Genomic DNA, 72,089 nt, shown 5'->3' with positions numbered 1-72,089 from the left:
TAGGCACAAGACCGAAGGTTTTGTCAAACATAAAATATAATTAATGAATTCTTTTCTCATCCCCCCATTCTATTTGTTTGTAAACATCATTTTGTACAAAATACATATGCACACAAAAAGGGCTCCCTAGGAGTACCTAGGACACTTTGGGTGCTAACACCTTCCCTCTATGTAACCAACCCCCTTACCTGTGATCTCTGACTTTTATTAGTTTTTATTTGAAAACTTATTACTTATTGGGTTTTGTTCGTACTTTTCCCTTTTCCCTTGGAAACAATAAAAGCGCGGTGGCGACTCTTGTTAATTGATCTCTAGCTTGTCAATAGCTTGATGATCATGAATTTCCTGCTATAGAAATTAAGTGGCGACTCTATTGGGGAGTAGTCTCCAGTGGGTTTAGCCTACTTTTTGTGTGAATATATTTGTATATATGTGATGTTTGTATATATGTATGGGTGATATAATCTGCTTGTTGTGCTTGGTGATCTCTGAGTGGTGAGATAAGTTCTAACCCGAACTTGAGTGCAATTAAGATAGGAGGATGGTATAGTCATGTTCGACTTGTGTGGAGTAGTCCTTAACAAGTTGGCTTGAGATCCATCTGCTCAGTGGAGACTCCTTTGGATTTGGAAATGTCACACAAGTATTTGTGGTTAGGCATTACTATCTCTAATTGGGTCCGAGAAGCTGAGGACCTTAGAACATTTAACCCATCTTGGCCTATTTAGGACGTAGTGCGGAAACTGTTCAAGTGTAGACTTGATAATAGTTGTTACGCGATACTACACTCAGACGAGTTTCTCTTGTGAATATTATGGGTCGATGAGTCAGTCATCTTAACCTGTAATATCCGATATATGGAATTAAGACTTTGGGAACTTTTTAGAACATGATCTACAGGTTTTATCCTTAGTTCACTCCTTTGGGATGGTTCTTACCTAGACTCCATGCTCGTGACTTGCAACAAACCCTTGATTCTTGGTTGATCCAATCAAGTCTTGTCAATATCAATAGAATTTGGGTGTTGATAAGGTGTAAACCATAATCCACCAAAATGGATGATTGATCTTGACAATGACTTGATTCATCCCTTGACCTTTGTTTTCCTTGTGTGTGATCCCTTATTTGTGATTGTTGCATTCATGCATTCATGCGCATCATAACATTCATTACACAAAAATTTCAAGGAACTGAGGTATCATTTGCAAATATTTTCAGACCATGGATTATGGACGAAGGAACACTAAGAAGTACAGTTTCAGATGTCTCGACTTGAAAGAGTTAAGGAAGCTAGCATCTTTTGTATTAGATCCCTTGGACTTCAAACAACGTCATGGGAAGCTTCTATCCATCTTGTTTGCTGATGTGGTTGAAGGACTCTTGAGTGTGTTGGTGCAGTTCTATGATCCTCTCTACCATTGTTTCACTTTCCCAGATTTTCAGCTTGTGCCTACCTTGGAGGAGTATTCTCATCTTTTGGGGATACCTATTTCTAGTAGAGTGCCTTTTAGTGGATTGGAGGAGATTCCCTGGTCTAGTATTATTGCTGAAGCTCTCCACTTGAAGAAGACTAAGATAAAGGCTCATTGGGTGAAGAAAGGAGGGTTATTTGGATTGCCATCTATTTTCCTCATCAAGGAAGCTACTACTTTTGCTCAAGCTGGTAGTGCAGACACCTTTGAAGCTATCTTTGTGTTGCTCGTCTATGGATTAGCTTTGTTCCCTAACATTGACGGTTTTGTTGATGTTAACGCCATTAGACTTTTCTTGATTCGGAATCTTGTGCCTACTTTATTGGGTGATATGTATTTCTCTTTGCATCTAAGAAATTCTAAAGGTGGTGGAACGATTGTCTGTTGCATTCCTCTTCTGTACAAGTGGTTTATTTCGCACTTGCCTCAGACGCCTGCTTTTGTGGAGAACAAACAATGTATAAGGTGGTCTCATAGACTTATGTCTCTCACTAATGATGATATAGTTTGGTATGACCCATCTTTAAGTAGCTTGGAGATTATTGATAGTTGTGGTGAATTCTCTAATGTGCCTCTCATTGGCACACATGGAGGAATTAACTACAACCCTGCTTTGGCTCGTCGTCAACTTGGGTTCCTCTTGAGAGACAAACCTAATAACACTTTGTTAGAAGGTCTTTTCTATCAAGAGGGTAAAGATCCCCAACATTTGAAGCAGAAGATTATGCATGCTTGGCATAATATGCATAGGAAATGAAGATTTGAGCTTGGTCCGTGTAATTGTGTAGCTTTGGAAGCTTACACTCTTTGGATGAAGAAGAGAACTATGGAGTTGAAGATTCTTTATCCTTGCGAAAGACCTATGTCTATGGTTGCGGTTGAGCCATGAACTCTCCCTAACCAGGATGTAGAGGAGTTGGAAGACGCGCTCGTCAAGAGGAAGCAAGAGAGGGATATGTGGGAAGAGCATTTTCATGCTTTGAGCAAGAAGCATGAAGAGTTGCAATTGGAGTCTAAGGACAAAGATGCACTGATTGAGCTACTTGAAGACCGAGTGACGAAGAGACAGAGAGAGCCAGAGGTTTCATCTTCTAGCATGCCTCAGCCTTCCGTTGCTTGGAAGAAGATTGTTGACCAGCTTGTCCTCGAGAAGACTTAGATGAAGGCTTCTTTTGAGACCGAGATCCGTCGCATTCGCAAGAAGTACGCGCTTTCAGTCAGATCTTCTAACACTATTGTTAGGGATCCTTAGGATGACTAGTCTCCTTTTCTCTTGTATCTTTTTATTTTGGTTTCTGAAATTGTACTCAGTGTAATCCTTCCAATTTATATAAATAAAAAGATATTTTTTTGGTCATATCAAATTATTGCAATTTGCCATTTATATATATATTTGCAAATGATATAGTAAGTTCCTTGAAAATAAAAATAATCAAGCATTGCATTTCATGCATCATTTGCATAAGCAGGTTTTTGCCAGGTGTCTGATTGGTGTTCTTCTGTGCTTTAGCCAAGCTGACTCATCGCTACAATACTCGATCCAATCATCAGAAAATCATGGAACATCTTGAGCAAGAGAACAGAGAACTGAAGGACGAAATCTCCCGATTGACTTCCATGATGGAGTCAGTCCTTGCTGCTCAAAGTCAATCTTCTCCAACACCTACAACTCCTCCCGCGAGGACTGTTACTTCAGAAGTGATTACCTCTACCGTGCCTGCTGCTACCGCCCAGTTCGTGCCGAACTTGCCTGCCAAATTCCCGTGGGGGATGTCGCCCAACTTTGTGCCAGAAGGCTTTGCGCCTACCTTTGCTTCCATGCCGACATCTAGCTCGGTCATGTCTGTGCCACCTCTAGTTGTGCACACTTTGCCTCGCGTAGAGGACACCATCTATCATTCCGAGCCATCTGAGGGTCCGGATGTATATGAGAATATGGATGAAATGAAAGACCAATTCCTAGAGCTGCACAAGGAATTGAAAACGCTGAGAGGTAAAGACCTGTTTGGGAAGAGTGCTGCCGAATTATGTTTGGCACCCAATGTCAAAATCCCGGTGAAATTCAAAGTGCCTGACTTTTATAAAAATAAGGGGAACTCTTGTCCGCTCAGTCATCTTGTGATGTATGCCCGCAAGATGTCAACTCAGACTGATAATGACCAATTGCTGATTCACTACTTCTAGGATAGCCTGACTGGTGTTGCACTCCGTTGGTATATGGGGTTGGATAATGCAAGCATCCGCACTTTCAATGACCTAGGTGAGGCTTTTGTGAAGAAATACAAATACAATGTGGACGTGGCGCCGGATAGAGACCAGTTGAGGTCTATGTCTTAAAAAGACAAGGAGACATTCAAAGAGTATGCACAGAGATGGAGGGAGTTGGCTGCCCAGATCACTCCTCCTTTGAAGGAGAAAGAGATGACAAAAATCTTTCTGAAAACCCAGAGTTCATTTTATTATGAACGCATGATCGCCAGTGCCCCCAGTGATTTTACCGAAATGGTAAATATGGGGATGAGACTTGAAGAAGGGGTCCGTGAAGGACGTTTGTCAAGAGAAGAGGCGTCAACCAGTAAGAGGTATGGCAGTGGTTTTAGCAAGAAGAAAGACAATGAGACGGATGCAATTTCCAGTGGGAGGCAGAGGAGGCCTCAAGCAAGAAGAAATCCACCACCCCGTCAACATGATCATCAAGTGTCTTTCGTTATTTCGGTATTTTCTAATCAGCAAACAACACCAATTCAACAACATCAATATCAACCACAACATCAACGTTAACAACAACCATCGCAACAAATAACAAACACCTACAATAACAACAATACCAACAACAATCATCATCAACAACAAAACTTTGAGAGGAAGAAGGTCTCTTTTGACCCGATTCCTATGTCGTACGCAGAATTATATCCCTCGTTAGTTCTTAAGAACTTGATTCAACCGAGGAACCCACCGCAGATCCCAGAACCACTTCCCTGGTGGTATAAACCTGAGCTTCGTTGTGCTTTTCATCAAGGTGCACCTGGGCATGACATTGAAAACTGTTATCCATTGAAATATGAGGTTCAAAAACTTATGAAGAGTGGTATGGTGTCCTTCGAGGACCGCGCGCCTAATATGAAAGCTAACCATTTGCCCGCTCATGGGAACTCTTCAGTGAATATAGTGGATGATTGTCCCGGTGAATTCAAGGTTTTTGATGTCCGGTTTATCCGAAGATATTTGGTGTAGATGCACAAGGATATCTGTTTGGTGAGTGACTGTGAACATGACCATGATGGTTGTGTTGTCTGTAGCGTGAACCCGAGGGGTTGTGATATAGTGAAAAGGGACATCCAGCGTCTGATGAATGAAGGCATGATTCAGATTGTTCAATCCCATCATGTAGGTGACGATGTCAATGTCATAGTGCCCGTTTTCAAGCAGCAAGAGCGGTTAGTAATTAAGTATGATAGCAGCAGCGACAAGAATGTCAGTCAAAGATCAGTATCGCCGTTGGTAATACGGTTAGCGGGCCCAATCCCGTATGCATCTGATAAGGCTATATCGTACCAGTATAATGCTAGAATGATGAAGAAGGGTCAAGAGGTCCCGTTACCTACGACCAGTTCAGTGGTGAGCATTGTTGATGTGACGAAGGTGACCTGCAGTGGTCGAGTATTTGGACCGGTGTTCCCGGAGAATAAAGAAGAATCAGTGGTTGGTAAGAAGGAGGAGGTGCCTACTATAGATCCGATTGGTTGTTCAAAGGATAAGTCTGGTGAATCCAGCAACTTGAAAGCCAATGATGATGATGAGGTACTCCGATTAATCAAAAGGAGTGAATTTAATATGGTTGAGCAGCTGCTCCAGACTCCCTCAAAAATCTCGGTGTTGTCTCTGCTTTTGAATTCTGAAGCGCACAGAGAAGCACTGCAGAGAGTTCTTGAACAGGCATATGTGGAGCAGGATGTTACTGTGGATCAATTTGATCACATTGTTGCTAACATCACTTCATGCAATAATTTGAGCTTTTGCGACGAAGAACTCCCTGAGGAGGGAAGAAATCATAACCTGGCTTTGCATATTTTGATGAACTGTAAGGAAGATGCTTTGTCAAATGTGCTTGTTGACATCGGTTCGTCACTCAATGTGCTTCCGAAGTCAACTTTGTCAAAGTTATCTTACCAAGGAGCTCCCATGAGATATAGTGGGGTGATTGTCAAAGCCTTTGATGGCTCGCGCAAAAAGGTAATTGGTGAAGTGGACCTTCCAGTCAAAATAGGTCCGAGTGGTTTTCAAATTACTTTTCAAGTAATGGATATCTACCCGGCCTACAACTGTTTATTGGGAAGGCCATGGATTCATGAGGCAGAGGCTGTTACCTCCACTCTGCACCAGAAGCTCAAATTTGTCAAGAATGGCAAGCTAGTGATTATGGGAGGAGAGAAGGCGTTGTTGGTTAGCCATCTGTCATATTTCTCGTATGTTGAAGCTGAGGATGAGGTTGGAACTCCGTTCTAAGCCTTATCTATTGCTGCTGAGAAGAGAGTTGGGGCACCTATCTCCTCTTTGAAAGATGCTCAAAAGATTGTTGAAGAAGGTCCTGTTAATCAGTGGGGGCGCATGGTAGAGGTCTCCGACAACAAAGGCAGAACTGGTTTGGGGTCCCAGAAAGGCTCGTCGGCTGTTAGATCTGAAGATATGCAACTTAGCTTCCATAGCGGAGGGTTCATTCATGGCAATGAACAACACTTAGCTACTGTGCTAGAGGATAGCGAAGAGGAAAACCGCACCAACTTTGTAATGCATGGAGGGACATGCAACAATTGGACTGCCGTTGATATTCCTATTATTTTTCATCGATCTAAGTAATTGCTTTTATATTTTTAAAATCCTTCTCTTATGCCTAAGGGAGAAGTGAACATTGTTTGGGCATTTTAAATTGATCATCAATAAAATTAATTCTATTCGTCCACATCTTTGGTGTTTATTTTTACTTTTTGCTTTATTCTGAAAATGGAAATCACAAAAAAACATAAATAAACAATATAATTGTCCATCTGCATAATATTTGTTCACAAATTCACTTCTCTAAAATCAAAATATCAAATCATTATGCAGGTTGATTCCTAACCCGATTGAATACAATGATCCTTCTCCTTCTCCAAATTTTGAATTCCCTGTGTTTGAAGCCGAGGAGGAAAGTGGTGTAGAAGTAAGTGAAAAATTGTCTCGTCTTCTTGAGCAAGATGAAAAGATTATTCAGTCGTTTGAAGAACAGATTGAGCTAGTCAACTTGGGTTCCGAGGATGATGTGAAGGAAGTCAAGATTGGGTCTAGACTGTGTCCACATGCTAAGAAGGGGTTGATTGATCTTCTTCGAGAATATTCAGATGTGTTTGCTTGGTCCTATCAAGACATGCCTGGTTTAGATTCTGAGATTGTGGAGCATAGATTTTCGTTGAAGCCAGAATGCCCGCCAGTCAAGCAGAAGTTGAGAAGAACGCATCCTGATATGGCTGTGAAGATCAAAGAGGAAGTTCAGAAGCAGATTGATGCCGGTTTTCTTGTAACAGTTGAGTATCCGCAATGGGTGGCCAATATTGTGCCTGTGCCGAAGAAATATGGAAAAGTACGCATGTGTGTTGATTATAGAGATTTGAATAAAGCCAGTCCGAAAGATGATTTCCCGCTGCCACACATTGATATGTTGGTAAACAATACTGCTAAATTCGAAGTCTTTTCGTTTATGGATGGATTTTCGGATATAATCAAATCAAGATGGCACCCGAAGATATGGAGAAGACCACATTCATTACACCCTGGGGAACATTCTGTTATAGAGTGATGCCTTTCGGTCTAAAGAATGCTAGTGCAACTTACCAAAGAGCAATGACTACTCTTTTTCATGATATGATGCATAAAGAGATTGAAGTTTATGTCGATGACATGATTGCTAAATCAATTGATGAAGAGGAACATGTTGAGCATTTATTGAAGCTATTCCAGCGTTTGAGGAAGTATAAACTCCGCTTGAATCCCAATAAATGTACTTTTGGTGTTCGTTCTGGTAAGTTGTTGGGCTTTATTGTCAGCGAGAAGGGTATTGAAGTTGATCCTGCCAAGGTCAAAGCAATACAAGAGATGCTGCGCCAAAAACTGAGAAGTAAGTCAGAGGTTTTCTCGGCCGCTTGAATTATATTTCCAGATTCATTTCCCACATGACTGCCACATGTGCGCCTATATTCAAGCTTCTTTGGAAAGATCAGTCTTGTGAGTGGATCGAAGATTGCTAGAAAGCATTTGATAGTATCAAGGAATATCTGCTTGAGCCACCGATTTTGTCTCCACCTGTTGAAGGAAGACCGTTGATCATGTATTTGACTGTGCTCAAAGATAGTATGGGTTGTGTTCTTGGTCAGCAAGATGAGAGTGGGAAGAAAGAATTTGCAATTTACTACCTCAGTAAGAAGTTCACTGACTATGAGACTCGGTATTCAATGCTTGAGAAAACTTGTTGCGCATTGGTTGGGTTGCTAAGCGTCTGCGTCAGTATATGTTGAATCATACCACTTGGTTGATATCCAAAATGGATCCAATCAAGTATATATTTGAGAAGCTTGCTTTAACTGGGAGAATTGCCCGTTGGTAGATGTTGTTATCAGAATATGATATCGAATACCGATCTCAGAAAACGGTCAAAGGTAGTATCTTGACTGACCATTTGGCTCACCAACCAATTGAAGATTATCAGTCAGTGCAATATGATTTTCCAGATGAAGAGATTTTGTACTTAAAAATGAAGGATTGTGATGAACCATTGCTTGAAGAAGGGCCAGAACCTGGTTCCCGTTGGGGTATGGTATTTGATTGAGCTGTTAATCAATATGGTAATGGTATTGGGGCAGTAATTGTTACTCCTCAAGGCACGCATCTACCATTTACAGCTAGATTGACTTTCAAGTGTACAAACAACATGGCAGAATATGAAGCTTGCATTATGGGGCTTGAAGAGGCCATGAATCTCAGAATCAAGTATTTGGATGTCTTCGGTGATTCGACTTTAGTTATGAATCAGATCAAAGGAGAATGGGAGACGAATCAACCCGGTTTGATACCATATAGGGATTATGCGAGGAGAATTTCAACTTTCTTTACAAAGGTTGAGTTTCATCATATGCCCCGAGATGAGAACCGGATGGCAGATGCTCTTGCAACGTTGGCATCAATGATCATAGTGAAATATTGGAATGAAGTTCCCAATTTATCTGTGATGCGTCTTGATAGACCAGCTCATGTGTTTGCTGTTGAAGAGATCAAAGACGAGAAGCTGTGGTATTACGACATCAAATGTTTCCTCCAAAGTCAGATTTACCCACCTGGGGCATCTTTGAAAGATAAGAAGACTTTGAGAAGATTATCTGGTAATTTCTACTTGAATGGTGATATACTGTACAAGAGAAACTTTGACATGGTTTTGCTCATATGCGTGGATAGACACGAAGCAGACTTGTTGATGACCGAAGTGCATGAAGGTTCCTTTGGTACTCATTCCAATGGACATGCAATGGCAAAGAAGATGTTGCGAGCAGGTTACTATTGGCTGACAATGGAATCTGACTGTTGCAAATTTGTGAAGAAGTGCCACAAGTGTCAAATATATGCTGATAAGATTCATGTTCCTCCGATACTATTGAATGTTATCTCTTCCCCGTGGCCCTTCTCCATGTGGGGAATTGGTATGATTGAGCCCAAAGCTTCAAATGGACATCGTTTCATTTTAGTGGCAATTGACTACTTCACAAAATGGGTTGAATCGGCATCGTATGCAAATGTAACCAAGCAAGTTGTTGTAAGATTTATCAAGAATCAAATTATTTGTCGTTATGGTGTGCCAAGTAAGATCATTACTGATAATGGATCGAACTTGATAACAATATGGTGGAAGCTCTTTGTAAAGACTTCAAGATTGCACATCATAATTCTTCTCCCTATAGACCCAAGATGAATGGGGCTGTTGAAGCTGCGAATAAGAACATCAAGAGGATTATCTAGAAGATGGTTGTCACGTATAAGGATTGGCATGAGATTCTCCCATTTGCTTTACATGGGTATCGTACATTCGTCCGCACTTCAATAGGGGCAACCCCTTTATCCCTTGTATATGGTATGGAAGCAGTACTCCCCGTAGAGGTTGAGATTCCTTCATTGCGTGTGCTCATGGAAGCCAAGTTGACTGAGGCTGAATGGTGTCAGACCAGGTTTGATCAGTTGAATTTGATAGAAGAGAAGAGATTGACTGCCATGTGTCATGGTCAGTTATATCAGCAGAGAATGAAGAAAGTGTTTGATAAGAAGGTCAAACCTCGAGTGTTCAGAGAAGGTGACCTTGTGCTCAAGAAGATTTTAACATTCAAACTAGATTCCATACGAAAATGGACTCCTAATTATGAAGGCCCATATGTTAATAAGAGAGATTTTTCAGACAGTGCCCTGATTCTTACAACTATGGATGGTGAAGAGTTCACTCGTCCTGTGAATGCAGATGCAATCAAGAAATACTTCGCCTAAAAAATAAAAGAATAGCTCGCTAAGTTGAAAACCCTAAAGGGCGGCTTAGGCAAAAATGAGCGTCTCGGTGGATTGAAAACCCGAAAGGGTGATCCAGGAAAAAATTAGAGACATAAAATAGAAAGAATTTCCCAATAAGTTGAGTAACCCACCTTGGGGCAACTTATGCAAAAATTAGGGATTATGGCAAGTAACTGCATTCTGCTGATCTTTAGTGATTTTGAAGACTTGTTTGAGCACAAGGGTTGACATCGATTCATCATCCCAGCAGCGGTCAAGAGCACAGTGGATATCAAGAGTTGGTAGAGGGATTAAGGATCATTTGTATTCAATATAACCCTTTTCCATGTAAATTACCATTTTCAACTTTGTAAAATCTATGGAGTCTTGTCATTTACAGACTACCATTCTATTAAATAAAGTTGAGCTTTTATCCAAATTGTTTCTACTCTTATTTAATTCAGCCAATAGTTTTAAATTTTATTATGATCATTTTGAAATTAAATTTTTAAATCAAAATCAAGTTTTCTTTAAAATATAAAAGCAAGAACTTTTCCACACCAAGTAAAAGGAATATCAACCGCATTTCAATAAATAGCAAGTCCTTAAGTGTGAAACATTTGTGGTCCCCCAAGCAGTTAACTCTTCGAGTGTCCTTAGACGTCAGTGTTGATTCAGTTCCTTGGCAGAATGATTGATCCCCAATGGAACTTCTTTCTTTTTCCCCAGCCGAGTTGGTTGATTCAGATACCCTGAGGCGTGTCCTTGTCCCCAACAAAGTTTCGACCTTCCCCAACGGAGTTCGTATTTCCTCAGCAGATGGATCTTCATCAGAGATGTTTGATATTTCCCCAGTAGATCGCTTTGGTGTCCCCACCAATCGCTGTATCTTTGCTCCAAGTCAGAGTTTCCTCCTGGTTTTTGAGCAGCTTTTGATGATTATTTTCTCTGTAGGGTTGTCTCCCATTTTTATGGTGTTGACCTAAAATTCCCCACAGATTGGATGTTCTATCCTCATCAGATCTCCTCTTTCCCCAGCCAGGTTTGAGCCCTTTGGGATGTTGATCTCTCTGTTCTCCAGCAGTTTGTCTCCATATTTTGTGGATTGACCGAGGATTGTATCGGTGGTTCAATTTCTTTGCGACACCTCTTGTGTCCTTTGCGATCGTTTTGTCAGCATAATCATCATATATACATATACATATATTCATACGATTTCATAATTTGCATATCTTGCATCTTCATATTTGATTTGTTTGAGATTCTCATTCTCTGTTATGGCGGAACTTTATCCCCATATCAAATCTGGTGCCTGTCCTCTTTCAATTGTAGAGTGTCAGCCCCTTAAGCAGAAAGACTTTGACCTTTCTCAGTTTCCCCACTGAGTTTATCTCCTCGTGGATGATTGTTATTTCAGTTTCCTCTCCACCAAATTTTCTGGATGGAATTACTCCCCTTGAGTTATGTCCCCATTGGGTTGAGTCTTGATTGACCGTTTTCTTTCTAGCTCTTACCTAGATAGATCTTTTGGTCCCCTAAGAGTCTATTACCCAGTAACTGGTAATATTCTTCTTAGTTTGCAGTTTGTTACTTCTTGCCCAATACCCGACAAAAGTATCCCTTTTTCTCCTCAGTGAAGTTCCCTGAAAGTATATCCTTGATATGTTCATCCTAACCGATGACAGGTATCTTTCTTTCCCCCGCAGGAGTCTATCCTTGATATGTTCACTTTAACCAGTGACAGATATTCTCATCTTTGGTTTTCTACCCAGTAACCGGTAGTTGTAAATCCTACTTTTTCTCTGTGTGGAGTCTATCCTTGATATGTTCACTGTAACCAGTGACGAATATTCTCACTTTTGGTATTCTATCCAGTAACTGATAGATGTAATTCCTACTTTTGTTCCCCTTTTCAGAGTCTATCCTTGATATGCTCATCCTAACCGGTGACGGATTTTCTCTTTGTTTGGTTTTCTACCTAGTAACCGGTAGTTATAAATCCTACTTTGTCCCCTCGCAGTGTTTATCCTTGATATGTTCATCCTAACCGATGATGGATTTTCTCTCCGACGGTTTTCTATCCATCTTTTTGATAGATGTAATTCCTACCCTTTTTGTTCAGTTGGTATATCCTTGATATGTTCATCCTAACCGGTGACGGATATCCTCCTTGACATTTTCCAGGCAAGTCTATCCTTGATATGTTCATCCTAACCGATGACGGATTTTCTTCCCTGTCGAGTTTATGCTTGATATGTTCATCCTAACCGATGACGGACACTCTCCCCCTTGGTCTTCTTCCCAGTAACTGGTAGTTGTAAATCCTATTTTCTGCAGTTTTCCCCAGCAAAGTTATTCTTACCCAGTAACCGGTAATGAATACTCCCTCCTAGCGATCCTCAGAGAGTCATCCTTGATATGTCATCCTAACCGATGACGGATGGTCTCTCTGTCAGATCTTTATTATCTCCTTACCTAGTAACCGGTAGTAGATAATAGATTTCTGCTCCTCCTGTGTTGAAGTGTATTTCTCCCTAGTTGAGTTGAGTGCGCATTTCCTTAGCGAAATCGTTTTGTCTCCCACATGAGTCGAGTGCTTCAGTTTTATCCTGACTTACTCGTATCCTCTGCAGATGTTGTTGTTTCCCCGACTGAGTCTTTTCATTTTTTGTGGAATCCCTCTAATCCCCCAGCAGTTTTGAGTCATAGCCTGGCCTATGCATAACTCCTTTCTTCCCAGAGTCTCTGTCTCCCTAGTGAGTTTTCCTTATGGAATGCTTTATGCTCCTGCGGACTTTCGGTCTCCATGACTTCTTTTTCCTTTGTGGCAATATTTCCCCACAGAGCATTAACTTTCGCATTCATGTCATATGCATCATAAGGTCTCTTAGGGACAAAAATTTGTTTATATATGTTGTTATTTAAGCCCATTCTACTGATCCGAGTCAAAGATTTTAACCTTCACCTCCTCAGTTAGAATGTCCTTAAATAGGGGCAGCTGTAAGACCCCAATTTTGACCCTAAGATCCCTCATGCAATTTCATCATACGCATTAGCATTGGGATCATATCTTGACATCCTCCTCACCCCTCCTTCATTGGGTTTGTTTTGGGAGAGATGACCAAGCACTTTGTGATTATATCATACTTGTATTTTATCATTTCACTAACCAAAATACCAAAAAAAACATGTCTTTGCATCTATCTAACTCTTTTATAGGTAGGGCATGATCTCATTGATTCATCAAGTTCACACCTAGGGTTTGAGACCCTCATGAACAAAGAGCACAACCAAGGATTGATTCAAGAATGGTTATGATCATCATATATGAGTCCCAATGATTACTATATGTTATATTTATCAAGTTCTCTTCAAGATTTTGGAGGTGATTTGCCTTGGAAACCCTAGTTTGACTGGGTATCTTGAGTAACTTCTCCAACAAGGTATCTCACCAATTGATCAAATTTCTCAAGGGACACTTCAAATTTAATCATATTATGCATATATGATCTACCATGAGCCTAGAAAGTCAAGAGAATTGAAAATTAGCAAGTTGGTTGATGGTGGTTGGCCAGATGAATTCATCTAATCAAAACTGGGTCTCCCTAGACCCTATCTCCTACAATTTTCACCATATGAAAATGATTCCAAGATAAACCTTACTCTAAGTGACATTCCAAACAACTTTCATTTTTAGACCTAGAGCTAGTTTTGCTTGGAAAATCATTTTCTATGTTGAAACCTTATAGGTCATTTTGTCTAAACCCTAATTTGAAAGTCAACTTCCCAAGGCCATAACTTGCTCATTTTTTATGAGATGAAAGATTTCCAAGTTGCACAATCAAATTAAATGTGTATAATTCAACTTTGATGTTTGGAGTGGGATCTAATTCAACTTTTTTGAGCATGTGATATGAGGTTACATTTTAGGTCACTTTTGACCTATACCATTGATCAAGTGATTTTTCCAAACTTCAAAAATGCATAACTCTATCCTTTCAAATCCAAATGAAATGAAATTTGTGACCATTTTGAATTTCTTTGAGATAGATACAACTTTGATGAAGACACTTTTCTCATTTGAAGCTCCCATAAAAAGTTAAGCAAGGTGGAATATTGAGACATATGGCTTAACACTTAGAAAAATTTTGATATGTCAAAATTTTCCAAACTTCCACCTCCAATTTCTCCAAGTTCCAAGCTCCAAATTAAAAAAGTATTCAACATTAAAATTGTTCCTCTTGATCTCACCTTTCCAAAGAGCTCAAATTCATGCATTTTGGATGAGAAATGCATAGGTTGCGCATGGCTCAAACATGCTGATATCATTTGGCATGGATCAATCTTCAAGCATCAATGTACATTTGCCTTGAAATCTAAGCTAACTTCAAACCATCTGATATGCAATTTTGGACCTTCAGCTATCATTTAATGGGCTTATGCGCGTCCATGCACCATTACATCATCATTTGCCAATTTTGGAAAGTGAGAGTGAGTGTGCAAATATCACATGATTCAGCTATAAATAGAGCTTCAATTGCTCAGAAATGGACACACCATTGCGCCAGCTTTGATCCCCCATTGAAAACCCTCATCTCTCATAGGATAAGCCTGATAAATTCATTTGAATTTCAGCTTGAATCTCCATTATTTTAGAATTCAATTCTCCAGGAATCCATTGTTTCTAAACCTTTCCATTCTCTTCCTGCGAGCAATTGAAGTGAGTCCAAGCACAAGCCATATCAAGATCCATCATGTCCAGACCTCCATTGAAGGTAATTTGCTGAAATTTTAAACTCTTCGATTCTCTCAAATTCTTGCTCAATTCCATTGATTCTTTTGTTGTCTGAAGTCCTACCAATGTAGGCAAGAAGATTGAGTTGCTTTGAGGCCAAATCGAAGCAACTCAGTTCAGGTACCTCAAATTTCAATTCCACATATCTCTTAATATATTTGGAATTGGAATGAATGGAGGTCAGATTCAAGCTCAGTGCCATTTTTTCTTCAAGATCATGTCCTTGTTTTTATTTTTGGTGATGGTTCATGTTGACCAGTCCGGTGAGTGCCACCGGAGCTCTGGCTCCGACGATGAGTTGTCTTGCATCTGAACCATAGGATCCATTTGTCTCGTTTTAATCTTGAGAGTTTGTTTTAAATACCAATTGTGTAGCGCTGTTGACTAAGGTACATGTGGAACGCGCGTTTTGGATCATCAGATCTGCCACCTCAATTAATGAGGGAGATCTGATGGTCCACGTAATTTAGAATTTCTGAATTTTTATTTTAATTGCATTTTCTTCAATAATTCATATTAAATTTAATATTGATCCAAAAAATATGGGACTTTCACCAAAAAATTTCAAATATTTTTCACCTTCATATTCTGAATTAAAATTATTTTTTGGATCATTATTAATATTTTTCATGAATTAATTGATTTTGCATTTGTTTTTAATTGTTTAAATATTTTTAAATGTCCAAAAATTTTGAAAAATTTTCTCCAAGGTCATTTGACTTTGTTTGACCTATGATAAATCTCATTGCCATTTCTTTGGTGTTTTGATGAGATTTTAGGAATTGGACAAAATATATTTGATTTTAACGCATTATTTTATTATTTTTAATTGAATAAATGCCATTTAAATTTTTTTGACCATTTGTATTGACTTATATGAGTTTGCTTATTGTTGTTGGGCCTTGGTCAAGGTTGATTTGACTTTGTCAAGTTAATATCATTGGATTTAGGGGATTGATGGAATGTACATTCCATCTCCCAAAATGAATGAATGATATTAATTTGGTAAAAGTCCTCCTTTGACCAATTTGTGATCTCATTCATCCCCTTCCCTCTTCATCTAATTCTCCTTCTTCATCCATTCATTTCCATTTGGCCTATGACATCTCAAAGTCCTAATGCTAGTTGATTGAAAAATTGGCATGAGTATGGATGAGATTAGGCCACACCTTTTGCATATTTTTTGTGTGTGGTATGTTTCATGAGCATAGTTCATAATACTATGTCTCCAACATGCATTAATACCAAAATTCCATTGCCCGACCTCAAATAGTTGTGACTTCTACATAAGTCCAATTACGATTGCTTAACATAGCGCTAAATTTGTGACATAAAAGGAATAAGCATTCTAGTTAATGAGATTGTAAGTCTCCCTTCTTTCATGGTATTATGTGGAAACTTGGCCTTCTTTCCTTCCTTTGGAAGATGTTTTGGTTCAAGGATCCATACTTGTGATAAGTGGGTTGAGTATTCTCCAAAGAATGCCTTGAAAATCAAAAGCAAAACAAAACTAACCTCTAACTTACCAACTATTGACTTTTAGTTTCAAGCTTTTACTTTAATGCAATTTACTTTTAGCACTTTATATCATTTGCCATTATACATATCATTCTAATTGTTTATGTTGATGTAATTTTCACTTTGTCCATTTGGACCATATTGTGTGATATATTTTGTTTGTGCTACTTTGTTTGTTTGTGTGGTCTTTGACCATTAATGTACATAATAATAACAAAAACCCTAAAAAACGTTTTGAGTGGACTGTTGGCTTGATCTTAGACAAATGGACTTAGAATCTAGGCAACCTTCCTAATCTAAAGGACTTGGCCAATGCCAATTTGTTGAAGAACCAAGTGCTTGCAATTTGAACTTCATCTGATACATCTTTGAAGATCTCTCTAAGATTCATCTGCAACATGATCATTGTGAAGCTGTTATTTTGAACCTGTGACTTATGGAAATCATCTGTTACATGGGCTATTTTGAAGAAGATCATGGAATGGATAAGCTTGGATGAGGCCATCTTTATTTGATGCCTTTGCTCTTCAAGATAGTATAATTGTGCATTTGTGTGTTGCTTGATTCTAAATGTCCAAGGGAATTCTGGGTTTCTATTGACATTCTTGTCTATTGGATTACTACCCATTTGGTCAGATCTTTTCAACTCTAAACTTTTAAATTTTGTGCATAGGGTAGTCTCTTCATCTTCTCCCCACTTTCTTTAATTTCAAAATCTCTCCCTCCATTTTCAAAATCTTCTTTGCGTGAACTACTTTTGTTCTAAACTTTGACCACTTTTACAAAAAGATAGAAACTTTGGCCTTACGCCATTGCATTTTCAAAATTCTTTTCTTAAATCAAACTTGTAAATAAACTTAACTATACTTAACTTAAACTTTCAAGAAACCAAAAACGAACTAACTCATTCAAATAAATTTAGGCCTTTGTGAAGGAAAATTGCCATCCGAGGCGTAGCGGAATTTAAAAATTTCTCCATTTAGTGATCCTTACGAATGGGCATGATCAGTGATAGAATCATTACCTCTTATGGCGATTCAAACCTTTGGTGCAAATCTCTTGTAACGATCAAAACCTTGGATACAAATCCACGGAGAAATCATGAACGTTGAACGATGACAACGTCTCTACTCAGTCCACACGAACGGGTTCCTTCAATCTCAGTGCTAGCTGGTACGAATGAAGGCTTTGAGTGAGAGAGAGAGGGAAACGAAATTCCAAGTCTTCACTTAAGTGTTAGTCTAAGTGACAATGCTTCTACCCAAGGGTTCTATTTATAGAACCACTTGTGTGGGCTTCAAGCTAAAAAGCCCACTTAAGTGTATTTTGGCCCATATCTCATAATATGCCAAAATCACTTAAGTATTTGGTACCTTACCATATTTCGTATTCCACTTAAGTGCACCGTACCTTACGGTGTTCCTTAGTTACTCTATCTCTCATCAATCCACCTTTTGTGTGTGACCCTGTAGGTTTTCGCGACGTTGGCAATTATATTAAATCACGCATTTAACATAATAAACAGTGAGCGGTATCTAGCAACACATCATTGCTACCCAAGTCACGAAAATGTCATGTGATCTGACAAAACCTCCTGTGATAATAATTATGTGTATAATTACCCCTTTGCCCTTATGTCTATATGGAACACAAGGTACAGACCGTGTCATCCTTGTCTAGTTCAATATTGGGCCCATAGACATTTATCATGTTACGCAGGATGGGCAAATTCCATCTAGGTCACTCATGTCCCTCAGCATGCTTCGTGGAGTACCCATCAACTATCTTTATGGTTATCCAGTTACGGACAACGTTGGATCAATAATAAAGCACTTGACTCTACATCTAGGATCCATAGTGGTTTCAGGTCGAAGAGTGGTATACACTATTATCACCATGAGAATAACTTATGACACTTTGCATAACTTTCTATATAGTATTCTCATAGCCGGTCAATCCGGTATAAATATTACTCTTAATATTCATACCTATGTTTAAGACTTGATAACTCTTTATCCATGATCCATGAGATGTGATCATCAGTCTACAAACATAATAGTCTTAATGCTTTAATGTTATCCCACTTCACACTAAAGCTCGACTACGGATACTTTAAGAATAGTGTCCTTATGTTTAATGTGCTCTCATGATTAAGTCACACTTAATACATTAAACGGACTATCTATTCCAGGGACTTTATTAATCAACCATAATAAAGAAAAAGCCTTTTTATTAATTAATAAAAAATTCGATACAAGTACCAAAAGTATTGGCCTCTAGGGCTTACATTAACAATCTCCCACTAGCACTAGAGCCAATCAGGCTTACCCCTAATGCCCATTGATCTAGTATGGCCATCATGCTTCTGCTGCGTAAGAGGCTTTGTCAGTGGGTCAACAATATTGTCGAGTGTAGGTACTCTACATATTTTCACATCTCCTCTATCTATTATCTCTCGAATGAGGTGATAACGTCTGAGTATGTGTTTGGATCGTTGGTGAGATCTAGGCTCCTTAGCTTGTGCGATAGCACCATTGTTATCATAATAGAGACCAATGGGATCACAATGCCAGGAACTATGCCAAGTTCACTAAGGAACTTTTGATCCAAACAACTTCCTTTGCTGCACTTGAGGCAGCAATATACTCGGCCTCGGTTTTAGAATCAACAACTGTATCTTGCATTGAACTTTTCTAGCTCACAGTGCCACCATTAAGCAAAACACATAACCATTGGAACCATTAAAGCGTCTCAGCACTTTGTCTATGTACTCTGACTTAGGCCAAGCATTTTGTAATCTATCTCTATAGATCCTGATTCCTAATTTATAGGCTGTTTCACCTAGGTCCTTCATAGAAAAGCATTTCCCCAACCAAGGCTTTACTTGTTGCAGGGTAGGGATATCGTTTCCAATGAGTAATATGTCATCTACATATAATACCAGGAACACGATCATGCTCCCACTAACCTTCTTGTAGACACAAGGCTCATCTTCGTTCTTGATGAATCCATATTGTTTTACTGTTTCATCAAAACGAAGATTCCATGAGTAGGTCACAGGCTCATCTTGATCCATGAGTAATACATCACCTTGATCTGTTATGAGATATCCATATCTCTCAGGTAGGTGACGTATCCTGCTTGACCTACGTTGGTCTTGTTCTACTTGAGCAGGTTGCTCTTTACACAACTATTTGTGTTTCCTGCTCTAATTCCTCCATAGGTGTATCGATGCTTTGTGATTCTTGAATTTCTTCAACCTCTACTTTCCTCCCACTGATTCCTTTGGAAACAAAATCCTTTTCTAGGAAAACTCCAGTTCGAGCGACAAACACTTTGCCCTCAGATGGATTGTAGAAGTGATACCCTGTTGTTTCTTTAGGATACCCCATAAATAAGCATTTGTCAGATTTGGGCTCAAGCTTATTTGAAATTTGTCATTTCACATAAACTTCGCAACCCCAAATCTTCATGTAAGACATATGTGGTTTCTTACCACTCCATATCTCATATGGTGTCTTCTCAACCTTTTTAGATGGAACACGGTTAAGTGTGTAAGCTGTTGTCAATAGTGCATGTCCCCAAAAGGAGTTTGGAAGATCGGCGTGACTCATCATGGATCGGACCATGTCTAACAGGGTTCGATTTCTTCTCTCAGATACACCATTCCATTGGGGTGTTCTAGGAGGAGTTAGTTGGGATAGGATCCCACACTCTTTCAAATGGTCATCAAACTCTAGGCTTAAATACTCACCACCTCGATCTGATCGAAGAGTTTTAATATTCTTAACTAGTTGGTTTTGTACTTCATTCTTGAATTCCTTGAACTTTTCAAAGGACTATGATTTATGTTTCATTAAATACACATAACCATATCTACTGAAATCATCAGTAAATGTAATGAAGTACTGAAAACCTCCTCTGGCTGGCATTTTCAGTGGTCCACATACATCAGTATGTATGAGGGCCAAAAGATCATTATCTCTTTCACCTTTTCCTGTGAATGGAGACTTTGTCATCTTTCCAATTAAACAAGATCTGCATGTCTTATATGATTCATAATCAAAAGAGTCCAAGAGTCCATCTTTATGGAGTTTGGAAATGCGTTCCTCATTTATGTGGCCTAATCGACAATGCCAAAGGTAAGTTGGATTTAACTCATTGGGTTTCATCCTTTTAGTATTAATTTTATAAACTGGCATTTCAAGATCAAGGACATATAATCTATTGTTCATTTGAGCAGTAGCATAGAATATATCATTCAAATAAATTGAACAACAATTGTTCTTTATTATGAATGAAAAACCGAACTTGTCCAAACAAGAAACAGAAATAATATTCCTGCTAATTGCTGGTACATAATAACAGTTCTCTAACTGAATTATTAAACCACTAGGTAAAGTCAATTCATAAGTTCCTACGGCTAAGGCAACAACCTTTGCTCCATTGCCAACTCGTAGGTCGACTTCACCTTTTGCCAAATCTCTACTCCTTTTTAGTCCATGCACATTTGTATAAATGTGAGAACCGCATCCAGTATCTAATACCCATGATGCAGAAGTAGATAAATTAATTTCAATAACAAAAATACCTGAAGTTGAAGTCTCTACTCCATTCTTCTTATCTTCCAAGTACTTTGGGCAGTTTCTCTTCCAGTGTCCGGTCTTACCGCAATGGAAGCAAGTGCCTTCTTTTGCTATGCCTCCACTAGGCTTTAAAGCAACAACGGTGGGTTTGGGTTTGGCAACTTCCTTGCCTTTCCCTTTATCACCCTGCTTAGTGGGCCTTTTGTTCTGTCTCTTTCCATTTCCGATCATCAGAATGGACTTCCCTTTTGACTTCAGATTCTGCTCGGCAGTTCTTAACATGGTGAGCAGTTCAGGAAGCGATTTGTCCATATCATTCATATTGAAATTTAGGACAAATTGACTGAACCCATCTGGCAACGATTGCAAGATCAAATCAGTCGCAAGTTCCTTTCCGAGGGGAAAACCCAATATCTCAAGGTTTTCCACATACCCAATCATCTTGAGTACATGGGGACCTACATGGGCTCCCTCAGCTAACTTGCCTTGAAAAAGGGCTTTTGAAACTTCAAACCTCTCATGCCTTGCTTGCTCTTGATAGAGTAACTTCAGGTGTTCGATCATATCGAACGCTGACATGTTCTCATGTTGCTTTTGCAATTATGAGTTCATGGTAGCTAGCATGAGACAAGCAGTTTCATTGGCATCATCGACATGCTTCTTATAAGCATCTCTTTCTGCCTTAGGTGCAGAACTAGGAGGTTCCTCTTCAGGAACAGGTGTCTCCAAGACATACAGCTTTTTATCATGTTTGAGGACAATCCTCAGGTTTCGGTGCCAATCCAGAAAATTTGTCCCAGACAATTTTTCTTTATCAAGGATTGATTTCAAGATGTTGTTAGAGGTGTTTGATGTCATGGTTATCCACACAAGGATTAATGAAAATATAAGTATCATTGACATATTTAATTAGGCCTTTAATTAAATATGCTCCCACTATTTTACTCAAAACAAATGACCCTCATCATATGATTCGGAAAATCCCGTTGGAAGATTTTCTAGTGGGTCGAGATCCATATTTCACTTCGTTCTAAGTCCGCGTAGGCGGATTACACAAAACTAGGTTATTTAGGTAGGAACTCCTTCCAATTGTATCTCATACAACTCTCAAAAATTTCAGTTGGGTGAATAACTCCTTATTTCAATCCATCATATGGATCATTCCCAACTCTTGCTTCTAAACATATATAATATTATTATAATTAAGTTTGATCCATCGTTTTAGCAGTTGGATATAACAATTATCCCATCGCACCTTACCAATATAGAAAATGCACCTCGCGTAGGCGAAACCTACATTGTCCGATACTAGTCTTGATGAGTGCTAAAACTTGGAAAGCAAACACATATAATACTATTATAATTTGTTTAGTTAAGTTTGACCCATTGTTTTAACAGTTGGATATTACAATTATCCCATCGCACCTTACTAATATAGAACATGCACCTCGCGTAGGCGAAACCTACATTATCCATTACTAGTCTTGATGAGTGTTAAAACTTGGAAAGCATAAACTTAATATTTAATTTGAGGGAATTGCAATTTTTCTGATCTCACCGGCTTGTTTATCATATAAACCGTCTCTCACATGCATCAACATACATTCACATGCATCAACATACATTCACATGCATCAACATACATACATACATAATGAAACAGTTATGGCCCCTAGCGCAATTGTTCTCCCAAGCCAATGAGAGAACCTAAGCTAACCTAATAACGATCTAAGCTTCTCCAAGCAAGATCTTCAAGGTTGTCCTTCTTTGGCACTGACTTCTTTGCTTTCTTCATATCATTACATTACATAAAAGAAACTCGTTTTACATACGAGGGAGTGAGATGAGAAAAGAAGTTACATTTGGGGGATTAAGAGAGAGGCACGACACACAAGTCGTATTTTAAAACCCAAATCAGAATAAAGGAAAACTAAGGCCATAGCCGATCACCATAAGACAATAATAAACACTTTATTATTATTATTATTAATTCCTTTAATTAATTAAAATCAAATTAAATTTCGACGACCGATCACACTACGCAGAGTTAGCCGGGGATCCGCTGCCCGGTCAGCGGGAACGGGTGTTGAAGGGGCAGCACCCTTGGCCGAAAGACGTCGCTTTTCGCATCAACACTTGATACTTTAAAGCACTGAGTTAGTGAATTTTTACTTGCGTTAACCGGTTAACCATATGTGTTAACCGGTTAACACTGTTTGAAATCTGTTCAAAAAATTGTTTTCTGCCTTGCGTTAATCGGTTAACCAAATGCGTTATCCGGTTAACCAAATGCGTTAACCGGTTAACACTGTTTAAAAATCTCTTGGAAAACTGTTTTCCGTCTTGCGTTAACCGGTTAACCAAAAGCGTTAACCGGTTAACACTGTTTGAAAAACTCAAAAAAAAAATATTTCGTATTGCGTTAACCGGTTAACCATACGCGTTAACCGGTTAACACTGGTCCAAAAAGTGTTTAGAAAGCACAACTCTTGTGCAGTCACAACCTCAATCGCATAACTCTCTGACAACACAACCCTTGTGCCGTCACTAACCCTGATGCACCAATTTCAGACCGTCAAACATATCTCGATTGTTGATTCAGTATGATTGATCAACACGTCATTGCTTCACCATACTAATGTTGGATCAAGAAGCAAATGACCATTGATCGCTCAAAGGAAAACAATCATTGAGTGTTTGAATGAACGAAACGAGAACACTATATCATATATAATGTATTTTGCATCAGGATTACATATATCATATATATATATATATAACTTGATCGATCTCTATTTAATCTTTGATTCATTCTGTCTTTAATCATATTACTACAGAACAAAAACAGTTATCAGATTCATGGTTTCGTAAGTGGCTTTGATACCATTGAAGGAAAATTGTCATCCAAGGCACAGCGGAATTTAAAATTTTCTCCATTTAGTGATCCTTACGAATGGGCATGATCAGTGATAGAATCGTTACCTCTTGTGACGATTCAAACCTTTGGTGCAGATCTCTTGTAACGATCAAAACCTTGGATACAAATCCACGGAGCGATCACGAACGTTGAACGATGACAACGTCTCTACTCAGTCCACACGAACGGGTTCCTTCAATCTCAGTGCTAGCTGGTACGAATGAAGGCTTTGAGTGAGAGAGAGAGGGAAACGAAATTCCAAGTCTTCACTTCATGTGATCTGACAAAACCTCCTGTGATAATAATTATGTGTATAATTACCCCTTTGCCCTTATGTCTATATTGAACACAAGGTACAGACCGTGTCATCCTTGTCCAGTTCAATATTGGGCCCATAGACATTTATCCTGTTATGCAGGATGGGCAAATTCCATCTAGGTCACTCATGTCCCTCAGCATGCTTCGTGGAGTACCTATCAACTGTCTTTATGGTTATCCAGTTACGGACAATGTTGGATCAACAATAAAGCACTTGACTCTACATCTAGGATCCATAGTGGTTTCAGGTCGAAGAGAATACACTATTATCACCATGATAATAACTTATGACACTTTGCATAACTTTCTATATAGTATTCTCATAGCGGGTCAATCCGGTATAAATATTACTCTTAATATTCATACCTACGTTTAAGACTTGATAACTCTTTATCCATGATCCATGAGATGTGATCATCAGTCTACAAACATAATAGTCTTAATGCTTTAATGTTATCCCACTTCACACTAAAGCTTGACTACAGATACTTTAAGAATAGTGTCCTTATGTTTAATGTGCTCTCATGATTAAGTCACACTTAATACATTAAACGGACTATCTATTCCAGGGACTTTATTAATCAACCATAATAAAGAAAAAGCCTTTTTATTAATTAATAAAAAATTCGATACAAGTACCAAAAGTATTGGCCTCTAGGGCTTACACCAACACTTTGTGCCTTTCAAACCTAATTTTTGTTAAAATCAACACACTCATTTTGAAATTTGTAGCATGAACTACGAGGTTTTGATCCCTCATCTTTATGTTGGTACGTAGGCACAAGACCGAAGGTCTTGTCAAACACAAAATATAATTAATGAATTCTTTTCTCATCCCCCTATTCTATTTGTTTGTAAACATCATTTTATACAAAATACATATGCATACAAAAAGGGCTCCCTAGGAGTACCTAGGACACTTTAGGTGCTAACACCTTCCATCTGTGTAACCAACCCCCTTACCTGTGATCTCTGACTTTTATTAGTTTTTATTTGAAAACTTCTTACTTATTGGGTTTTGTTCATACTTTTCCCTTTACCCTTGGAAACAATAAAAGTGCGGTGGTGACTCTTGTTAATTGACCCCTAGCTTGTTAATAGCTTGACGATCATGAATTTCCCGCTACACTAATTCCATGCTTGTAGGGTAATACGATGCAGACTAGGCAGGTAGTGCTGATGATAGAAAACGCACTTCTGGAGGACGTTTCTTCTTGGGAAACAATCTTATCTCTTGGTTCAGCAAGAAGCAAAACTGTGTGTCCTTGTTTACAATTGAGGCTGAGTATATTGTAGCAAGAAGCATTTGCTCTCAATTGGATGAAACCAATGCTAAAGGAATATAATGTAAAACGGGATCTCATGACATTATATTATGACAATATGAGTGCAATCAATATATCCAAGAATCCCATTCACAATAGCAAGACAAAGAATATTGACAATCTTAACCATTTTATTAGGGATCTTGTTGAGAATAAAATATTTACTCTTGAGCATGTGGCCACTGAGAAGCAACTAACAAATATATTTACTAAGGCTTTGGATGCAAATCAGTTTGAGAAGTTAATGGGCGAATTGGGAATTTTCACTTTTGAGGAGTTATAGCAATTACAGGTTTGAAGGCGTGCAACAAATACTTTCTCTTCCCTCCATTTAGTGGTGCACGATATTTCATAAAAATCATTACAAACTTAGTATAACTTATTTCCAACACGCCATCGATCTCATTCTCTCTTACCTCAAAAAACTGCTCTATATTGCTCTTACTTACTCTCATCTCCCAACATCCTTTCCTACCATTAATCTCAACATAAAATTTATCAAAGACCAAAAATCCAAGATGTCTAAAGCCTCAGACTCAACACCCGACAAAAGTTCCAAAGATCAATCGGCCCCAACTCCATCAAAGGCTAGGGTTACGCATGCAAATGCCAAAAAGGGTTCTTCATATGTTATCATCGATGCCACTCCCATCACCGTTGTTCTAGGATGCGTTCCAACAAATATAGGAACTAAAACACTGTAAGACCCTAATTTTGGCCCTAAGATCCCTCATGGCATCATAACATTGCATTTGCATAGCCTCAAGGATCATAAGCATCTTTGTTCCCTTTGCCTTTGGGTGGGATCCCTTGTGAGTGGTTTGAGATCACCAAGCATGCTTGAATTGTATATTATTTCTTTTCTCATTTTATTTACTAACCAAAAGCATAAAAATATGTCACTAACATTTCTTGTTTGTAGCTTGAGCAATCACAAGATCCAAGACTTCTAGGAGATCCTTTGTGCAATGATATGGTCAAGAGAAGATGAAAGCAAGCGTGGTAATGGTTCCCAAAGCTCTCATACATCAAATATGCCTCCCAAGTATCTAATTCATCATTTTGATCAAAGCAAGTCAAGGGGTTTGAGGTTTGTTTCCCAAGGAAACCATAATTCATTTGATCATCAATAATGCCTTGCTTATGAAGCAACCTCAGCCCATGATCAAATAGAATCAAGAGAAGTTATTTAATTCATCATTTCATGCATATTTGAACTCATTTGAGTTTCCTCAATCATCAATTCATCAAGATATGAGTTGTGGACTTGAGAAGTTGATCAGTCAATTCATCTGACTATTTTGAAATGCACTGAGACCTAACTTTTTATGTGTTGATAAAATAGAGATGACCCCAAGAGAAAAACTGTTCTTAAGGACAATATGAATAACTTTCATGTTCATAAAAATTTGATTTGAAGCTTGGAAGGTCATCATCCATTCCAAGACATTATAGGTCATTTTGACTGAAACCCTAATTTTGGGTCAACTTCCCAAGAACATAACTCATTCATTTTTCATGATTTAGAGGTGAGACTTAATGCATTGGAAATATTATTGTGTATACTTCAAATGTTATGTTGAGTAAAATTGCAAAATCTCAAAAGAAATACATGTGATAATGCAAAACATTATAGGTCACTTTGGACCAAATGCATTGAAATGTGAAAAGGTCCAACTTCAAGTGCCCATAACTTCTTCATTAAAAATCCAAATGATGCAAAATTTAAGTCCAAATTTATTGTCTTGAAAAGATATACAACTTTCATGTTGAAGATTTTATCATTTGGAGCATGCATCATTGGAACAGAAGGGCTTGAACATTGGCCAAATTTGGAAACTTCACAAATGCATGTTTTGCACCCTACACTTCAAGCTCAAATTTCATCAATTTCCAAGGCCCAATTAGAGTTTTGATCAACATAGCATTTGTTCCTTATGCAACAAGCTTTCTAACCATTACTCAAAAGGTTGCATTTGGAGTTTGGAAGCCTCATTTTCGAAGACATGAAGAATTAAGTGCATTTTGTGAAATTCATTTCAAACACATTGCATGAGCTGTTAACATTTAATCTGCACGTCCATTTCTCATTTGGTGATGTATAGCAATCCATTCCAATCAGAATTGGGCCCTCCATGCGCCTGTACAGGCCCATGCATGGAGACCCTCTTCTCCCATGCACACTTTGTTCATTGCATTTCAGATGGTTTTGGCTATAAATACAAGTGCTATGCTCTTCAATTCTTCAACCTAATGGCGCCTAAATCCCTGCTGAATTGAATCCACACCCATACCAAAGGAACAAAATTCATTTTTCTCTAAAAATTTCAGATCTGAAATTCAATTGCATTGATTGATTTTTAAGATCTAAAGTTCCTAGACCTTCTTCATTTGATCCATTGAAGCTTCTGTTTGCAAAAGGAACCAAAGAGAGTGACTCAATTCTTCACAATCCAAAGGTTTTGCTCAACTGGATTTTGCTTCGAATCTCATCATACATTGCTCCATTTGCCTTGATCTTGTGTTGTCTGAAGTCCTCTCTATAGAGGCATCATTATTGTGTGCTTAATTGTTGAAATCGAGCAAGTTCAGTTGAACACTGATCGCGACTTTATGAGTCGAATTTGGGGTACAAACTGCAAGTGCACAGTTCTATCGCGTAGTTTTAAAAGATATCGATCCCACAGGGACTTATGAATCGATATACCGTTATCTAAGGTTACTTCGTAAAGCTAAGGCGGGTAATACTTTGATTGCTTGGGGGAAAAGTTAAAACTAAAATAAGATCTAAATTAAATATCAAATAAGCGGATATCGGTATGCAGTTCGTCGTAACTAGGGAATCAATTCTTCGTTGGTTTCTTGGTTTTAAAATAAATCCTTTCAGTAAATACTATTGATTAAAAGTCTTTTCTCAAACTCTCGCTCTGTTGAATAGACTATGACTTTATATTAACGCAGCTGTCACTTATTGGTTAAGTCCAAAATCATTTTTTGAAAACAACAGAATCTATAGAAACTCTTTTTAAGAAAACACTAATCGTTTAAACACCATTGTCTCAAACTCTCGCTCTGTTGACTTAGGTTATATAATTAAATTCAAATGCTTAACTCTCGTCCTCACATTCAACCTTTAAAAATACTTTTTGAAAAAGATTAGAGTTTAATTAACTCTAAAAATTGCTCTCGCCCTGATCTAGAATTAATGTCCAATTAACACTGTCCAGTCAAAAACTCAAACTCTCGTTCTATTGATTTTAACTTCTTTTTGTCTTTTACTTTCGTACAAAAACCTTGTTATTAAACCTGTAAATTGGGACCGTGAAAAGAGTGATTTTAATTTTAAACTTAATTAAACCAATTTAGTTTTGATTCCTTCATTCCGCTTACTTTACATACCGATACCTAAATAAATTAGCCAGACATACTAAACAGATCTAAATAATCAGCATGCATAAATAATTCCATCTCAGGCAAATAATATAAATAAACAGTAAAACAAAGCATATATAAATTCAAACAATAATTAAAGAACCCGAGTAATTAAATAGCAGTCTTGAACATCCACCACAAACCGGTTGGATTTGTTATTGAATTCTTCAATCAGACAGAAAAATAAAAGTGAAGGAATAAAAATCTAGGGTCTAACGTAAGGTTAGATCTAGTAAAAGATACACAATAGTTTCCGGTGTAGAAACTATTGTGTGAAAAAGAATTAATTAAGTGCTGAAAGCTTAACTGGAAAAGAAAATAAAAATAAAAATAAAAACTGCAATTAAAAGCAAGAACAGTAAAGAAAAATAATGGTATGCTTGCACGACTGGAAGAAGAAAATTGAACGAAGTCGGAGAGCTTCTGCAGGGTTTGCAAGGCCAATATTTATACTGGTCACTTTGTTGTAACGGTTTCCAAGATTCTTCCGTTCACGTTCCAATGGTCAAGCGTAACAATATGCCTCAATGTCTTTGTTGCGCTTCTGAAGCCAAAAATATAGGAGAATGGTGTGACGTTCGTCACACCATGTGTTATGCTCGTAACACAAGTGGGTAAAGCGTGACGCTCGTCACAGCCTGTGTGACGCTTGTCACAGGTGCAGCGCCTGTGCTTTTTGGGCTGGGCTTTGGCTTTTGATATTTGCTTCTTTTCATTCCTTTTTTCACCTCCTTTTCTTCCTTTTTCACTTGTGCTTCAAATAAACTACCTGGGATAAATAGAAAGAAAATACCGAGTAATATCGAATAAAATGAAATAAATTGAAGTAAATAATAATATAATTTAATTAAATTGAGTCCTAGAATGTTATATCATTTCATGTTATCAAACTCCCCCATACTTAGATCTTTGCTTGTCCTCAAGCAAAATACAGTATAGAACTTGTTTTAAGAATCTAGCCAGATGAAATTCCAAAACACACATCAATTCGTACTAGGTTGCAAGTAGATTTCGTTTTGAAGTATCTTGAGTCTAATCTCGACAGCAAGGACTACCGCTACCACATCAGATAATCTCACCTCATGCAAGCCAGTTCGAGTCATGCTATTATAGCTAGCCTGGTTCTTTTACTCTTATTTCACCCGTTTTCATTCTAGCGAAATCACATTAAGCCCTTTATCGTTTCACGCATATAGTGGAGTGTCCGGTTAGTGATTCTGATCCCCTTTTTAGCTTGAAGCTCTGGTACCTGAGTCGGATAACTTCGTTACTTAGTCCATTGCGAATTGCGGGGGATCGGACCGTAGTCTGCCCTACCAAGTTCAGTACCAGATACCTGCTGAACCAACTCATAATGGGTCTTTCGTATTATGTTTTTGCATGATTTGCAACATTTGGATTAAATGATCTGGTGAGGATCACCTAACTTAGTTAGTGCATTTCCTGCTATATTTTTTATTTATTTTGGGAATCATTCACTTATATTCATCGGCCCTCCACGTAGTTTGCTATTAAGATGGTGCTGACTTCTTGTATAAACTACTCGGGGTTACTATAAAGTTAAAAATCCAGGGACTTGTATAACAGCTGCCTTTCTGATCTAACATGTTGAGGTTTGTTTAGAGTGTCGGGGCGGTAATAGTTTTTGTCTTAATTTGTCTCAAGTTTGATAAAATAAGCAACCTTTATACTTACTGAGTGTGTTGAATATTTGTTATGGCTCATGAAAATTTTGAGGGAATAGATAATAGAAATTTTTCACACTTTGGACTTAACTTAACATAAATCTATATTATAATAATTTTTTTTTATTTTTTTTTTATATATTTTCAAGGGAAATGACAATGGAAAGAAAGGTACATACTTGAAAAAGAAAAAAAGGAGGATAGAAAGAACACGGTTTTCCCCCCCATACTTAAATGAAACATTGTCCCCAATGTTTCAAAGAAAACAAAAGATAAATAAAAGGAGAAAAAGAAACTAAAGTTAATGCTGCCTGCCGCCTCTTGTTCTTGGACCTGGTGATCGTTGACGTATTTCTAAGTCGTCAAATCTGCTGAACAACTCAGTGAACGGCTGATCGGTTATGGCATTCCTCGCTTCCTGTTGTTGTTACATTTGGCGCATCCTTTGCATCATTTCGAGATTCTGTGCTTGCATACCATCAATAGCATCCATGATGTCGTCATTGGTTGCAGGCCTTCTTCGTCGACGACGTCGTGAGGATGGACCAGCTGGATTATCGGAAGGGTTAAGCGGAACTGATTGTTGTGCAGGAGCAGGATCACCCTGCTCCATTTCTTCGAACTCGTCAGTAGACGGATTGGCGTGTGAAGGCTCGGTAGCTTCGGGAGCATTTAGATCATAGAGGTGGCGGTTGGGGTTGGTGACATCTGTTAGGGCAATGTTGGGTAGAACAACGCTTGGGACTTCTTGGTTTTTCACCATAAGGTAATACCTTCCGCCTACTCTGTTCTTTATTAGGCGGCTGGACCGACAGTAGCTGATATCCATAAATAGGGGTGGTAAAGATTCTAAAGTTTGGAGTCGGTCCCCTAGGTTTAAGCCAAGTGCTATGGTGGTGATTAATCCACCAATTACAAAAGATTGCCGGCCTCTAGCACATAAGGTGCGGATATGATGAAATAGGAAGGAGGTGGTGTTTACCTTAGTATCCGGTTCGAAGACGCATTCGAGGAAGAATAGTTCCTTTGCGTTAACCTTGCTGTTGTTCGGTCTTCCAAAAACTGTGTTTTGTAGGATGCGGATAAAGTACCGGATAGTTGGGTTATGTATATGGGAAACAAGGAGCTCTTCCCAGTTGTTGGCATCTACACCGGATACTTTCCTAAAGAGGTCGAAAGCGGCAACTGTGTTCCAGTTTAAGTTTGGAGGGATTCTGGGGTAGATATGACCTTCGATGGAGAACTGTAGCATGGTACTCAATTGGTTTTGGGATAGGGAGTACTCGGTGTTGAACATACGGAAGGTTGCGGTACCGGTTAAGTACTCGTCTTCACCGGTGGGAGTGTTGTACGCATATGAATTTAAAAATTCTAAGGTTAGGGACGGGTAGGTAGGTTGATTATGCGTGCATAGAAAGGTTAAATCAGCAAGACGGAGCATCCATTCTATACCTTGAAGTAATCCTAATTCTTGTAAACAAGTTAAATCAGGATACCTGGTAGAGGTGACACCTCGTTGTTGGAAACGCTCGAACTGCTCCCTTTGATAATTATCATCTTCGGATCGGAAGATGATATTTCTGAAAGCTTGGTTGCCCGCCATATCGATAAGTGGTTTGAAAGAGGTAATTAGGCGAGAAGGGAAATGAAATTGATTTTAGAGAATGGTTTGTGGTGTATGAAGAAAGGTATGGTGGGTATTTATAGGGAAAATTTTGGAAGTTGGAAAGGGAGTGGTTGAAAAGTAAATAAATGTGGGTAAATGTGAATAAATGGGGAAGGTAAAAAGGTGAAGTGGTGTAACGGTCGTCTCTTCAACGGCTTGCAACGGTCACCTAGTCTGAAGGCGTCACGCTCGTGACAGGGGCGTTACGGGCGTCACAAGTAATTGGTGTGACGAACGTGATGACGTGTGTGACGCTCGTCACACATGCATACTGGCACGGTTACTGGTTGCGTTCTTCATAATAATTATAGTGATTTATTTTTATTATTTTGTTTTGCTTCAGATTATTTTATTCTGCTATTTAAATTCCCCTTGCATGCTATTCTACTTTGCATAATAGTGCATAAATATATTTTTCTTTAATAAGTTATGTAGGCAGCAACAGTAGAGAGCATTATTGATAGATATTGCATAATTCATAATAAAGTAGAATAAATTAATAGCTTCATAAAATAATCATAATGTAACATTGGAAGAAAAGAAAAAAAGAACAAAAATGCGAAAGAAAAACAAATGTGAACATAATTTGAAATAACATTAATGAATAATCTAACTAAAACTAAATAACTAAGAAAAACGACTTCTATCCATCTGCATGATCTCTGGCCGGAGGAACAAAGGAGTTAACACGGTATAGCAACTCGTGAAACTGATTTGTCATACTGTTCATGTATCCCAGAAATTCGTGTCTCATGTTAGCGAACTCTTCTCTGAGGGCGTCTTGTTCTAACATCAAAGCTTCAATGGCAGTGTTATAATCAGTTCCGGGCATATGATGTCTAAGGTCGGGTATTGCCGATTCTTCGGTCTGAACAGGTTGAGGAGGAGGATCAATATCATAATAACCAGATGGTGTCTGAGGTTCTGATTCAGTATAAGGAATCTGGTCATCACAAATTTCATAGTCCTGGATGGATTCAGTGGATCTAGCAGGAGAGGGGGTTTCGTTCAAATTGTAGAGCCAGTTATTGCGGTTATGAACACTAGTCCTAGGATTGGGCATGGTGAATAGGCAAAGAACTTGGTTATCAATTATAAGCTCAAACTCGTCAGATCCTAGGTTTGCTATAAACATAGTGTTGAAGAGGAAGGGTATACTCATTATAGTAATGCCACAAAAAGGGCTTAAGTCAAGCATAGGCTGACGTAATCCGATAGCATTACCAATCATGGTTATCAAACCGCCTATTCGAATTGGTGCTCGCTCATCTTGGATAAGGTGGTCTAAATTTGCCAACATAAAAGTGGCACCGTTTACTGGACGGTTCTGGGAAGCACAAAATATGATGAAGAGTTCATCACGTGAAACTGTGGTACTGTTTGGCTTCTTCCCAAATAAGGTGTGGGTCGGGATCTTATGGAAATAACGAAAGGCCGGGTTATGTATGTTTCCAGAGAGAAACTCATGTTCCTCGGGCTCGTCATTTCCAGTCAAGCTTCCCCAAAAGTGTTCAAGTTCTTTATATTCAAAAAGTTTTTCTTGGCTCACTGTGAATGTGTCAAAGGAGGTAGGGAAACCTAAAAGGTTGGTAAAGTTTTGAATATTAAATTGGTACTCCATGTTAAACATTCTGAACTGGATGAAACCCCTGCGTATTCCTTTTCCATGGCTGGGTAGATAGATCAGGGAACTAAGGAATTCTAGTGTTAGTCTCCGGTAAGTGACGAAATGTCTACGGATAGGAGAGGTTTCCCACCCAATCTGATTCAACAAATACAGGACACTTTGTCTTAGTCCAAGGGTAGTCATTGCCCAGTCATCATCATACAGGCTAGGTAGTATCTCTCTCGTGGCTAGTTCCTCAAACTTTTGTTTCTGAGCTTTTCCTCTGAATTTGATACCCATACGATCGATTTGTCCCATCAGGTTAATGTTAGCTAGAGAAAAGAAAAACAAGAGTTTTAGTCAGGATTTGGCCAAATGCCGAAAGAAGAAGAGAAAAGTTTTTTTTTATAAATTAAAATAAATTAAGAATGAATACTAAACAAAATTTAAAAGAATAATTAAGGAAGAAATAAAAAAATAAATATTTGTGGGTTGTCTCCCACTAAGCGCTTTGTTTAATGTCGCAAGCTCGACATAAAAACTATCAATTATAATCTATAAGTTTTGGAGGCATTTCGTCTAAGTGCAAGACTTGCGAATCTTCATTGTTTTCTGCATAGTGATAGTGTTTTAGACGTTGCCCGTTTACGGTAAATGGTTCCATAGATTTGCCTTTAATTTCCACCGCTCCACTAGGAAAAACTTTGGTGATTTGGAAAGGACCTGACCATCTAGATCGTAGTTTTCCCGGGAATAACTTTAGCCTAGAGTTAAATAAAAGGATTGTATCGCCTTGTTTGAATATTTTCCTTGATATGCGCTTGTCATGCCATTATTTTGTTCTTTCTTTGTAGATTCTGGCATTTTCGTAAGCGTCTCTTCTGAGTTCCTCTAATTCGCTTATATCAAGGATTCTCTTTTCGCCGGTGGCCTTATAGTTTAAATTTAGATTTTTAATAGCCCAATAGGCTTTATGTTCTAATTCTACCGGGAGGTGACAGGATTTTCCATAAATGAGCTTAAATGGGGTTGTCCCTATGGGAGTTTTGTAAGCAGTTCGGTAAGCCCATAAAGCTTCTGGTAATTTCAATGACCAGTCTTTCCTTGAAGTGGCGACTGTTTTCTCTAGTATCTGTTTGATTTCTCTGTTAGACACTTCCACTTGCCCACTGGTTTGAGGGTGGTAAGGTGTCGCTACTCTATGTCTTACGCCATACTTAAGAAGTAGTTTTTCGAGTACCTTGGATATGAAATGCGATCCACCATCACTGACTACTATTCTTGGGACACCAAATCTTGGAAATATTATATTCTTAAAGAGTCTAGTTACTACTCGTGTGTCGTTTGTTGGAGAAGCTATAGCTTCAATCCATTTCGATACGTAGTCAACTGCCACGAGTATGTATTTATTACCGAAAGAGGATGGAAAAGGTCCCATGAAGTCTATTCCCCACACGTCGAAAATTTCTACTTCCAAAACGCCCTTTTGTGGCATCTCATCACGTCTAGATATGTTTCCTGTGCGTTGACATCTGTCACATTTCTTAATAGCTGCATGTACATCCTTCCATATATTTGGCCAATAAAAACCGGCTTGTAGGATTTTAGAGCAGGTCTTGGATGTACTTGCATGTCCACCATAAGGAGCGGAGTGACAGTGTTGGATTATATTTTCTACCTCTTCCTCGGGTATACACCGACGGAAAATACCGTCGGGGCCTCTTTTAAAAAGTAAGGGGTCATCCCAGTAATAGTGTTTTATGTCATAGAAGAATAGTTTCTTCTGCTGGTAGGATAAAGTAGGTGGAATTATTCCGGCAGCTAAATAATTGACGAGGTCAGCGTACCACGGTGTAACAGATATAGCTAAGGTGGTTTCTACCTGTTTATCAGTTTTATTTTCTTCCAAAGTAGCTATAAGTTTATCGTACGAGAAATCATCGTTAATTGATGTTCTTTCCGGTTCAAGGTTCTCAAGTCTCGAGAGGTGATCTGCTACTACATTTTCGGTTCCTTTCTTGTCTTTGATTTCCAAATCGAACTCTTGTAGCAACAGGATCCACCTTAGGAGTCTAGGTTTAGCATCTTTTTTTGTTAAGAGGTATTTGATAGCAGCGTGGTCAGTGTAGATGATTATTTTGGCTCCGACCAAGTAAGAACGAAATTTATCTAGCGCAAACACTACTGCTAGAAGTTCTTTCTCGGTTGTGGCGTAATTCATTTGTGCTTCATCTAGAGTTCTACTTGCATAATATATAATGTGAAGCTTTTTATCCCTTCGTTGTCCTAAAACAGCACCCACAGCGTAATCACTGGCATCACACATTATTTCGAATGGTTCATTCCAATCTGGTGTCTGCATTATGGGCGCGGAGATCAGTGCTTGTTTAAGCGTTTGAAATGCTTCTAAACATTTATTGTCGAATATGAATTCAGCATCCTTCATTAATAGCCCGGTTAAAGGTTTAGTTATCTTAGAGAAGTCTTTAATGAATCGTCGGTAAAAACCGGCATGTCCTAAGAAGCTTCGTACTTCTCTCACAGTTTTCGGGGGTTGAAGGTTTTCGATTACCTCTATTTTGGCTTTGTCTACTTCAATTCCTCTGTTCGAGATGATGTGTCCTAAAACAATTCCTTCTTGTACCATAAAGTGGCATTTTTCCCAATTAAGTACTAGGTTTACTTTTACACATCGCTCTAGAACTCTTTCTAGGTTTTCAAGGCATTCTTCAAAGCTTTGTCCGCATACGGAAAAGTCATCCATAAATACTTCCATGATGTTTTCTAGAAAATCAGCGAATATTGCCATCATGCACCTTTGGAAGGTTGCGGGAGCATTACACAAGCCAAATGGCATTCGTCTATAAGCGAAGGTACCAAAAGGACATGTGAATGTTGTCTTTTCTTGGTCATCAGGATGAATTGGTATTTGAAAGAAGCCTGAATAACCGTCTAGATAGCAGAAATGCGAATTTTTTGCTAATCGTTCTAACATCTGGTCAATGAATGGTAAAGGGAAATGATCTTTTCGGGTTGCTTTGTTTAGTTTCCTATAGTCAATGCACATTCTCCATCCCGATTCGATTCGTTTGGTTATAGTTTCTCCTTTTTCATTTTCAATAACTGTTACACCTCCTTTCTTTGGTACTACGTGTACAGGACTAACCCATTTGCTATCAGATATAGGATATATGATACCTGCCTCTAATAACTTGGTTATTTCCTTCTTCACTACCTCACTCAGGATCGGGTTTAGTCTCCTCTGGTGTTCCCTAGAAGTTTTACAGTCTTCTTCTAGCATGATGCGGTGCATACAAATAGAAGGACTTATTCCTTTAAGATCGGTGATGTTGTATCCTAGTGCGGTTGGATATTTTCTTAAGATATGCAGGAGTTTTTCTGTTTCGAGTCTTCCTAGGTCAGCATTAACTATCACTGGTCGTTCAAGTTCTAAGTCTAGGAATTCATATCTCAGATTTTTGGGAAGTGTTTTCAGGTCTAGGGTTGGTTTCTTAAGGCATTGCGTAGGGTCCGGTGTTATTGCTAAACATTGGTTAAGTTTGTCTTCTACAAGATAGTCAGATGATTTGTCTTTTTCTAACTCTGTTTCTTTGATGCATTCATCGATGATATCCATGAAGTAACATGTATCTTCTATTGCAGGTGCTTTCAAAAATTGGGAAAGAATGAACTCAATTTTCTCTTCTCCTACTTCGAAAGTGAGTCGTCCTCGTTTTACGTCTATGATCGCACCGGCAGTTGCTAAGAACGGTCTTCCCAGTATAATGGGTGTAACTTCATCTTCTCTAATGTCCATAATTATAAAATCAGTTGGAATGTAGAATTGACCTATGCGCACGGGAACGTTTTCAAGAATTCCTATAGGATATCTAACAGAACGATCTGCTAGTTGCACAGACATTTTAGTTGGTCTTAATTCTCCCATTTCCAGTCTCTTGCATATGGATAAAGGCATAACACTAATACCGGCTCCTAAATCGCATAAGGCTTTGTCGATGACTCCAGATCAGATCTGGACCGTCCCTTTTCCATTTCTTTATGCTTCTCATTGAATGAGGTTCATGGTGCGCACGCTTGCCAATGCCATTGGATCCTCCACGTCATTTAATGAGATACAATCCAACGCGTGTGGATTTTTCATATTTTCCATTTCTGATTTTATTTTCCATTTCATTTTTTAATTCCATTTCATTTTCTAAAATTCATATCTCTCTTATTATTGGTCCAAAAATTATGGGACCAATTGCATTATTTCTCTTTTAATTTCTAGTTTCTAAAAATGATTTTAAATATTTTTTATGTTATCATTTGCTATTTTTTAGTAATTTTCTCTTTTCTGGTTATTTTTAATTCATTTTAAATAGTTTTTGATATTCAAAAAATACAAAAATATTTTTCCAACCTCTTTGAATGATGATAGATCTATGAAAAATATTCTCATCAATTTATTAATGATTTGAGATTTATTTGAGATTTTAGTTCAATTAGGTTATTTTTATTCATTTTTAATTTATTAAAAATAGTTTCTGACTTTTAAAAATGCTGAAATTTTTTGTCAAACTTTGTTTGACCTTGTTGAACTTGGGATAATTCACTTGGACTTTTTAAAGTTGATTTGAAGTGAGTTTGAAGTTTGACCTTTCTTTAATATTTTAATTCAAGTTTTATTTTAAATATTAAAAATGCCAAAAATATTTTGTTTATTTCTTGACTTCCAATCTTCATTTTGCTTCTGTTTTCTATTGTTTGACCTTGATCTTCCCTATCTTTGGTCAACATTTGTTGATTGGTACATTCCATTTCATTTAATGCACTTTAATTCTTCATTTCTAATTTTTCTTCTTCTTCTTCTTCTTCTTTTCTTTTTTTGATCAATGAGTTAAAGGTTGATGGTTAGCATTGATTAGGGAGGTCTAATCTTCCTTGATTCAAATCTAATTCATCTTGATCAAATGATCAAATGAATCGCTTTTGCATTAAGGATAGATTGCTTTCTAAATCATGCAAAGGACCTAAATCAATACAAGATCATTTCTCATCTTCTTTTTGGCATGGCAAGTTGTTGGAGTTTGATTCACTAATTAAGACCTCTAACTTGTGTTGTTGCCTACATTATTATTGACCGGCCTCAGATAGTTGTGACTTCTACATAAGTCCAATTACGATTGCTTAACATAGCGCTAAATTTGCCTTATGGCACACTAACTATTAACACTAACCGCTAACTATTAACATTTAATTCTTGCTCTTTACATTTATGCAATTTACTATTCTTGTACATATTATTCATTTGCTTTTCCCCTTTGCTCATTTGAGCACATGTTTATGTTAATGCAATTTTCCTTTTACTCACTTGAGCATATAATTGTGTATATATTATTGTACTTATGTTTTGTTTTGATTATTGTGGACCAAAATGAAAAGAAATGGACAAATGGACTTAGACTTTAGGACTTCCCCTATGCAAATTTGGAGTCAAAGAGCAACTAGGTATTGGGCCTTTAGAGTGCTATAAAAGTCAAAGAGCAACTAGGCATTGGGCCTTTAGAATGCTATAAATGCTAAAGAAAACTTTGGGAGGACCAATTTCTAAACTCTTGCTTGTTCATTCTTGATTTGTTTGATAGAACTTTTTAATGTGTGTGTTCTTGTGCTAGGGATTCCAACATTGAGCCTAAGTGAGGAACCATTGCCACGAGCTTCTAAGAGAGAGAGATCTAAGAGCCATTGAGGAACTTTCCAAGAGCTTAATTGATTGTTGATTGCTTGAGCTTACTATTATTTTGCTTGCATATTCCAAAGGATGAGAGCTACTTGGATCATCAATATGATCTCAAGAGAGGAACTCCATTTGTGGTCTTGTTTCTTATCCCTTATCTCTTGTATGATTAGGACTTTAGCCATTCTTCTTCTTCCCTCCACTCTAACCCAAGTCAAAACTTTTGTGCAAACATTTAACACTTGTTTTCAAACATTAGAAACCTAAGCCTTATGCTTTTGCTTTTCAAACTTTCTTTTCATAACACTTATTTTGAATTGAACTTCTAAATCAAATTTGACCATATTTTGTAAATACTTTTCATTGGTAAATACCACTCATTCAAATACTTTTGTGGTTTCAATGGCCGCTTTCTTAATCAAAACTTTTCATAACCTTTAGCTATTAGGTTTGAGTTATCCTTGAGGTAGATGTAATACTCACCTATATCCTTAGTGATGGACAATGAGTCTCCCATGCTTATTATAGGGTTAACCCCTCACTAGCATGTTGAAGCTATCCTCACATGGTGGATTTATGGTTTAGGTTGAGTTTTCTCCCTTGGATAACAAAAGACCTTAAGGCTTTTGGACCAATCAATTCACCAACTCATTTTGATATTTTTACCCCGAACTACGAGGTTTTGATCCTAATCTTTTTTTAAGATGGTACGTTGGCAATGGGTTTATCCATCCAAACACAAAATGTAAATAACTTGTATATTCTCTTCTCATCTCTTCAATCATGTTTGCACAAATAAATTTTCACAAAATACCAACCTTACAACAAGTATGAAAAGGGCTCCCTAGGAGTACCTAGGATGTTTTGGGTGCTTAAAACCTTCCCATTGCATAACCAACCCCCTTACCCAGATCTCTGACATTTTTACTAGTTTTTGATTCGATAAAACTTTTAGGTTTTTGCTCGCTTTCTAACCATTCCTTTGGATAAATAGAAGTGCGGTGGCGACTCGACTTGTATGGTTTACCTTGGATTTAGTCAATATCTCTAATGGTAACGAATACCCCGCTACAGAAAAGTGGCGACTCTGCTGGGGAGGTTTGCCTAGTGGGTTTTGCCTACTTTTCATATTGTGTTGTATTGTATTGTATATTGTTTTGTGACATATTTTTGTGCAATTTGGGATTACTGTATTATATGTAATGATTGAATTTCTTGAATATTAATTCCTTGTATGCTTAGTGATCTTTGTGAGATGAGTTCTATACCCGAACTCGAGTGCACTTAGGATAGGAGAATGGCATAGTCTTGTTGACTTGTGTGGAGTTATTCCTTAGCAAGTTGACTTGCAAGCCCATTCACTTGGTGGAGGTCATGTTGGGATCAATAATGTCACACAAGTAGTTGTGGTTAGACATTACTCTTTCCAATATAGACCTTAGAAGCCAAGGACCTTAGTTTACCAAGCCTATCTTGGCCTATTCTTAGGATGTAGTGCGAAAGTCGTTCAAGTGTAAGATTTGATACGATTTTTATGCGATACTACACTCATAAGAGTCTCTCTTGAGAATATTTTTGGAATACAAGTAGTCGTTTCTCCAATAATATCCGAAAGATGGGATGATGACTATGGGAACCTCTTGTAGAACATGTCTGGAAGGTTTAAACCCTAGTACACTCCCTTTGGGTGGTTCTTAACCAAGACTCCATGCTCGTGACTTGCAACAAACCCTTGATTCATGGTTGATCCGTTCTTGTATCCTTAATATCAATGGAACTTGGGTGTTGATAAGGTGTAAACCATAATCCACCAAAATGGATGATTGATATTAAGGATGACATGATCTATCCCATGACCTTTATTTGATGTGCTTTGCTTGATCCTTGAGTGTGATTGTTGCGTTCATGCATTCATGCACCCATTTGCATCCATATCATCAATAATAAGGAAATTTTCAAGGAACTTAAGAGGTCTATTTGCAAATTTTCAGACATGGAAAGACAAAGAAGAAATACGAAGAAGTACAGTTTTAGACAACCCGACTTGAAAGAACTAAGGAACTTGACATCCTATGTATTAGATCCCTTGGGTTTCAATGCTCGCTTTGGGAAGCTTCTGTCTATTCCGACTACTCAAGTGGACGAAGGATTGATGAGTGTATTGGTGCAATTTTATGATCCCTTGTACCGTTGCTTCACATTTACGGATTTTCAGCTTTTGCCCACGCTTGAGGAGTATGCCTACCTTGTGGGTATACCTATTCTAGACCAGTTGCCGTTAAGTGGCTTAGAGAGTATTCCTACTTCTCAAGAGATAGCTGACATGTTGCATATAGATGAATCTCTGGTTGGTGCGCATATGACTACCAAAGGTGGAATTCAAGGTCTTCCTTATGAGTTCCTCATTGCTCAAGCTACAATGTATCGGAAGGCCATGAGTGAGGACGCCTTTGAGGCCATATTCATACTTCTCACCTATGGGCTAATGTTATTCCCCAACATCGACAAGTTTGTGGATGTGAACGCTATTAGGATTTTCTCCACTCTTAATCCCGTTCCTACTCTGTTGGGTGACACTTACTTTTCTTTGCATATGAGGAATGCAAAGGGTGGTGGTACCATTGTGTGCTGTTTGCCTCTGCTGTACAAGTGGTTTATTTCTCACTTTCCGCAAATGGTCGCCTTCAAGGAGAACAAAGGATGTCTACGGTGGTCCACGAGACTCATGTCTCTCACCAATGATGATATCTCTTAGTACAATCATGTATATGATAGTGTGCAGATTATCGACTCTTATGGTGAATTCTCCAATGTGCCTCTTCTTGGTACATGTGGTGGATTAACTACAACCCTATTTTGGCACGTCGTCAACTTGGGTTCCCCCTAAAGGATAAACCCAATAACATTCTGTTAGAGTGTGTGTTCTTTCAGGAGGGTAAAGATCCCCAAGACTTGAGGGGCGGGATGGTTCGCGCTTGGCGCAAGATCCATAGGAAAGGGAGGAAGGAGCTGGGTCCGAAGAACTGTATCGCTTTGGAGCCTTATACTTCTTGGGTGAGGAGGAGAGCTTCCGAATACCTCATGCCTTACGAGTATCCAAGACCTACACCTTTGGTTGTGGCTGGGCCTTCAACCCTCCCTGACCAAGGAGTAGAGGAGTTGGGAGACAAAGACCGTTCACGTGCTTGGATCCGTGAACGAGAGGAGTTGCTTCAGCAGATCAAGGAGAAGGATGCTTTGATAGAGTTCCTTGAGCATCAGGTTATTGATGATCCTGATGATGCATGGACTTCTCTACTTCCTCAGTCTTCCAAGTTTTGGAAAAGTAAGTACGATCGACTCGCCAAAGAGAAGGCAGATATGGAGGCAGCCTATGAGAGGGAGGTGAAGAGGCTTCGTGCATCTTATCTTCCTGTGTCCAGAGCTTTAGATGACTGTTTCTAGGGATCCATAGGATGGTCATTTTCGTTGTCTCTTGTATTATATTTGGATTACCAAAACTGTACTTCTTTGGTGTAAAAATGTTTCCAGATATTATTGATGAGATATTTCCATATGTGATAAATGTTTACCAATATTTGCAAATAGAACTCTAAAAGTTCCTCTGATAAATAAAAATAAATCATATGCACAAGCATTGCATGCATCATGTGCACAAGCAGGTTTTGCTCCAGGCTTCTTGTTCTATGGTCTAATTCTGTGTTCTTCATTTATTTTGAAGACAAGATGACTCACCGGTACTATACCAGAGCCAACATTTCAAGACTGATGGATCATTTGGAACAAGAGAACCGCGAGCTGAAGGAGGAAGTGGCTAGATTGACTGCCTTGATGGAGTCATTCATGGCTGCCCAGAGCCAGTCTTCTCCGACACCTTCAACTCCTCCCCAGAGGACAGTCATTTCTGAGATTGTCTCTTCAACTGTGCCTGCGGCCAACGCACACTTTGGTCCAACGGCCATGCCAGCCGGATTCCCGTGGGGGATGCCTCCTAATTTCATGCCTGAGGGTCCTGCACCCACCTTTGCTTATCTGTCGGCATCTAGCCCGTTCCTTGATGTTCCTCCTCCTGTCGTGCATACTATGCCTAGAGTAGACGACACCATCTATCATTCTGAGCCATCTGAGGGCCCAGATGTCTATGAGAAGATGGACGCTATGAACGATCAATTTCTTGAGCTCCGCAAGGAATTGAAAACTCTCCGAGGAAAGGATCTTTTCGGCAAGTCTGCTGCCGAACTTTGCCTAGTTCCGAATGTGAAGATCCCTGTAAAGTTCAAGGTCCCTGACTTTGAAAAATACAAGGGAAATACTTGCCCTCTCATCCACCTAGTCATGTATGCCAGGAAAATGTCGACTTAGACCGACAACGACCAACTGCTCATTCACTACTTTCAGGACAGTTTATCCTGTGTTGCCCTATGTTGGTATATGGGCTAAGACAGTGCGAACATCCGATCCTTCAACGATCTTGGCGAAGCTTTCGTCAAGCAGTACAAATATAATATGGATATGGCTCCCGATAGGGATCAATTGAGGGCCATGTCCCAGAAGGATAAGGAAACATTCAAAGAGTACGCCCATAGGTGGCGAGAGGTGGCAGCACAGATTGTACCCCCGCTAGAAGAGAAAGAGATGACCAAGATCTTTTTGAAGACCTTGAGTTCTTTTTACTATGAGCGGATGATTGTTAGCGCTCCTTCTGACTTCACCGAGATGATGAACATGAGGATGCAACTGGAAGAAGGGGTCAGGGAAGGGCGCCTAACCTGAGAAGAAGGCTCTTCTGCCAAACGTTATGGGGCGTTTGCGAAGAAGAAAGATGGCGAGGGACATGCTGTGACCTCCCATATGAAACCAAGAAGACCCTCAGTGAGGAGGAAGACCGTGCGTCCCGCCGGTAACCAGCACCAGGTGGCTCATATAGCACCTGTCTTCAGAGATAATCAGCAATATCAACAACACAACAATAATCAGCAACAACCATATCCGCAACATCAACAACAACAGCACCGTCCGCAACAGCAGGCCTACCAGCCTCGAAACAGTAATCAAACCAGCACAAGTTACGAGAGGAAAAGGGTCACATTCGATCCTGTTCCAATGACGTATGCAGAGTTATATCCCTCTTTGATAGAGAGGAAATTGATTATGCCACGAGACCCCCGGCTATACCTACTAACCCTCAGTGGTGGTATAAGCCCGAATTACATTGTGTTTATCATTCCGGTGCTCCCGGCCACGGCGTGGAAAATTGATACCCTTTGAAGACCAAGGTTCAAGAACTTGTAAGATGTGGCATTCTGTGTTTCGAGGACATAGGTCCTAACGTGAAGAAGAACCCATTGTCCGAGCATGGGAAATCTGTCAGCATGGTTCAGGGTTGCCCTGGCAAGTACAAAGTCAAATACGTCAGTCATATTCGAAAATCTCTGGTCGAGATGCATCGTTTGCTGTGCGATTATAGTCATTACGAGCATGACCACGATAGATGCCGAGTCTGTTCTCTTAATCAAAGAGGTTGTCGCCAGGTGCGTAAAGATGTTCAAGAAATGCTGGATGAGGGAGTCATTGAGATCCTTCAAAACAGAAATGTTGACGAAGATGTTGATGAAGTCAACATAATTTCTCCAATATTCCGGATCCCTGAGCCTGTTATCATCAAGTATGATGGTAGCAAGCAGAAGGTTTCTCCTTCTTTGACCATTAAGCCAGCCGACCTTGTACCGTATTCTTCTAAGAAGGCGGTTCCTTATCGCTACAATGTTGTAGCATTGGAGAATGGGAAAGAGGTGCCCCTTCCCTCTTCATTTGTTGTTAATATCTCCAACGCCAGCTGCCTGACCCGCAGCGGTCGTGTTTTCTCGGCTCCGCCAAAGCCGCAAGCTAATGCTCGAAGGAATGATAATGCTGATTATGCTGAACGCCCGATTGGGAATGCTGTGAATGCTCCGAATCCGGCACTTGTTGCTAAACCTGCCTCTACGTTGAAAACTTCTGTCTCTGTTGGCCCGAGTGGCAATACGAAAGAAGACTGTGATGAGATGCTGAGGCTCATCAAGAGAAGTGAGTACAAAGTTGTAGATCAGCTTCTACAAACGCCATCCAAAATCTTTGTATTATCCTTGTTGATGAATTCAGAACCACACCGAGAAGCTCTGCAGAAGGTGTTGGATGTGGCGTATGTGGATCACGATGTCACAATTGAAAAATTTGACAGTATTGTTGCGAACATCACCGCTTGTAACAATTTAAGTTTTTGTGATGCTGATCTCCCCGAGGAGGGAAGAGACCACAACCTGGCATTACACATATCTATGAGCTGCAAAGACGATGCCATGTCCAATGTGCTGGTGGACACTGGGTCATAATTGAATGTATTTCCAAAGACCACTCTTGCAAAGTTATCATATCAGGGGCCTCCTATGAGGCAGAGTGGGGTAGTTGTGAAGGCTTTCGATGGGTCTCGCAAAACTGTGATTGGAGAGGTTGATCTCCCAGTCAAAATCGGACCAAGTGATTTCCAGATTACCTTCCAGGTTATGGACATTCACCCATCGTATAGTTGTCTCTTAGGCAAACCATGGATTCACGAGGCGGGCGCCGTGACATCCACCCTACACCAGAAACTGAAGTTTGTGAAAAATAAGAAACTGGTGGTGGTAGGGGGAGAAAAGGCTCTCCTGGTTAGCCATTTGTTTTCCTTCTCGTATATAGATGCTGAGGATGAAGTTAGAACACCGTTCCAAGCTTTATCTATTGCTGAACCTGTTGAGAAGAGAACTTCTTCATTTGCTTCCTATAAAGACGAAAAGTTGGCCATTGAGCATGGTGCAACTGCTGGATTGGGGCAAATGATAAAGCTGGAAGACAACAAATCCCGAGTTGGCATAGGCTATTCTTCTGGGGTCTTCAACAAGCAAGGGCTGTTCAAGAGTGGTGGATTCATCCACATCGGTCAAGATGAAGAGGTTGCTTCCATTCTGGAAGAAGACGAAGAGGATTCTGGAAATTTCATCATCCCTGGAGGGATCTGCAATAATTGGGTCGCTGTTGATATTCCAACAGTTATCCATAAGTCAAAGTAATGTTCATTGTGTTTGAAAACCCTTCTCCCATGCCAAAAGGAGGAGTGATGACATTGCTGGCGCATAAATACAATGATTTTTTCATTCAATAAATTCATGTTAAATGTTTGTTTTTCCAATTATTTTCCCTTTTCGCTTTTGCATGAAATTGGTGACCACATAAAACCCTAAAAATAAGAATAAAATCAATCTTTTCATCTGCATAATGATTTGCCTTGCTTGAATTCTAAAATCTTTTATATCCAAAATCATTATGCAGGTTGATCAAACCCATTGAACATAATGATCCAACACCATCTCCCAACTTTGAATTCCCTGTATTTGAGGCGGAAGAAGATGATGTTGAAGAGATTCCTGACGAGATTACCCGTCTACTTGAGCATGAAGAGAAGGTTATTCAGCCGCATCTTGAGAATCTGGAAACAGTCAACTTGGGGTCTGAAGATTGTGTGCGAGAAGTGAAGATTGGGGCACTCCGGAAGAATCTGTTAAGAAGGGGTTGATTGAGTTGCTACGAGAGTATGTCGACGTCTTTGCCTGGTCATATGAAGATATGCCTGGTCTAGATACAGATATCGTACAACATTTCCTGCCTTTGAAGCCTGAGTGCGTGCCTGTGAAGCAGAAGCTCAGAAGAACTCATCCCGACATGGCAGTGAAGATTAAAGAGGAAGTTCATAAGCAAATAGATGCGGGGTTTCTGGTGACTTCTACATATCCTCAATGGGTGGCCAATATTGTGCCCGTGCCTAAGAAATATGGAAAAGTCCGAATATGTGTGGACTATAGAGACTTGAATAAAGCTAGTCCGAAAGATGATTTCCCTCTACCACATATTGATATGTTGGTAGATAGTACAGCTAAATTCAATGTCTTCTCATTTATGGACGGATTTTCCAGATATAATCAGATCAAAATGGCACCTGAGGATATGGAGAAGACAACATTCATCACACCTTGGGGAACATTCTGTTATCGAGTGATGCCCTTCGGTTTAAAGAACTCCGGAGCCACATACCAACGAGCTATGACTACCTTGTTTCATGATATGATGCACAAGGAGATCGAGGTATATGTTGATGATATGATTGCAAAGTCAAGAACGGAAGATGAACATGTAGAACACTTGTTGAAGCTTTTTCAGCGTTTGAGGAAGTATAAGCTTCGTCTGAATCCTAACAAGTGTACATTTGGAGTCCGTTCTGGCAAGTTATTGGGCTTTATTGTTAGCGAAAAAGGTATTGACGTTGATCCTGCAGAGGTTAAAGCAATACAAGAGATGCCTGTGCCCAAAACTGAGAAGCAAGTCCGAGGTTTTCTTGGTCGCTTGAATTATATTTCCAGATTTATATCCCACATGATTGCCACATGTGCGCCAATATTCAAGCTCCTCCGGAAAGATCAGTCTCATGATTGGACCGAGGATTGCCAAAAGGCCTTTGATAGTATTAAAGAGTATTTGTCTGAGCCTCCGATTTTGTCCCCGCCTGTGGAAGGGAGACCGTTGATTATGTATCTGACAGTTCTTGAAGACTCTATGGGTTGTGTCCTTGGTCAGCAAGACGGATCAGGAAAGAAAGAGTATGCTATATACTACCTTAGTAAGAAGTTCACTGATTGTGAGTCTCGATACTCAATGCTTGAGAAAACATGTTGTGCTTTGGCTTGGGCTACTAAGCGCTTACGCCAGTATATGTTGAATCATACGACCTCGTTGATATCCAAAATGGATCCAATCAAGTATATCTTTGAGAAGCCTGCTTTAACTGGGAGGATTGCTCGTTGGCAGATGTTGTTGTCTGAGTATGATATTGAGTATCGAGCTCAGAAGGCTATTAAAGGTAGTATTTTGGCTGACCACTTGGCACATCAACCAATCGAGGATTATCAGTCAGTTCAGTACGACTTCCCAGATGAGGAGATTTTGTATTTGAAAATGAAAGATTGCGATGAACCTACACTTGATGAAGGGCCAGAGCCTGGTTCCAGATGGAGTATGGTGTTTGATGGAGCTGTGAATCAATATGGAAATGATATTGGGGCAGTGATTATTACTCCTCAGGGCACACATTTTCCTTTTACAGCAAGGCTAACTTTCAAATGCACGAATAATATGGCTGAGTATGAGGCCTGTATTATGGGATTGGAAGAATGTATTGATCTGAGGATCAAGCATCTTGATGTTTATGGTGATTCGACCCTCGTTGTTAACCAGATTAAGGGTGAATGGGAAACGAATCATCCTGGCCTCATCCCATATAGAGATTATGCGAGGAGGATTTCAACATTCTTTACTGAGGTTGACTTCCATCATATTCCTCGAGATGAGAATCGGATGGCAGATGCCCTTGCTACACTTGCTTCGATGATTATGGTCAGACTTTGGAATGAAGTTCCCAATATCACTGTAATGCGCTTGGACAGACCAGCCCATGTATTTGCAGTAGAGGGGGTGCAAGATGATAAGCCATGGTATTATGATATTAAGTGCTTTCTTTAGAGTCAGATTTACCCGCCTGGGGCATCTGTGAAAGATAGGAAGACTTTGAGGAGATTGTCAGGCAGTTTCTATCTCAATGGCGATGTGCTTTATAAGAGGAATTTTGACATGGTTCTGCTCAGATGCGTGGATAGACACGAAGCAGACCTGTTGATGACTGAGGTCCATGAGGGTTCATTTGGTACTCATTCCAATGGACATGCCATGGCTATAAAGATGTTGAGAGCAGGCTACTATTGACTGACAATGGAGTTTGATTGCTGCAAATATGTGAAGAAATGCCATAAGTGTCAGATTTATGCGGATAAGATTCATATCCCCCTGACACTTCTAAATGTGATTTCATCACCATGGCCTTTCTCTATGTGGGGAATTGACATGATTGGCATGATAGAACCGAAAGCGTCCAATGGTCACAGATTTATTCTCATAGCAATTGATTACTTCACCAAGTGGGTCGAAGCAGCATCATATGCAAATGTGACCAAGCAGGTGGTCGTGAAGTTTATCAAGAATCAACTCATATGCCGTTATGATGTGCCAGATAAGATCATTACTGACAATGGATCTAACTTGAACAACAAGATGATGAAAGAGCTGTGTAGCGAGTTCAAGATCGCACATCATAATTCTTCTCCCTACAGACCCAAGATGAATGGGGTTGTTGAAGCTGTTAATAAGAACATCAAGAAGATTATCCAGAAGATGGTTGTCACGTACAAGGATTGGCATGAGATGCTGCCATTTGCCTTGCATGGATATCGTACATCTGTCCGTACTTCAACAGGGGCAACCCCTTTCTCTCTTGTTTACGGCATGGAGGTGGTGCTCCTAGTAGAGGTGGAGATCCCATCAATGAGATTCTTGATGGAAGCCAAGTTGACTGATGCTAAATGGGTTCAGAGTCGTTATGACTAGCTGAATTTGATAGAGGAGAAGAGATTGACTGCCATGTGCCATGGTCAGCTATATCAGCAAAGGGTGAAGAAAGCCTTTGATAAGAAGGTCAAACCTCGTGTGTTCCGAGAGGGTGACCTTGTGCTCAAGAAAGTTTTTTCTTTCGCGCCCGATTCCAGGGGCAAGTGGACTCCAAACTATGAAGGTCCATATGTTGTTAAGAGAGCCTTTTCAGGCGGCGCCTTGATACTTACAACTATGGACGGGGAAGATTTCACTCGTCCTGTGAATTCAGATGCAGTCAAGAAATACTTCGCCTAAAAAATAAAAACAGAATAGCTCGCTAAGTTGAAAACCCGAAAGGGCGGCTTAGGAAAAAAAATGAGCGTCTCGGTGGATTGAAAACCCGAAAGGGCGATCCAGGCAAAAGTTAGAGACATAAAAAATGAATATGTATCCCGCTAGATTGAGTACCTCACCCTGGGGCAATCTAGGCAAAAATTAGGGATTTGGCAAGTAACTGCATTCCGACAAGACTTTGTTCTACAAACTATCATCTGTCAGAGATTCTCGCTCAGTCATCGTTGACTGAAGCTTCAAATACATCGGATTCAAAGTTGGTGGAGAAATGGTCATTATGTTTAATGTAGCCCTTTTCCAATATATATCACCAATTTCAAATTTGTAAAGATCTATGAAGTCTTGCCATTTGCAAACTACCATTCCATCAAATAAATTTGAGCCTTTATCCAATTATTTGCACTCTTATTTGTTTCTATTCAACAAATGTTTTGCATGTTTTAATTGAGAAATATCATTGTTTTAAATTTTCCCTAACTTGTTTTTAAGCAAAGTGAACATTCACAATGATAAAAAGGATACTAGGGATGTCTTCAGTGCTCTCCCAAAGACGGTATGATTCTCAACAGGGTAAGACATTTGTTCATATTCCTGGCATGCTTGTATCCTCTTCCTCCGGAGCCTTTTGCAGTTTTTCTCCCGAGCAGAGTGTTTGGTAAAGATATTCATCCCTCCTTCCTTCAGCGGAGTAGTGATCCTTCCTCCTCAGCAGATGTGATCTCTTTGGTAGGGCAGTGTTTGGGTGATCTTTGGAAGTTTCTGATTGATGACTGTTCCCCAGAGATCCATCCCCTCCTCTGATAATTTCCCCGGTAGAATTACTGCTACGGCGGAGTTCATCTGTGCGATGATCTTGTCCCTAGTTGGAATGGCTGATATGCATTCCCCTGCAGAGATCTTCATTTTCTGGTATCTCTTTCCCCTCATCAGATTGGATATTTTTCCACTGGGCCTGGCTTTCTCTCTTGAGATGTAGTACCGGATGTTTGTTCATCGTTCATTGAACCTGGTTGTGTTAGAAATTTCTGTTCGTCAGCATTCATCATACATAAACCAGGCATATATGCATAATTTTAACATTCAGATATTCATGTTGCATCCTTTGCCATATATCTTTGTTTGTTATCTCCTACTGGTTGGTAATGTTTCCCCAAAGCAGATGTTGGTGTCTGATCTCCCCATATAGAGTCAGCCCCATAAGCAAAAAGTGTTTATCCTTTCTTCCATAGTCCCCACCGAGTTACATCCTCGTGGATGATGGTTGTTTCCGTTTCCCCCCAACACATATATTGGGATGGAATTCCCCATTGAGTTATATCCTCATAGGGACAAGTCTTGTTTCATCGTGCCTCTCTAGTTTGATCCTAGATCGGCTTCTCGTGTCTTTTTCCTGCGATTTCCTGTAGTTCAGATGAATGATTGCTCAGTAACCAGTAATCATCCATCTTTTCCACGGTGGAGTCTGTGGTTTTCTACCTTTATACCGGTAGTCGTAAACCCTATTTTTTATCCCTTTTGCAGAGTTAACCTTTTTGTTCATCCTAACCGATGACGGTTACTCTTCCGTGGTTTTCTACCCAATATCTGGTAGATGTAATCCCCCTTGACGAATATCCTTATTCAATATTTGGTATTGATAGTCCTTCACCCTTTTTGAATATATCTCCCAGATCATTGCCTTTGTCAATGTATCCCCAGCGAGTCATCTTTCATTCGCCTTTGTCGGCAATGATTGTTTCTCCCTCGGATTTGGTCATCTTTTTATACCTAGTATTTGGTATCCCGATGTCCTTTCTTTTCGGTCGATTTATCCTTTATTAACCTAGTAACCGGTTGTGGATAATCTTCCATGCGAGTATATTATCTATGTTCGGACAGTAATAGATAATATATCTCATGCGCTCTTCAGTCGAAGTCTTTATTCTTCCCCAGTCGAGTAAGATTCGTACCCCCTTTTGTGGAATCGAATGCCCATCCTGTAATCGAGTCTGCTTTTAGCCCTCTTTTGGATGATGAGTGTCTTGGGAATATTCCCCAATTCACGCCTTGGTTGGTCACTGTCATACCCCGATTTTGGTCCTGAATTTTTTATGTTTTTATTTTTGTTTAGCATGCTTGGCCTAACCTTACTTTGGTTTTATATGAGGATTGGTCTTGGTTCAAAGTCATGGTGTTTGTTCATGTGATTGTTAATGCACATATGGTCTTGGTCATCTGAACAATCAAGCTTCTTGTGTTTCAAGCCGCTTGCTAGTCATGTTATTGGTTCATGGATACTATGTCAAAACCCTGACCTTATGGTCTCATTTCATGGCCTTGTTCATGTGCATTATCAGTCAAGTTATTTTTCAAAAGTCAAACATTCAAGTCATAAGACAAAACAATTTGGAAACCAAGTTCAAACCATTTGTTAATCCATTTCAATCTATTTCATCCATGTTTAAACCAGTACATATGATTCCATATAAGAAAAATACAAAAATTGACACTTTTGACCAATTGTTGACTTTGGTCAACAGTTGACTTTTTGGTCAACTTTGACCAAAGTCAACCCAAATCCATTAAACCCTAAAATTCACCCATAATAGTCCATTGAATTCCATTTACAAGAAAAATACAAAAATAAATGAACTTTGACCAATTGTTGACTTTGGTCAACTTTGACCAAAGTCAACACAACCTCTTTGCATCCTAAAATCCTAAGTCTTCCATCATGAACCTTAATCCATCACTCCATTGTTCATGTTTGCTTGCTTCCATCATGAGTGCTTCATTTGCAAGTTATCCTTGGCCAACCATGTTTATGTTCATGCCATGCCTACAAGAGCAGTCAAGTTATACAAAAAACAGCAGGTCATAACCAACTCAAACCTACCAAACATGGACACCACCACCAACAACAACCATCTTCGATTCCAGGATGCTGATGAAGTTATCGAAGATGCTGCTGAAACTTCCAACCTTGACCAATCCATGGGTGGTTGCGAACTTGATGATTCAAATGACAAAACCAGCGCTGATTACTACTTTGATTCTTACTCTCACTTTGGAATTCATGAAGAAATGTTGAAGGACACTGTTAGAACCAAGACATATCAAAATGTTATTTGTCAGAATAGGTTTTTATTCAAAAATAAAGTAGTTCTTGATGTTGGTGCCGGAACTGGGATTTTGTCACTATTCTGTGCCAAAGCAGGTGCAGAACATGTCTATGCCGTTGAATGCTCTGATATGGCTGACATGGCAAAGCAGATAGTTGAAACTAATGGTTACTCTAAAGTTATAACTGTTTTGAAAGGGAAGATTGAAGAACTTGAACTTCCTGTTCCTAAAGTTGATGTAATCATTTCTGAATGGATGGGATATTTCTTGTTGTTTGAGAATATGTTAAAGTTTATGCTCTATGCACGTGATAAATGGCTTGTGGATGATGGCGTTGTGCTACCTGATATAGCAACCCTCCATCTGACTGCAATTGAAGATAAAGACTACAAAGAAGATAAAATTGAGTTTTGGAACAATGTATATGGATTTGACATGAGCTGCATCAAGAAGCAAGCCTTGTCAGAGCCTCTTGTTGACACAGTTGACCAGAATCAGATTGCAACAAACTGTCAGCTACTCAAGACGATGGACATCTCAAAAATGTCTTCAGGAGATTGCTCATTCACAGCACCTTTTAAGCTTGTAGCTTCTCGTGACGATTTTATTCATGCTCTCGTGGCATATTTTGATGTATCATTTACAAAGTGTCATAAATTGATGGGCTTCTCAACAAGGTCACGACCACAAGGTCCACCACAACCAGGGCGAACAACGTCTCAACTGAATGTGCTCATTGCAAACAGTAGAAATGCTCATAGTCCTCCGAGACCTTAATGTTATTTTGGAAGCTGTTACCTGTGCATGCTTGGAAAGACGGTTATTCCATATTAGAGGGCTCAAGGTCATTCATTGTCTTATGTGTACAGGTCGTAAATATGATCAGCAACAGATGGTGCATGATACATCAGCTAGTGTTGGCATACATCTCTATCATGTTATAGCCTGCACCAGAGCCATCATGAACCTCAAACCACAAACTCATGTCAATTACCATCCAACTCTAGCCTGGGAGGAGGTTTCAACATAGCTCATGGAAAGCATATTCAATCCTCACACTAACATGATGCATCAATCATAATCCAAACAGACATACATCCAAGGAAGCTAAGTAATCTTGCAATGTATTAGTTTACAGCAGGTAATTGGTATGGCATCTAGGCCAAGTCATATAGCAAACCACAAAAGCCTCTTTCAAACTTGCAGTATGAACTATCATGTAAATATTCCAAAAACCAATGCAACCAACCTTACACAAGTGGACCTGACCTGCAGTATGACATCCAAATTGCAACTGGTCAAAACAATTAGCCAACAAAACCATATCAGAGGTTGCAATGAAGCCATGGAAACGCCCTGCAGTAGCTCACAAACCTTGACCATGAACATTGCTTTGCCCTGCATATGCCAAGTCGACTTGCAGCCTTGTTTGATCATCATCATCAATTCATGTCCTGCACTCATGACCATGAAAACATACTGCAATAACATAACCTGCAGTAAAAAACACGTAAACACTCAGTAAAGCAGTAAAATCTCAGGAAAATATCCCAAATTGGCATTAAGACAAAAAACGAAGAGAAAGCATGAGTGCAGTTTACCGGTTCTGATTTAGCATCGAGTAAGGCCAATCCCGACTGAGCACATCAAAAGGGATTTTGCAGAGACCTCTTTTGATCTCAAAACCCTAAAATGCGTGGAGGATAAATAGAGAGAAAGAGGAATCAGTGAAGAGAACGAAAAACTGGAGGCGGACCAAACCCACAAAGTCAAAACCCTAAATCCCAAATCAAAAAATACAGTATTGGAAAGGAGGAAGAAGACTCGAGCTCACCTGATTCTTCGTCACCAAAGGAGCTTGCAAACTCACCGCCACCGCAGGAATCCTCGCGAAAGCAACATCAACAACATCATCGACTTTCATCCTACATACCAGAGATCAAGAAGAAGGAGAATAAGGAATTTGTGAAAGAAAAGTGCAGGCTCAAGAGATTATCTGAATATCCTTTGGGGCCAATCTCTGCACTGTAGGTAAGCTCCTTCTCCATTCCTCTTTAATTCACATCGACGGCAAACTAAACCCCTAAGGTTTGAGTTCGATTTGAGATTTCAATGCTATTTGATTTCACTTTCTTTGACTCTTGGTTCTTGGTTTATGTTTGGCATTTGGAGAAATTCAGTAAATGTTTGATGAAACAAATACGCGATTGAGTGAGATATGGGCGTTTGGGTGTGAGACGTGATGGTAGCGATGGAAGGATATTGAGAGTTTGAGTGAGAGCGATAGGGAGAGCGTTTGAGAGAGAGGTTTGTGAGTGAGATTGGGAGAAGAGAGAGCGAGAGAGCTAGACGAGGACGACGACACTATTTTTTTCATTTTCTTTCTTTTTTTTGTTTCCTTTTATTTAATAATTTTTTTTAACAGAGATAAACAAAAAAAAACATAAAAATGTTTATATGTTAGTATTTTCTTTTATTGTTCTTTTTATTTTTTATCTTAATCTTTTTTTATTTCATTTTTATCCCGGTTTATATATTTAACGTAGCATCACAGTAGCAGATAACCATGAGTGGTCTGGTGGAGAAGGGCAGTGTGTATATTCTTGAGTGGGTTGGGTTCAATCCTTATGTGTGGCATTTTTTGGTATTTTATTTCTTTTAGCTATATTATTTTTTCTTTTAGCATTTTCGTTTCTTTTTATGTTTATGCCTTTATTACACTCATATGTTCATTTTGTTAATAATGTAAAGTTGTTGTATTTTAATTTAATTCAAAACCATTTTAAAACTATAAAAATCATATTTTTCTCGATTTAATATCGAGCCCATTTTTTACACCCTTGTAAGTCGATTGCTTTTTAAGCATCGCCATCGACCTCACATAGCTTACTCTTGGGCTTTCTTACAATGAGCCGGTTCCTTTGCACTTACACTCATACATTGTTTAATGCTTCATTATTTCATTCTTCGATTATTTGATTCGATTATATACTTGTTTATATCTTACTTGTTTGATTAACTGTGGCCTTTGTATGGTGTTTGAGTCATGTATTATTATTGTTTGTTTGCCATGAACAATCCCCATTCATAACAAATGCATCCCTCTCCCATGAAATGTATAATATTTATTCTTTCATTCTTTATTCATCTGTTAATACAAGAAATAAAATGAACATCCGATAATCATTTCAAAACAAGACCAAAACCTCGATCCAACGTCGAGTAATCACTTTTCTCAAAACCTAACAGAACCAGCACGTATTCATCCATCCTTTTGTAAGTCGATTGCTTTATGCATCGCCATCAACCTTGTAAGCCGATTGCTTTATGCATCGCCATCAACCTTGTAAGTCGATTGCTTCATGCGTCGCCATCTACCCTTATCCCTAACACTTCTCCTTGCTCCATTCGTTGATTCTTGTTCCGATTAGGTAGCGCCCATTAGATAGAACCCTTTGTATGATAACATAGGTAGGATTCCCATATCCTTTTGTATGATAACATAGGTAGGATTCCCATATTCTCTGCATGCTAACATTAGGTAGATATTCCCATTTGTAAATCCTAACACTTAAGTACATATTGCATGACAACTCTAGGGCAGAGCTTCCCCATTTCTTTTAGACCTTCCGTGCGTCTCCGATCTTGTGGCATGTAGTCCGTTCTATTGCAAAGAGGTAACTGCCTAAGACTCGATTCAGCGAGCTGCGACACCTACTGCTAGGACGTGAACACATTGCCCACTCTCCTTTGACACAACTGGTGTCCTCCTTTTGTAAGTCCATATTCAGATGGCAATCCCTATATAGGGGAACTACGTTGCTCTGATCCTCATACCAGATGAGGTACGTAGGCAGGAGGTCGTGCGAGATCTCTCCGGGCACCCTTTTCTTTTTTTGCGTGTGTTTTGTTTGACAGATATCAGGCTCGAGTTCCCGACTCCCTGTTAGTCTGTGTGTTCACCCTTTTTCTTTTTGTGTGTGTTTGCTTGACAGTTGCTAGGCTCGAGTTCCCGACTCCTTAGTAACTTGTTGCTTGTTTGTTCTTGTGTGTGTAGGAGACGGATGTAAGCCCAGCCATTGGCATTCCGTATCCTCTTGTTGTGTGCTTGGAGTCCGGTATAAGTCCATCAAGTGGCATCTGGTTTCCAGTGTGGGTATGTTTGGTTCGGAAGCTGATGTAAGTCCAGCGATTGGCGTTCGGATTCCATGTTTGCCTTTTTGTGCGTGTGTTTTGTTTCGGCGTGCGTGAGCCGAACTACGGCAACTCTGATTCTCATGTTCAGATGAGATACGTAGGCACAAGACACGACGTCTTGCCGAGTTTGACTAACAACTAACGACTAATCCTTGTTTGCTTTCGCCCTCGTTGCGATCCTTTCTCTCGCCCTCGTTGCGATCGAGACTTTCCCTTTCTCTTGCCCTAGTTGCAATCGAGACCCTTATTCCCGTAGTTAGTTTGAACTACGTTTTGCTCTGATTCTCATTCCCGATGAGATACGTAGGCATAAGACGCGATGTCTTAGCGAGCACACTTATCCTTAACCCTTAGGAAGCTGAGCTACGAAGACTCTGATTCTCATATTCAGATGAGATACGTATGCAGTGGATGCGACATCCGTGCGAGTCATTTTTCTCTTGACCCTTTTAGTAAATAGTACATTAGATAAACACACACCCTTTAGACAAGAAACAACAAGAGTGGATCCCGTAGAGTACTACGGATGCGTAGGGGTGCTAATACCTTCCCTTCGCATAATCGACTCCCGAACCCAAGATTTGGTTGCGAGACCTTGTCTTTTCCTTTCCTTTCTCCAGGTTTACTTCGAGCGTTTCCTTTCCCTCCTTTGGGATAAATAACGCACGGTGGCGACTCTTCTGTCATTTCTTTCTCGCCGGTTGTTTTTTCGCACCTCTGTATTTTTCAGGTTGCGACAGTCACCTATTATATGCCCAGTAACCGGTATCCCTGGTGTTCCTTCCCTTTCTGCTCCCTATTATGACTTTTGTCCCCTGTGGAGTCAGATTTCCCTGAGTTGAAATATACCTTTTTAGGTTTTCCTCAGATGATTTCGGATGTTTGATATCTCTCACCTTTATACCGGTCTTAGATATTCATTATCCCCGAGCATGTTATTCTTTCACCCTCATACCGGTGTTTTGATCACATGTCTCCTTAAGCTTATTACCCAGTAACCGGTAATACCTCGTCCTGGTGTTTCCCCAGAGGAGTCCTGTTTGGATGTTCCCCAGTGAGATCCCTTAGTGGATTCTCCCCATCTGAGTCCGGATTTTCATCCGAAGTATCCTTTGTGGATAGTTCTGATGTATTGGCATATTCCCCAATACATGCACCTTTGAGTCAGCTCGGGTCCTTCCATTGATTTATTTTCATGGAATCTCTCTCGTGTCTCTCAGTAAATCTAAGTCGTGCCCTGCTCACGCAATTTATTCCCTTTCTTATCCCCATAAGAGTCTCAGAGTCTCTGTCCCATGGAGTGTATTACTCATAGGGATTGTTAGTTTCTCTAAATTTCTTTTTTTCTTTGTGGACACATATCCCTACAGAGTATTACCCTTTTGCATACATACATCTACATCATGAGGTCTCTTAGGGACCAAAATTCATCTCTTTGTTATTATTTAAGCCCATTTTATCTCGTCGAGACGAAGATTTTAACCTTCACTTCTCCGGCTAGAATGACCTTAAATAGGGGCATCTGTAAGACCCTAATTTTGGCCCTAAGATCCCTCATGGCATCATAACATTGCATTTGCATAGCCTCAAGGATCATAAGCATCTTGGTTCCCTTTGCCTTTGGGTGGGATCCCTTGTGAGTGGTTTGAGATCACCAAGCATGCTTGAATTGTATATTATTGCTTTTCTCATTTTATTTACTAACCAAAAGCACAAAAATATGTCACTAACATTTCTTGTTTGTAGCTTGAGCAATCACAAGATCCAAGAATTCTAGAAGATCCTTTGTGCAATGATATGGTCAAGAGAAGATGAAAGCAAGCATGGTAATGGTTCCCAAAGCTCTCATCCATCAAATATGCCTCCCAAGTATCTCAATTCATCATTTTGATCAAAGCAAGTCAAGGGGTTTGAGGTTTGTTTCCCAAGGAAACCATAATTCATCTGATCATCAACAATGCCTTGCTTATGAAGCAACCTTAGCCCATGATCAAATAAAATCAAGGGAAGTTATTTAATTCATAATTTCATGCATATTTGAACTCATTTGAGTGTCCTCAATCATCAATTTATCAAGATATGAGTTGTGGACTTGAGAAGTTGATCAGTCAATTCATCTGACTATTTTGAAATGCACTGAGACCTAACTTTTTATGTGTTGATCAAATGGAGATGACCCCAAGATAAAAAATGTTCTTAAGGACAATATTAACAACTTTCATGTTAATCAAAATTTTATTTGAAGCTTGGAAGGTCATCATCCATTCCAAGACATTATAGGTCATTTTGACTGAAACCCTAATTTTGGGTCAACATCCCAAGAACATAACTCATTCATTTTTCATGACTTAGAGGTTAGACTTAATGCATTGGAAAGATTATTGTGTCTACTTCAAATGTTATGTTGAGTAAAATTTCAAAATCTCAAAAGAAATACATGTGATAATGCAAAACATTATAGATCACTTTGGACCAAATGCATTGAAATGTGAAAAAGTCCAACTTCAAGTGCCCATAACTTCTTCATTTAAAATTCAAATGATGCAAAATTTAAGTCCAAATTGATTTTCTTGAAAATATCTACAACTTTCATGTTGAAGATTTTATCATTTGGAGCTTTCATCATTGAAACAGAAGGGCTTGAACATTGGCCAAATTTGGAAACTTTACAAATGCATGTTTTGCACCCTACACTTCAAGCTCAAATTTCATCAATTTCGAAGGCCCAATTAGAGTTTTGATCAACATAGAATTTGTTCCTTATGCAACAAGATTTCTAACCATTACTCATAAGGTTGCATTTGGAGTTTGGAAGCCTCATTTTCGAAGACATGAAGAATTAAGTGCATTTTGTGAAATTCATTTCAACCACATTGCATGAGTTGTTAACATTTAATATGCACGTCCATTTCTCATTTGGTGATGTATAGCAATCCATTCCAATCAGAATTGGGCCCTCCATGCGCCTGTACAGGCCCATGCATGGAGGCCCTCTTCTCCCATGCACACTTTGTTCATTGCATTTCAGATGGTTTTGGCTATAAATACAAGTGCTATGCTCTTCAATTCTTCAACCTAATGGCGCCTAAATCCCTGCTGAATTGAATCCCCACCCATACCAAAGGAACAAACTTCATTTTTCTCTAAAAATTTCAGATCTGAAATTCAATTGCATTGATTGATTTTTAAGATCTAAAGTTCCTAGACCTTCTTCATTTGATCCATTGAAGCTTCTGTTTGCAAAATGAACCAAAGAGAGTGACTCAATTCTTCATAATCCAAAGGTTTTGCTCAACTAAATTTTGCTTCGAATCTCATCATACATTGCTCCATTTGCCTTGATCTTGTGTTGTCTGAAGTCCTCTCTATAGAGGCATCATTATTGTGTGCTTAATTGTTGAAATCGAGCAAGTTCAGTTGAACACCACCAAAGTTCCATCTCTGATTTCTCTCTTAATAGGAATCTAGAGTGGAATTGAGTGGCATAGGAGTGATGTACATCACTTCACCTTTCGAATGGTGCCTGGATCGTGCATTTTAGTTAACATTTTTTGACCTGCAATTTTTTATCTCCACCGGAGCTTGCTGGAGAAGACGGTGGCGCTGGCCACCGTCTGGTCTCCAAATCAGATATGGACCGTCCCTTTCCATTTCCAGATCTAATCTCAGCAGTCCATTGTTATGACTTTCTTTTATTCTTTATGCTTCTCATTGACTGAGGTTCATGGTGCGCGTGATTGCCAATGCCATTGGATCCTCCACGTCATTTAATGAGATACAATCCAACGCGTGTGGATTTTTCATATTTTCCATTTCTGATTTTATTTTTCCATTTAATTTTTTAATTCCATTTCATTTTCTAAAATGCATATCTCTTTTATTATTGGTCCAAAATTTATGGGACCAATTGCATATTTCTCTTTTAATTTCTAGTTTCTAAAAATGATTTTTAATATATTTTATGTTATCATTTTCTATTTTTTAGTAATTTTCTCTTTTCTGGTTATTTTTAATTCATTTTAAATAGTTTTTGATATTCAAAAACTACAAAAATATTTTTCCAACCTCTTTGAATGATGATAGATCTATGAAAAATATTCTCATCAATTTATTAATTGATTTGAGATTTATTTGAGATTTTAGTTCAATTAGGTTATTTTTATTCATTTTTAATTGATTAAAAATAGTTTCTGACTTTTAAAAATGCTGAAATTTTTTGTCAAACTTTGTTTGACCTTGTTGAACTTGGGATAATTCACTTGGACTTTTTAAAGTTGATTTGAAGTGAGTTTGAAGTTTGACCTTTCTTTAATATTTTAATTCAAGTTTTATTTTAAATATTAAAAATGCCAAAAATATTTTGTTTATTTCTTGACTTCCAATCTTCATTTTGCTTCTGTTTTCTACTGTTTGACCTTGATCTTCCCTATCTTTGGTCAACATTTGTTGATTGGTACATTCCATTTCATTTAATGCACCTTAATTCTTCATTTCTAATTTTTCTTCTTCTTCTTCTTCTTTTCTTTTTTTGATCAATGAGTTAAAGGTTGATGGTTAGCATTGATTAGGGAGGTCTAATCTTCCTTGATTCAAATCTAATTCATCTTGATCAAATGATCAAGTGAATCGCTTTGCATTAAGGATAGATTGCTTTCTAAATCATGCAAAGGACCTAAATCAATACAAGATCATTTCTCATCTTCTTTTTGGCATGGCAAGTTGTTGGAGTTTGATTCACTAATCAGGACCTCTAACTTGTGTTGTTGCCTACATTATTATTGACCGGCCTCAGATAGTTGTGACTTCTACATAAGTCCAATTACGATTGCTTAACATAACGCTAAATTTGCCTTATGGCACACTAACTATTAACACTAACCGCTAACTATTAACATTTAATTCTTGCTCTTTACATTTATGCAATTTACTATTCTTGTACATATTATTCATTTGCTTTTCCCCTTTGCTCATTTGAGCACATGTTTATGTTAATGCAATTTGCCTTTTGCTCACTTGAGCACATAATTGTGTATATATTATTGTGCTTGTGTTTTGTTTTGACTGTTGTGGACCAAAATGCAAAGAAATGGACAAATGGACTTAGACTTTAGGACTTCCCCTATGCAAATTTGGAGTCAAAGAGCAACTAGGCATTGGGCCTTTAGAGTGCTATAAAAGTCAAACAGCAACTAAGCATTGGGCCTTTAGAATGCTATAAATGCTAAAGAAAACTTTGGGAGGACCAATTTCTAAACTCTTGCTTGTTCATTCTTGATTTGTTTGATAGAACTTTTTAATGTGTGTGTTCTTGTGCTAGGGATTCCAATATTGAGCCAAAGTGAGGAACCATTTCCATGAGCTTCTAAGAGAGAGAGATCTAAGAGCCATTGAGGAACTTTCCAAGAGCTTAATTGATTGTGGATTGCTTGAGCTTACTATTATTTTGCTTGCATATTCCAAAGGATGGGAGCTACTTGGATCATCAACATGATCTCAAGAGAGGAACTTCATTTGTGGTCTTGTTTCTTATCCTTTATCTCTTGTATGATTAGGACTTTAGCCATTCTTCTTCTTCCCTCCACTCTAACCCAAGCCAAAACTTTTGTGCAAACATTTAACACTTGTTTTCAAACATTAGAAACCTAAGCCTTATGCTTTTGCTTTTCAAACTTTCTTTTCATAACACTTATTTTGAATTGAACTTCTAAATCAAATTAGACCATATTTTGTAAATACTTTTCATTGGTAAATACCACTCATTCAAATGCTTTTGTGGTTTCAATGGCCACTTTCTTAATCAAAACTTTTCATAACCTTTAGCTATTAGGTTTGAGTTATCCTTGAGGTAGATGTAATACTCACCTATATCCTTAGTGATGGACAATGAGTCTCTCATTCTTATTATAGGGTTAACCCCTCACTAGCATGTTGAAGCTATCCTCACATGGTGGATTTGTGGTTTAGGTTGAGTTTTCTCCCTTGGATAACAAAAGACCTTAAGGATTTTGGACCAATCAATTCACCAACTCATTTTGAGATTTTTATCCTGAACTACGAGGTTTTGATCCTAATATTTTTTTAAGATGGTACGTTGGCAATGGGTTTATCCATCCAAACACAAAATGTAAATAACTTGTATATTCTCTTCTTATCTCTTCAATCATGTTTGCACAAATAAATTTTCACAAAATACCAACCTTACAACAAGTATGAAAAGGGCTCCCTAGGAGTACCTAGGATGTTTTGGGTGCTTAAAACCTTCCCATTGCATAACCAACCCCCTTATCCAGATCTCTGACATTTTTACTAGTTTTTGATTCGATAAAACTTTTAGGTTTTTGTTCGCTTTCTAACCATTCCTTTGGATAAATAGAAGTGCGGTGGCGACTCGACTTGTATGGTTTATGTCATACCCCAAAATTTGCCCGTTAATCTTGCAAGACATTTTTCAAGGCACTCCAATTCATTTTTCAAGGCATTTATCTTAAAGGAACAAAGACCCAGCACACAGGTGGTCAAATCCAGAAAATGGCTTATAATGCTTGCTCGCTAGGCGAGCAAAATCATTCGCCTAGCGAACTCTTCGCTGCGCCACTCGCCTAGCGAAGCTTGCGAATACCAGAATTTTTGGGCTTCATTCTGAGCCCATCAGGTCACAAAAACTATTATAAATACCAAGACCTCATTCAGAAAAAGGGGATGGAGTCAGAGAAAAGGGACAGAAGGAGACGGACAGAAACCCTAGCAAGGAAACCCTAACAGAAGCAACCGAGCAAACCCTGGAGGTTAACCGAGAGAATTCAGAGCAACCCTAAAGGAAACCTTGAAGGAAACTCATCTGCACAAAGGTTACCTCCGCCCAACTCAATCCGACACCAACTCTAAAAGTGATCTGCCAATTCAACATTGCAATTCAATTGCAAACAGGTTTGCATTACCACCACCGCTTTATGTTCCCAATTTACATGTGACATTATGATTGAATTTATAAATATATCTTAGGTTTTGCATGTGGGTTTAAGTATATATGAATGTGCAAAACAATATCTTGAATGTTTAACCATGTAATTGCTGTAATGGATGCCATAGGGTTCGGAGCTTGCTGAAACCGTACTGCTGTTAAACTCAAAACCCGCAGCCGTTCGCTAGCACATCGCTAAGCGAACATGTAGCGAGTGTTCGCCCAGCCTTCGCTAGGCGAGGCAGTAGCGAACATGACAGTCGCTATTTTTCGTTCTGTTTTGATCTTTGCTCATCTGACATGTTTTATTATAACCATGCATTGTTTACCCGGCACTACTACTGTTGTGATTCCTTTATTTGGTGCAACTCTTGATTGCACCCCATTTGGTATTCTGACCTGTTTGCTGAATTTTGTAAGGGTTCACATACTCCTGAAAAAGGTAGCTTGCTAGGTATTCCACTTTATTTGTGGGATACCCTTGTGGAGATTCATCCTAATTACCTAACTGATTACAAATGTTTGTGGAAATTCATCCTAATTACCTAACTGATTATAAAATATTGCCTTTGAATATGTGATCTTGGCCCTCTCTTTGTTGCTTTACGGTATTACGGTCATGTCCCGCGAATGTGGGGATACACTTAGCAAAGACCCTTCGATTAAATCATCATGTCCCTATAAGATAAATCATAGTCCCTCGGATGTTGCCTGCGAATATATGATTTTGTCCCTCGATGACCCGTCGTTGTAGCCTACGGTTAAATGATGATCGCCCCTTCGAATGCTAAGGTATCCTTACAAATGTTGCCTTCAATGACCAATCGATGACCCTACGATGTCCCTTTACATCCAAAGGATAAGACTAATTACTTCTCAATAGTAAGGACAGTTTTACCCTCCTAAGGATAGGAAATACCTATAAAGACCTTGATTAGGTACAACTCTTAATTGCGGACTCACAACTTAAAGTACTTTTCACACCTCACACTTTGCAAAACATATATCAGAAAATCACCACTTGGTATACATTCGTACTAGAATCATTGCCAAGTTATATTTTTCTAAACAGCTTTCAAAATTAAACGAGATAAATACTTTGTATACATTCGTACAAGAATCATTACAAAGTTAAACTCTCTCTTCAAAACATTTTCTAAGCAGTTCACAAACACTTTTTTTTTCAGACAAGAAAAATAACATAAGTGATCAAGCAATTAAGAGCCCATGGATAACCATGGATACAAAGGGTGCTAACACCTTCCCTTTGTATAATGTACCTCCCGAACCCAAAATCTAATCAAGGTCTTTCCTGTTCTTTTCCGCCTTTCCTTATTGGATAAAAGAAAAGTCGGTGGCGACTCTTGCTAACCGCGACATTTGCTTTCCAAAGCAAAAACACAAAAGTCCAGTTCACCGTATGACAGAACTGGCGACTCTGCTGGGGACAACAAAGAGAGGTTACCTTAAAAAAAAAAGATCACTTATTTGAATTGTCTTATTTACTCTTAAGGGATTGCTTGGGTATTTTATGCTTGAGTGAAAGATCCTACACCCGGATCTAGTGTACCTTAGGTAAGTAGCAAGAGATCATCGCGACTATCCGGCGTATACTGGAATGGTTAAAATGATGGCTACGGTTAATGTGACACTTTGGATGTCCTGATGTTCCTCATGTTTACTTGAGGAAAAATTTGGCGTCTGCGTGGTGTCATCAAAGCATTAACCAGACCTTTAGAACCCTAATTGACTCATCCTATCCATTAGAAAGTAGTGAGCTAACTGACTTCGGTTCCGACTGGGGTTGGTTGAGACTCGATACTACACTCTTTGAGATTGGACTTTAGGGAAGCTTTGGTCAACCACTTGGTGTTGCACTGAAGTGGACTTAAAGGAAGGTCAATGATTGGAGATCCTTTTAGAACCCGGTTACTATTCTAGGACAGGTTGAACCAACCAAACTTCAGTGGGAAGGGTACTTACCTATGGAACTCATGCAAGCCTTAAAACTTAGGAATGATTGTTGTGTGACTTGCTTGTGCTTGTTATTTACTTAACATCATAACATCATAACATCATAACATCATAACATCATAACATCCTAACATCATGACATCGTGGCATTGTACTAACCATTTCAAGGACTTTAAAAATTGAAAACATTTCCTACATTGCATAGCATAACATAACATTGCATAACAGGTATTCTAAAGGATCAATGTTCTCACGGTCTTCCTATTGCAAACAGAAAAATGGCCCTCGAACAAGCTGTCAAAGATCTCCAGGCTCAAAATGCTCAACTCCAAGAGATGATCTTGAACTTATCCAAGGGGCAGGAGGAACTGAAGGCTCTCTTGCTCGAGAAGAAGAAAGATAAGAAAGTTGTGAGTTACATTAACCCGGGAAGAAGGCTTAAAGGACAGGCCGCAGGAGTCAAGATTAGAATTCCGAAGGATCAAGAAGAGGAGACAGAGAGTGATTCGGAAGAGGAGAATGTTGACCTCTTCAACCCTGAGGACGACGATGAAGATTATGAAAATGAACAGTACTCTCCAAAAGATGACAAGTATAAGTTGCTGGAAGAACGCATGCTAGCTATGGAGGGTCAGAAGGCGCCCGACCTGGATTTCGAAGGCTTAGGTCTGGTCTCTGATGTGGTCATTCCGCGCAAATTCAAGGTCCCCGCTTTCACTAAGTACGATGGTGCGTCTTGTCCTCAGATGCATCTGAGAGCTTATGTGAGAAAGATTCAGCCGTATACCACTGATAGGAAGCTATGGATCCATTTCTTCCAAGAGAGTCTGTCTGACACACAGTTAGAATGGTACTATCAGCTCGAGAGCTCTAACATCCGCACCTGGACTGATTTGGCGACAGCTTTCTACAAGCATTACCAGTATAATTCTGAATTGGCACCTACTCGGCTACAGTTGCAGAATATGACTATGGGGTCTAAAGAAGGCTTCAAAGAGTATGCTCCAAAATGGAGAGATTTGGCTGGCAAAGTCAAACCCCCTATGACTGATCGAGAATTAGTGGACATGTTCATGAGTACACTGACTGGCCCATTCTACAGCCATCTATTGGAAAGTTCCTCATCAGGTTTCACTGAACTTATATTAACAGGTGAACATGTTGAAAGCGGCATTCGAAGTGGAAAGATACAGGCGACTACCTCTGATCCTCCGGAGACTCCTAATGTCATCACTGATCCTCTGCCTAATCATGACAAGACTGTCAATGTTGTAGAAGATGCTGATAGGGATTGCAATTGGGATAGCTGGATTTTCCCAACAATTGGTGACGGACTCAATAATTGGAAGGCTGAAGACACTATCCCAATTTCCTTTGGTCAGGAGTAATTGTTATTGCTATTTTAGTGTTTTAAGGCATTGTGTCTATGCCCGGGGCACAATAGCTAATTTGTTAAGGGTTTTGTCATTTTCATAAGCATATCCACATTCAATAAATCAATGGACTTTTTGCATTCAAATATTGCGCTCTTTATCTTTCCTTTCATCTTTTAAACAAGCTATGCTTTCTTACACACACTCACGTAACAAATTGCAGATCCATATCCACTCTGGATCTTGTTGATAGTAATCCTGCTACTGGTCATTATGACTTTGATAATCCGATCTACCAAGCCGAGGATGGAAGTGAGGAAGATTGTGAAGTACCTGGAGAACTTGCCAGACTGTTACTGCAAGAAGAAAAGACTATACAGTCGCATGAGGAATCAATTGAAACTATAAATCTGGGTACTGAAGTAGACAAGAAAGAAGTCAAAATAGGAGCAGGCTTGGAAAACAGTGTCAAAGAAAGATTGACTCAGATGTTACGTGACTATGTAGAGGTTTTCGCTGGAAAAATCAAGAGATAATATGGAATGATGAATGTCAAGAAGCTTTTGACAAAATCAAGAAATATCTCCAAGAACCTCTAATTCTGATGCCACCAGTTGAAGGAAGACCTCTAATCATGTATTTGACCGTGTTAGAAAGTTCAATGGGGTGCGTGTTGGGGCAACATGACGAGTCTGGTCGAAAAGAGCATGCCATATACTACCTTAGCAAAAAGTTTACCGACTGTGAAACAAGATACTCACAGCTCGAAAAAACTTGTTGTGCTTTGGCTTGGGCTGTTCGCCGACTAAGACAGTATATGTTGAATCATACCACTTTATTGATTTCTAAGATGGATCCTATTAAAAATATATTTGAGAAACCTGCTCTCTCCGGAAGAACAACAAGATGATTACTGAACTCTGCACGCAGTTCAAAATAAAACACCATAACTCTCTGCCGTACCGGTCAAAGATGAATGGCGCCGTAGAAGCTGCTAATAAGAATATTAAGAAGATCATACAAAAGATGACAGTAACATACAAAGACTGGCATGAGATGTTACCCTTTGCTCTCCATGGTTATCGCACTTCAGTGCGCACTTCGACAGGGGCAACTCCGTTCTCTTTAGTCTACGGAATGGAAGCCGTTTTACCAGTGGAAGTTCAGATTCCCTCTCTAAGAATCATGAAAGAGGCGGGCTTAGATGAAGATGAATGGATTCAGACTCGACTCGATCAGATAAATTTGATTGATGAGAAGAGACTTGCGGCTGTTTGTCATGGGCAGATATATCAGAAACGCATGACCGAGGCATTTAACAAAAGAGTCAAGAGACAGGTGCATCAAATTGGCGACTTGGTGATCAAGCGTATCATTCTACCACAAGGTGATCCCAGAGGCAAATGGACTCCCACATACGAAGGGCCATTTGTAGTTAAGAAGGTATTCTCTGGTGGAGCCATGATGCTTGCTACAATGGATGGCGAAGATTTCCCGCATCCTGTGAACGCGGACATAGTTAAAAAATACTACGCATAAAAGAGACCCGCTAGGTCGACGTGTCTAGGCAAAAGTAAGGGCATCCCGGCGAACCAAAAGGGTTCAGGCAAAAATTAGGGATAAACATATAAAAATGTACACCCGGCAAGTCGAAAACCTGAAAAGGCGGCTTGGGCAAAAAAGGGTATCCTGATGGACTGAAAACCTGAAAAGGCGGTCCAGGAAAAAATTAGGGATTAAAGCGTATGACTATGTCCCGTTCTCGGTCAGCTTCACCCAAGTCAAAGGGACTGAACAAGCCAATCACTTCTATCCGACAACAAGAGATGAGAGGCTTGAAGACATAATGACAGTAGTGGAATTAAAATCAATAGGACTTTTTCTTCATAGCTTTTTCTTCGTTTTCTTGACGATTTCCTCTTACTAGGATTTCTGTCTCCTTGTACACAAATTGCCTATTTATAGGCCCTCTGTCAAAATCAATACAATTTTATTTCCAAAAAATGCTGGTATTCGCAAGCTTCGCTAGGCGAGTGGCGCAGCGAAGAGTTCGCTAGGCGAATGATTTTGCTCGCCTAGCGAGCAAGCCATTTTAAGCCATTTTATGGATTTGACCACCTGTGTGCTGGGTCTTTGTTCCTTTAAGATAAATGCCTTGAAAAATGAATTGGAGTGCCTTGAAAAATGTCTTGCAAGATTAACGGGCAAATTTTGGGGTATGACATAAACCATACAAGTCGAGTCGCCACCGCACATCTATTTATCCAAAGGAATGGTTAGAAAGCGAACAAAAACCTAAAAGTTTTATCGAATCAAAAACTAGTAAAAATGTCAGAGATCTGGGTAAGGGGGTTGGTTATGCAATGGGAAGGTTTTAAGCACCTAAAACATCCTAGGTACTCCTAGGGAGCCCTTTTCATACTTGCTGTAAGGTTGGTATTTTGTGAAAATTTATTTGTGCAAACATGATTGAAGAGATAAGAAGAGAATATACAAGTTATTTACATTTTGTGTTTGGATGGATAAACCCATTGCCAACGTACCATCTTAAAAAAATATTAGGATCAAAACCTCGTAGTTCAGGGTAAAAATCTCAAAATGAGTTGGTGAATTGATTGGTCTAAAAGCCTTAAGGTCTTTTGTTATCCAAGGGAGAAAACTCAACCTAAACCACAAATCCACCATGTGAGGATAGCTTCAACATGCTAGTGAGGGGTTAACCCTATAATAAGAATGAGAGACTCATTGTCCATCACTAAGGATATAGGTGAGTATTACATCTACCTCAAGGATAACTCAAACCTAATAGCTAAAGGTTATGAAAAGTTTTGATTAAGAAAGTGGCCATTGAAACCACAAAAGTATTTGAATGAGTAGTATTTACCAATGAAAAGTATTTACAAAATATGGTCAAATTTGATTTAGAAGTTCAATTCAAAATAAGTGTTATGAAAAGAATGTTTGAAAAGCAAAAGCATAAGGCTTAGGTTTTGCATGTGGGTTTAAGTATATATGAATGTGCAAAACAATATCTTGAATGTTTAACCATGTAATTGCTGTAATGGATGCCATAGGGTTTGGAGCTTGCTGAAACCGTACTGCTGTTAAACTCAAAACCCGCAGCCGTTCGCTAGCACATCGCTAAGCGAACATGTAGCGAGTGTTCGCCTAGCCTTCGCTAGGCGAGGCAGTAGCGAACATGACAGTCGCTGTTTTTCGTTCTGTTTTGATCTTTGCTCATCTGACATGTTTTATTATAACCATGCATTGTTTACCCGACACTACTACTGTTGTGATTCCTTTATTTGGTGCAACTCTTGATTGCACCCCATTTGGTATTCTGACCTGTTTGCTGAATTTTGTAAGGGTTCACATACTCCCGGAAAAGGTAGCTTGCTAGGTATTCCACTTTATTTGTGGGATACCCTTGTGGAGATTCATCCTAATTACCTAACTGATTACAAATGTTTGTGGAAATTCATCCTAATTACCTAACTGATTATAAAATATTGCCTTTGAATATGTGATCTTGGCCCTCTCTTTGTTGCTTTACAGTCTTACGGTATTACGGTCATGTCCCGCGAATGTGGGTATACACTTAGCAAAGACCCTTCGATTAAATCATCATGTCCCTATAAGATAAATCATAGTCCCTCGGATGTTGCCTGCGAATATATGATTTTGTCCCTCGATGACCCGTCGTTGTAGCCTACGGTTAAATGATGATCGCCCCTTCGAATGCTAAGGTATCCTTACAAATGTTGCCTTCAATTACCAATCGATGACCCTACGATGTCCCTTTACATCCAAAGGATAAGACTACTTACTTCTCAATAGTAAGGACAGTTTTACCCTCCTAAGGATAGGAAATACCTATAAAGACCTTGATTAGGTACAACTCTTAATTGCGGACTCACAACTTAAAGTAATTTTCACACCTCACACTTTGCAAAACATATATCAGAAAATCACCACTTGGTATACATTCGTACTAGAATCATTGCCAAGTTATATTTTTCTA

The 72,089-nt window shown here is 39.1% G+C and overlaps 1 pseudogene; it reads left to right on the top strand.

Moving 5' to 3' along the window:
• Positions 1-53,341: 53,341 nt before the first annotated feature.
• On the top strand, positions 53,342-54,243 carry LOC127075641 (probable protein arginine N-methyltransferase 1; annotated as a pseudogene).
• Positions 54,244-72,089: the final 17,846 nt, after the last annotated feature.

The sequence above is a fragment of the Lathyrus oleraceus genome, chromosome 4 (genome assembly GCF_024323335.1).
Source record: "Lathyrus oleraceus cultivar Zhongwan6 chromosome 4, CAAS_Psat_ZW6_1.0, whole genome shotgun sequence".
Classification (NCBI taxonomy): domain Eukaryota; kingdom Viridiplantae; phylum Streptophyta; class Magnoliopsida; order Fabales; family Fabaceae; genus Lathyrus; species Lathyrus oleraceus.
The sequence above is the reverse complement of the archived record's forward strand: the minus strand, read 5'-3'. Positions and strand labels throughout refer to the sequence as shown.